General features: G+C 34.3%; 5 protein-coding genes and 1 long non-coding RNA gene across 6 annotated transcripts; 4 read left to right on the top strand and 2 right to left on the bottom strand.

Annotated features, from left to right (window-relative positions):
* The first annotated feature begins 22,952 nt into the window (after window positions 1-22,952).
* LOC122603204 (receptor-like kinase TMK4) lies at window positions 22,953-26,343 on the top strand. The gene is made up of 2 exons (XM_043775847.1): window positions 22,953-25,301; window positions 25,607-26,343. Exons 1-2 carry the CDS (start codon window positions 23,027-23,029, stop codon window positions 26,113-26,115), a joined length of 2,784 nt encoding a protein of 927 aa, XP_043631782.1. The 5' UTR covers window positions 22,953-23,026; the 3' UTR covers window positions 26,116-26,343.
* Window positions 26,344-37,912: 11,569 nt separating this feature from the next.
* LOC122606078 lies at window positions 37,913-38,565 on the top strand. The gene is made up of 2 exons (XR_006324801.1): window positions 37,913-38,143; window positions 38,308-38,565. It is a non-coding gene; the product is annotated as an uncharacterized LOC122606078 (long non-coding RNA).
* Window positions 38,566-56,759: 18,194 nt separating this feature from the next.
* LOC122606168 (probable glucan endo-1,3-beta-glucosidase A6) lies at window positions 56,760-57,931 on the top strand. The gene is made up of 2 exons (XM_043779130.1): window positions 56,760-56,829; window positions 56,916-57,931. Exons 1-2 carry the CDS (start codon window positions 56,760-56,762, stop codon window positions 57,929-57,931), a joined length of 1,086 nt encoding a protein of 361 aa, XP_043635065.1.
* A 2,659-nt stretch (window positions 57,932-60,590) lies between these two features.
* On the bottom strand, window positions 60,591-64,390 carry LOC122605500 (histidine protein methyltransferase 1 homolog). The gene is made up of 8 exons (XM_043778455.1): window positions 64,072-64,390; window positions 63,930-63,992; window positions 61,906-61,972; window positions 61,690-61,790; window positions 61,517-61,561; window positions 61,126-61,425; window positions 60,944-61,046; window positions 60,591-60,799 (listed from the first exon to the last, which is right to left on the bottom strand). Exons 1-8 carry the CDS (start codon window positions 64,204-64,206, stop codon window positions 60,717-60,719), a joined length of 897 nt encoding a protein of 298 aa, XP_043634390.1. The 5' UTR covers window positions 64,207-64,390; the 3' UTR covers window positions 60,591-60,716.
* A 1,695-nt stretch (window positions 64,391-66,085) lies between these two features.
* Window positions 66,086-69,363, top strand: LOC122604917 (heat stress transcription factor A-5-like). Its single transcript, XM_043777776.1, has 2 exons — window positions 66,086-66,444; window positions 67,858-69,363. The coding sequence occupies exons 1-2, from the start codon at window positions 66,130-66,132 to the stop codon at window positions 69,007-69,009; spliced, it is 1,467 nt and encodes a 488-aa protein (XP_043633711.1). The 5' UTR covers window positions 66,086-66,129; the 3' UTR covers window positions 69,010-69,363.
* A 136-nt stretch (window positions 69,364-69,499) lies between these two features.
* Window positions 69,500-71,701, bottom strand: LOC122603154 (adenosylhomocysteinase 1). The gene is made up of 2 exons (XM_043775781.1): window positions 70,883-71,701; window positions 69,500-70,479 (listed from the first exon to the last, which is right to left on the bottom strand). Exons 1-2 carry the CDS (start codon window positions 71,591-71,593, stop codon window positions 69,733-69,735), a joined length of 1,458 nt encoding a protein of 485 aa, XP_043631716.1. The 5' UTR covers window positions 71,594-71,701; the 3' UTR covers window positions 69,500-69,732.
* Between the last annotated feature and the right edge of the window lie 388 nt (window positions 71,702-72,089).

Below are 72,089 nucleotides of genomic sequence, written 5' to 3'. Positions count from 1 at the left end.
GAAAAAGGAAACTCAGAGAATTAATATGTGTGTGAAGAAAAACATCCCCACAATCTTATTTATTGACTAAAAAAAGAAAAAAATTGACTGTGTTTGACTGACGGGCTGCGGCGCAGCTCTCCTAGCTGCTGCGCAGTTTTCAAACAGAACGGTTAAACTGCGGCGCAGCTTGATGGCTGCGGCGCAGTTTTCAAACAGAAAGGTTTAGCTGCGGCGCAGCTTGAGGACTGCGGCGCAGTTTTCTTTTCTCTCTTTTTTTTTTTTTTTTTTTTTTTTTTTTTTTTTTTTTTTTTTTTTTTAGATTTTCTGGTTTTCTCAAAACGACACAAGTTGTATGACAACAACATACCTGTCGAACAACTTAACAAAACTTTGGAAAGAAGAACAGCAGATGACAAAGAACCCCCCACACTTACCTTCGTTTATTCTTGAAACGACTTACCGAAAGGAGTGTCAGCGGACTCTACCTGTAAGTTCTTATTAAACACAATACCAACGATAAATAAACAAAATAACCACAAATAAGAGAACGAGAAGCACGGGTTGCCTCCCGCGAAGCGCTTAATTTATTTACGAGTCGCTAGCTAGACTCGACGTCCTTCTTCATTGCTTCATGTCGAAAAAGGGAAGCTCGTCAACGACGACTCCCACAATTTCTTCCTCCTCATGGTAAAACTTTAACCTGTGACCATTGACAATAAAAGAAGTGCCATCCGATTTAAACAATTCCACATAACCAGATGGATAGACATGTTTGATCACAAAGGGGCCGGTCCACCTAGATGTCAACTTGGGTTGCTTGAACTTGTACTTAGAAAGGAACAACAAAACCTTATCTCCTACTTTAAAATCCTTCGTTCTAAGCCTACGGTCATGCCACACTTTAGTTCGTTCCTTGTACAACAAGGAGTTATCATAAGCATACAACCTGAGTTCATCTAGTTCATTTAATTGCATAGATCTCAACTCACCAGCCTCGACTAGGTCCATGTTACAATTCTTGAGCGCCCAAAAGGCTTTATGCTCAATTTCGATAGGCAGATGACAAGTCTTGCCATAAAGCAACCGAAATGGGGTAGTCCCAATTGGTGTCTTGTAGGCGGTCCTAAATGCCCATAGAGCATCATCAAGCTTGGTGGACCAAGACTTCGGATTATCTCCTACGGTCTTCTCAAGAATTCTCTTTAGTGCCCGATTCGTGTTTTCCACTTGGCCACTCGTTTGCGGGTGGTATGAGGTTGAAAAACGGTGATTTACACCGTACCTCTTAAGCACCTTAGCGAGTTGGTGATTCGCGAAATGACTTCCGCGGTCACTGATTAAGGCCTTAGGCACACCAAACCTACAGAAAAGCTTTTTCAAGAAATGAATGACCACACGTGCATCATTCGTTGGCAAGGCTTTCGCCTCGGCCCACTTTGAAACATAATCAACGGCAACAAGGATATATAAATTCCTATTCGATGGGAGAAAAGGTCCCATAAAGTCTATGCCCCAAACATCAAAAACTTCACATACCTGAATAAAGTTTTGCGGCATTTCATCTCGTTTGGAAATATTACCTTGCCGTTGACACACATCACAAACCTCTACCAAGGTTTGTGCTTCCTTGAACACGGTAGGCCAAAAGAAACCAGCATCATAAACTTTCTTACCAGTGACGGATGCTCCATAGTGTCCCCCAGTTGGCCCATGGTGACAAGCATCGAGAATCTGGCGTGTCTCATTATCGGCTACACATCTCCTGATCATCCCATCTGCACAAACTTTAAACAAAAAAGGATTTTCCCAAAAGTAATGTTTGGCCTCGGTATGAAGTTTCCTCCGTTCTTGCTTTGACATTTCTTCCGGAATTACACCTGAACTGAGATAGTTAGCAATATCGGCGAACCAAGGACCTGTTTCAATCTTCATCAAAAACTCATCAGGAAAATCATCATTAATATCATGCTCTTGTAACTCCTCACGGTGAGGGTTTTCGAGCCTACTAAGATGGTCAGCTGCCACATTCTCTGCTCCCTTTTTGTCTTTAATTTCAATGTCGAATTCTTGCAAAAGCAAGACCCAACGAATCAAGCGAGGCTTAGCATCTTGTTTCGTGAACAAGTACCTAAGGGCAGAGTGGTCAGTGTAGACAATTGTCTTGTTAAGGACCAAGTAGGGACGGAATTTATCAAAAGCATACACCACAGCTAACAACTCTTTCTCAGTGACAGTGTAATTCTGTTGAGCTGGGTTCAAAGTCTTGCTAGCATACGAAATAGGGCGGAAGTGCTTATCCCCCCTTTGGCCTAAAACGGCCCCTAAGGCATAATCGCTAGCGTCACACATCAACTCGAATGGTAAGGACCAATCGGGTGGAGTCATAATGGGGGAATTGGTCAAACTTTCTTTAAGCAAGTTGAATGCATCAAGACAGTCTTTATCAAAAACAAACGGGACATCCTTCTCTAACAACTTAGTCATGGGTCTAGTGATTTTGGAGAAATCTTTAATAAACCTCCGGTAAAAACCGGCATGACCAAGGAAGCTTCTAACCGACTTAACATTTGTAGGTGGAGGTAATTTGCTTATTACATCAATTTTAGCTTTGTCTACCTCTAACCCTTCTCTAGAAACTTTATGTCCCAAAACAATACCCTCCTTGACCATGAAATGACATTTCTCCCAATTCAAAACCAAATGTGCCCGCTCACACCTTTCCAACATTTTGTCAAGACTCTTCAAACAATTTTCAAATGAACTACCAAACACAGAAAAATCATCCATAAAGACTTCCATGGAAGTTTCTAGCATATCCTGAAAGATTGCATTCATGCAACGTTGGAAAGTACCGGGTGCATTACAAAGACCGAAAGGCATCCTCCTATAGGCATAAGTGCCATAGGGACAAGTAAAGGTGGTCTTTTCTTGGTCTTTCGGGTCTATGGGTATTTGGAAATACCCAGAAAACCCGTCTAAAAAACAGAAATACTCGTTTCCGGCGAGCCGTTCGAGCATTTGGTCAATGAATGGTAAAGGGAAATGATCTTTGCGGGTCGCTTCATTCAATTTCCGATAATCGATGCATACCCTCCACCCCGTAACAGTTCTTGTGGGAATTAATTCATCTTTATCATTTACAACAACAGTCATCCCACCCTTTTTCGGTACACAGTGTACCGGACTTACCCATGAACTATCAGAAATGGGGAATATGATTCCCGCATCTAACAATTTCAAAACCTCTTTTTTAACAACATCCTTCATATTTGGATTCAATCTCCGTTGTCTTTGCACAACAGGTTTAACATCATCGACAAAGTTAATTGTGTGCTTACAAAATTCTGGACTTATACCCGGGATGTCGGAAATCTTCCATGCAAAGGCCTTTTTATGGGCCTTCAACACAGTAATAAGTCTAGATTTTTCATCCTCCATCAAAGAAGATGAGATAACAACCGGAAGAAGAGACGTACCTTCCAAATATGCATACTCCAAGTGATCCGGAAGTTGCTTAAGTTCCAAATCGGTGGGAGGACTTTCAACCGATGTAGGAACTCGGATACTTTCACCATTGTTGATTTCTTCGAAAGGTTCATCCTCCCGTGGAGTTTCATCAACATCAAGAGCCATGATTTCCTGCATCATTTCTTCTACCCACTCATGCTCTTCTTCACTACAAGCTAACACTGCTTGTCCATCTTCCATATCTAAGTAGTCCATAAGCTCCTTCTCCAAAGCATCTTTCTCTTCAACCACATCGACCCTGAAACACGATTCATCACAAGAGTAAGGGTGCCTAAGAGCTTTATCAACATTAAACATAACCCGGTCATTACCGACACCTAAGGAAATTTCCTTAGCTTTGACTCGGATGATGGCATCCGCGGTCATGAGGAATGGTCGGCCCAAAATTAGAGGCACATTGATGTCCGCCTCCATTTCCAAAATAACAAAATCCACCGGGAATATCAAATGACCCACCTTAATCTGCAAATTTTCCGCTATCCCCATGGGATATTGGAAAGATCTATCCGCGAGCCTAATGCTCATACGGGTTGGGGTCAATGCACCCAGAGACAACTTTTTATAAACTGAATAAGGCATTAGATTTATGCTGGCCCCAAGATCGGCCAATGCCTTGTATAACTCAAGACCAAAAGAACAAGAAATAAGAAAACTCCCTGGATCATCAAGCTTAGGAGGTATCTCGTTCTTTATTATTGCTGAAACTTCGGCACTCATGACTGCCGTCTTATCTTCTTGAAGTTTCTTCCTATCCGAAATGAGATCTTTGAGAAACTTTGCATAGTTGGGCATACCTGCAAGGAGATCAACTAATGGAACAGTAATGTTAACATTCTGAATCAGATCAACGAACTTCTTGAAGTTCGCCTTTATCTTCCCTTGCTTCAACCGTTGAGGATAAGGCACCTTCGGTTTGTAAGGCTTCACGGGAGGTGCCTCATCAGTAGGTTTCTCGGCTTTCTTAGATGGAATGGCCGGGATTGGCTCCATCTCGATCTCTTCATCAACTGCAACTTCTGGTTCAATCTGCACGAGAGGAGTAACAACATTAGGTGAAACATTTGCAGAGTTATAAGAGTTACCTGCTCTCGTCGTGATTGCGTTGACTTGCTCATTTCTTGCATTCGGATGGTTGTACTTAGCTCCAGATCCTTGGCTGTTTTGTTGAGGTTTCGGGTTCTGCTGAGTGTTGCTCGGTAGGGTACCGGGCTGCCTGCTTGAGTTTCCTAGCCTTTCCAACCTAGCTTCAATATCCTGAAACGTTGCTTGAGTACTCTTCGAACTTTGCTCAAGCTTACTCGCCAACCCATCCAACCTAGTAGTCATAGCATCCCATTGAGAGGACATCTTCTCACTGGTAGCTTTCTGAGCGCCTACCAAATCTTTCATGATGTCTCTCAATTCCGAATTCGCATTTTGTTGACTGTTGAACCTACTAAACCTGCTTCCAACAAAACCAGAATTATTAGCATTAAAATTGGACGAAGGATAAGAAGTACCTGATGACCGATTTTGGTAACCGGTACCCTGATTGAAGTTCCCTTGCTGATTTTGGACATAGTTAACTTCCTGAGCTGGCTTATCCGGACAATCTTCTGAATAATGCATGTCCCCACAGTAGTCACACCCATCAGCAATCACCTTGACATCCCTTTCAATGCTTTTGAATCTCACGTCTTGGTTGTCAAACCTCTCGTTCATCTGCTTCGTGAGGGCTTTGACTTCAGCAACCAAGCTTGATTCTTCACTACTCTCCAACTTTGCTACAGTCTTTCCACTAGTTCTCTTACTTACAACCTCATCACGATCGGAGAACTCTTTGGCCATATCATCTAAAATTTTGTATCCTTCAGCTGGGGTGACATTGTTCAAACTACCTCCAAATGCCCCGGCTAATTCCCTTCTAGTTCTCTTTAATAACCCATCATAGAAAATTTCAACCACTGCTTCCGTGTTCAAATTGTTTCCTGGGCAATTCCTGATCATCTCCTTATATCGTTTCCAGGCATCCACTACATCTTCCCCTGGATCTTGAGTGAATGATCGGATCTTATTCTCCAACTGTCTCTGAGTCCTTATAGAGTAGAACTCATCAATGAACCCAACACGAAGCTCGTCCCATGTGGTATACAGATCATCTGGCTGCTCTTTTAACCATGCTTTAGCTCCTCCACATAAAGTGAGTGGAAAAAGCTCAAGCTTCACATTGTCATCTTGGTTCGCGCCATAGTGATAGAACCTACAAATCTTCTCGAACCTTTCCAAATGCCCATACGGATCATTATGCGTCACCCCATCGAACTTCTCCTCCTCCACACTTTTCAAATGACTTCCTTTAATAGAAAAGTTTACTCCGGTGGTTGGAAGGCGAATAGGGGTGCCCCTATTTGTGGGGACATTTCTCCTACGGTCACCGTAAAGACGGTTATTGGGGTTTTCCGGCTCTCTATCACCCATTCTCCTGGCTCTGACTGGTTGAGTTGGCTGAGGATTTTCTTTAAGAATCTCGGTTAAATCCTGATGCTCAGTTTTATCCTGATTATCTTCTTCCCTTGAACTATCACCAGTTTTGAACAAACTACTACCTTCGGAGAATTTAGGACTTAAGTGCACCCCGGACGTTGAGCCTTCCTTTGAGTAATATTTATCCAAGTCTACGTCCGGGTGGTCACGGTTTTCGGTGTTTGAAGGCTCCGTGTTGTTTAATCTGATTAAGCGTCGTCTGGCTTTCCCTGGATTAGATTGAGGACTAAGCAAAGGTCTACCAGAGGTTCTTGTGTTCATCAACTACAAAGCATCTGCACAAACACCACAAGGAAACGTTAACCGCACCAGAAACTAACAAAATGAAACTGAAACAAAAAGAAAATAAAATCTAACTATGAAAAACAATTAACTTCCTCACAATTGAATTGCAAGGGAGGATCGAATCACAAAACTAACAATTACTTAAATTAAGTCCCCGGCAGCGGCGCCAAAAACTTGATGTGCGAAATCTAGCTTTAAATTTATAACACGATTTACCGATTAATTCTGATTACTACACACTCACAGGCAGTGTACCTGATCGTATGCAGTATAGTGAATAACTGGTAAGCCGAGATCGTTCGCAAGGACTTAAACAAGCATTTGTAAAGACGTTCAATGATTCAAGTAAAATGGGGGGTTTTCGTGGCCGAATTGCCACGATGCAAATAGTCAGTTGGAAATTAGTAATCCCACAGGATTAATCGAAAAAGAGTTTATAGTTTATAACAAAAATTTAAAAGTCACCCATCTTGATTTCGCTCAACAGAATGTTAGGATTGCACATTTGATGAAGTTCAAATTCAATTTAGTGATTTAATGACCGAGACTCAAATTAATCGTTAACTCCGTACCCGTTAAGTTAACTACTTATTCGACTCTCTTATATAAACTAGGTTCGTTATTAAGACCGGTACCCCACGACGCCTTTTATAATTTCCCTAGTTAAACAATTGTTTTGATCATTTCAGATAACAATTTTGCCTAATCGATTGTACCCAACCGTCAATCCGTCAATTCTTATCAAATATTCACTGCCCCCTACCGTACCCGTCATAGAACCAATTGCTTCTAGCAAAACAATCAAAATAACTTGTACCCAAATCCTAGTCGTCACTAAGAAACAAGCACAAATTATCCGCAATCAATAATTGAATAACAAAGAATTAATAGATTAAGTTCACGACAAAATGTTAAATCAAATCACTTGAATTAATAAATATTGTGCAATCCCCACATAATGTCTCACTCCATCAAGATGAATGAAAAGGTGATTAGCCACTCATATTGAAATACAAATAACAAAACAAAATGAAGGAATTCATCGTTACCTAGTACAAAGGATTGAACGGAAATAACGAGGATAATCCAATTGTAATATCAATCTTCAAAAATGAGAAATCTGATCAAAAGTCTCCTAAAAATGTACTTGAAACGGCTGGAAAACATAACATAGGGTTTTGGGGTGAAAAACAAGCTATTTATATGTTTCCCAAAAATAGTTGTGCAGGTGTCGACATAAGCTGCTGCGCAGCTTATAAGCTGCTGCGCAGCTCCCCTCTGACCGCGGTTGACCGTTTGACTTTCATTGACTTCGCTGGAAATTCACTAGGCAAGCTGCTGCGCAGCTTACTAAGCTGCTGCGCAGCTTGAGTCCACTGTTCTACAACTGCTGCGCAGCTTTTAAGCTGCTGCGCAGCTTGAGCTTTCTGTTTTGTAGCTGCTGCGCAGCTTTTAAGCTGCTGCGCAGCTCTCCTAGCTCCAGATTTGACTTTCGTTGACTTTTACCAAACTTCATCCAAACGACCCGGAAATCATCCGTAACCACTTATTTCACCCCAAGAATGTCGTTTTCTTCCAAAATACGCTCAAGTATCTGCTACTAACCTGAAACACTAACAGATACCATAAACGCAACAAATGTATATAAAACGACTCATTAAACATGCTAACTTAACTATATAAACCGTAGGAAATGGGTATAAAATACGACATATCACATACCCAGTTCACTAATGAGATGTTTAAAAGTTTTCTCATCAAGAGGTTTTATAAAAAACATCAGCTAACTGTTTATCAGTGGGGGATGAAATGTATTTCAATGTCTTCTTTCATAACATGATCACGAATGAAGTGATACTTGATGTCAATATGCTTTGTCTTTGAGTACATCACTGGGTTGTGAGATATAGCAATTGCACTGGTGTTGTCACAAAAAATTGGGGTTCTTGTGTATTTCATACCATAATCAAGTAACTGGTTTTTGATCCAGAGAATCTGGACACAGCAACTGGCCGCAGAAATGTATTCTGCCTCACTAGTGGACATTGAGACCGAAGTCTGCTTCTTACTGGTCCAACTCACCAGCTTTCCCCCCAAGAAGTGACAACCACCAGTTGTGGATTTTCTATCAATCTTACAACCTGCATGATCTGAATCTGAATAACCCATTAGATCTAACCCTGAGCCTTTAGGATACCAAAGACCAAGGCTAGGGCACCCTTTCAGGTACCTGAAAATGCGTTTAACAGCATGCAAATGTGATTCTTTTGGATTAGCCTGAAATCTGGCACATAGACATGTTACAAACATTATATCTGGTCGACTGGCAGTTAAATACATCAGTGAACCAACCATTCCACGATATTCCTTTTGGTCCACTGGTTTACCATTTGGGTCAGAGTCCAAATTTAATGGAGCTGAAATAGGTGTGGTTTTTGATGGGATAGAATCATATTTGTATTTTCTTAACAAATCTCTGACATATTTTTCTTGGTTAATAAAAATACCATCCATGGTTTGTTTAATTTGTAAACCTAAGAAAAATGTTAATTCACCCATTAAACTCATCTCATATTCTTGAGACATCATTTTTGAAAACCTTTTACACATTCCATCATCAGTTGACCCAAATATAATGTCATCAACATAAATTTGTACCAGTAAGATATTACCTTTTTCTTTCAAGATAAACAGGGTATTATCTATTGCAGCTCTTTGAAAACCATTATTGAGAAGATGTTTAGTTAGAGTGTCATACCAGGCTCTTGGGGCTTGACGAAGACCATACAAAGCTTTGTTTAGTCTATATACCCAGTGAGGATGCTTTTCGTTCACGAAACCTGGAGTCTTCTTAACATACACTTCTTCTTCCAACTTGACATTCAGGAACGCACTTTTGACATCCATCTGGAAGACTTTGAATTGCAAATGAGCAGCATAAGCCAAGAAAATTCTAATGGCTTCAAGTCTTGCAACTGGAGCAAAAGTTTCATCGAAATCAACACCTTCTGCTTGACAATAACCCTTGGCAACCAATCTTGCTTTGTTCCTGACAACATTGCCATCTTCATCCATCTTGTTTTGGTAGACCCACCTCGTTCCAATGGGTTCTTTCTTTAACCCTGGAGGACAAGGAACAAGTTCCCAAACATTGTTCCTTTCGAACTGGTTGAGTTCTTCTTGCATAGCCTTAACCCAGCTTGGATCTGCCAAAGCCTCGTCAATCTTCTTCGGTTCAATCAGTGATAAGAAGGTGACGTTCAAGCATTGTTCACTTGTGGCTCTTCTAGTCTGAACCCCACTATCTGGATTTCCAATAATTTTCTCAATGGGATGAGCAACTTTCCATTTAGTGTATTGAGTAGGTTGATTTAGCACAACATCAGTGCAAGACACCTGACGATCTTCAACAGTTGTGGCAACTGGAGAAGGATCAGCCTAAACTACTTCAACTTCTTCATCAGTGTCAACTGGCGTGTTGACATGATTATCTTCAAATAAAGGCATATTTTGAGAAATTGGAGAAGTCTGAACTGGTTCTGACATTGTTGTGGCACGAACATCTGATCCAATCACCAGTTTCTGTGGTACATTGAAACTGATGGAGGGATAGAATGAAGTGTCACTGGAGCTTTTCTTTAGTAAAACTGGTTCCAAGTCCTGATGACTGGAAACATCTCTTGGTGTATTGACTGATTGATGAACTTGATCAGATACACCAAAATCAACTGGGACAACTGGAGATAAATCAAGGCTTGGTCTTTTATTGATTGCTTCATTAGATTCATCGAATGTGACATGAATTGTCTCATGTACCTTTTGGAGTCTATAATTATAAACTCTATAGGATTTTCTAATATCTGAATACCCCACGAAAACACCCTCATCAGCCTTTGCATCAAACTTTCCTAACTACTAGAATCATTTAAGATAAAAACTGGACAACCAAATACATGAAAATATCCAATATTTGGTTTGCGATTCCTGAGGACTTCATAGGCAGTCTTCCTATGTCTCTTGACATATACTGACCGGTTTTGGGTATGGCAAGCAGTTGCCACAGCTTCAGCCAAAAAATATGTGGGAAGACCTGATTCAGATAACATACTTCTGGCAGCTTCAATTAATGTGCGATTCTTTCTTTCAACCACACCGTTTTGCTCTGGAGAACGAGCTGATGAGAAGTTTTGAGAAATGCCAGTGTCAGTGCAAAATGATTCCAATTCTTTGTTGATGAATTCAGTTCCATTATCACTTCGCAACTGACAAACTTTCTTGGTATACTTGAGCTCAATTTGCTTGATGAGACAGATGATTTCACCAGGTGCATCAATTTTTGATCTGATAAATACCACCCAACAATACCTGGTGTTTTCATCAACAACAACTAAAGTGTATCTTTTACCAGCTTTAGTTTGAACATTCACTGGACCAAAAAGATCCATATGAAGCATGTGAAGAGGTTCAGTGATACTGAAGTTTTGTCTGGTCTTGAAACTGGCTCTTTTCTTCTTGCCCATCTCACACCCTGGACATGGCTTCTCCTTTTTAAAGGAAATTAAAGGTATCCCATCCACCAGTTGTTTTCTTGACAACTTATTGATATTTTTGAAATTGAGGTGGGATAACCTTTTATGCCACAGCCAGTTGGTGTCCTCATCTGCCTTAGCAAAGAAACAATGCTCTTTTGGAGCTGGTTCCATGTCCATTATGTACACATTCTCTTTCCTTGGTGCAATCATTACCACTTTCCAATCCTTGTTAAATATGGTGCCTTGAGCAATATCGAACAGAACCTTATATCCATCATCACAAAGCTGACTGACACTTATCAGGTTATATTTCAAACCATTAACAAATGCAACTTTTGTGAACTGGACCTGCCCATTGTCAACTACACCATATCCTTCAGTTTTCCCACTTCCATCATTACCAAATGTCACTGCCGGTCCATCTTGGACAGTGAACTCTTCCAGCAGGGGCTTACATCCGGTCATAGTCCAGCCAGCAGCGCTGTACAGATACCAGATATTCTTCTTTCGATCGCCCTGCACACCCAAGTAGATAATTAGTTATTTTTGTGAACCCATCTTTTCTTGATGGGTCCACCAGACTTCTCAGTCTCAGCAGATTTACTTGGGTTGGAACTGGAGGCTGGAACTGGAGGATTATTTCCAGCTTCAGGAGTAAAAACAATTGTTTTGATGGGAACAACAAAATCCTCCTTTTTTATTCCAGATTTTGCTCCTTTTTGAGCAGATTGATTTTGTTTCTGCTTTTGCTTCAATGGAGGAGTTTTAACAACTTGTTTTTCAACTGAAGAAGATGAAGCTCCTTCCAGATTTTTTATTCTGGCAGTACACCTTTGTACTTGCCTTGACAAATTTTGGATTTGACTCTCCAGTTTAATCAAAAAGTTGTTTTCTTCAGGCTGCTGGACCTTGGACTTGGGTTCAGCAAAATTTTGAGTCTTTGGAGTTTTAGGCTCTTTGGACTTTTGAGGAAAAGGATTATCACCAGTTTCCCTTTTAACTGGAGCTTTAGCCTTCTTGGCTCCAGTTTTGACCTCAACAGGGGTGGTCTCAATGAATTCAGATTTGGCAGGGTTAGAGGAGTCATAAGGAGTCTTAAATCTAACTGATTCTGGCATCTGGTGAATTGTGGGTATAACAGCTGCCATCTGAAGATCACCAGATTTCTAGGCAGTTTTTTGAGCATCAATGGTTTTTGAAAAAGCGTCATAATTTTTACCAGATGCTTGTACCCAAGAATTGATAACCATGTGTTCTTTTTCAAGATCAAATTTTAGTTTTTGGTTATCTCTTTCCAATGCCTCATTTTTCAAATCTGACTCTTTGAGAGCCAACTGGACACTTTGCAAATCATTAATTTGACCTTTCAAGTTGTTAAACTCAATTAAAACAGTTTCCAAGTATCTTTCACAGTCAGTTCTCATAGTTTCAACAAATAACAGGTCATCATTTGATGATTCAACAATACCCAGTTTTAGTTCTGTATCTAATTCAACATCATAATCTCTTACCTTCTTTAAAATGATGTCCACCCATCTTCCAGAAACAACATCATTTTTCACCACTAGTTGTTGATTTTCTAATGCCATGAAACACACATCTCTAATCTCTTCTTCATCATCAGATGAATCATCAGAGAGTTCCCATTTCCCTTCAGTTTGAGCCATCTCTAATCTTTTCTTTCTCTTTTTCTTGTTCAAGAGACATGAGAGCGATTTGGGCCTTAAGTTTCTTGTATTTGGCCTTATAATCATCAGATTTAACAAAATTTGGGACAACAGGACCAGTTTCGTTGTTCATCTGACTAGATCTGCATTCCTTCATGAAATGACCTTTCTTACCACATTTGTAGCAGATAAGATTGGCCTTTTCCGGAGAATTTGAACTGGAGGCATTATTGGACCCATTAAATCGATTAGATTTATGCTTGAACCTATTAAAGGTTTTAGCAATCATGGCTACCAGATCATCATCGTCAGTTTCCTCACAACCATTACTTAGATTTGTGGTTAGGCTAGAGTTCAGTAAGTTGTTTAACATCTCATTCATAGAATGTAACTGGACATTCTCAGCAGACATTAAAGCAGCACAAGGTTGCCCAGTAAGGTTGGCAACCTTGGAACTCTGAGCATGGTTTAAAGCATCTTGCTCAGTCAATATTCTTGCAGCATCATTATCTTCAGTGAATCTGAAGGCTCCATAAAGGGAAGCAAGAGTATGGCTGTGCAAGGTCTTACCTTATCTTAAGACAAGAACCATGTGTGCCCATTTGGATGGCAAGACATCGCAGAATTTGTCAAGAAGAATATCCTTATCCTTCTCCACTCCCAAGCCTCTAAGTTGATTAATTAGGCCAGTAAATCTGGTGTAAGTACCAGTTAAACTTTCATTGGGAAGAGCAAAGAAGGATTCATACTTCTTGTTAAGAACAACCTTTCTGGTGACAATGGTGTCATTTCCTCCTTCAAACTGGAGAACTAATTCATCCCACATAGATTTAGCACTGGGAAACAGCACAAGTGTTGGAATTAGTTCCTCGGGAACAACAGCAAGGATCATGTTTTTCAGTCTGGTATCAAGATCAACCAGTCTGCAATCCTCGTCTGACCAATGTTCCTCAGACTTTTCCCTGGTACCTCTTCTCCCAGTAGGGTCAAGAAGAAGGCTAACACCACTGGACATGGGTATATATGGTCCATCCTTAAGGATTTTCAACATATACTTCTCTATCCCACCAAAATGCAAGAGCATTCTAGCTTTCCATGTACCAAAGGTCTCACCATTCCCATCGAATTTGGGAACTGGAGTGTTGGAGTAATGTACATGGACGTGGCTTGCTCCAGGAGTAGGAGGAGGAGGAGGAGGGTTAGTATTTAAACGAGTTGTAACATTAGGATTAGATTCATTTTGACCAGAACCATTCTCACCTGCAGCAGCAATCGAAGCAGACCTAGGTTATAGAATTGAAACAATTCAACCTGTCTGCTCTGATACCACTTGTAAGTCCCAACTATTACTAGATGGGTGCTGAAGACACCTCTATGTCAATGGTGAGTGTAATTTGCAACACAATCACTTAATCTGGACGTGACCAGTTTAGAGTGGTTGTGTACCAGGTAATCTGGAGGTTTACTTATTAAAGTGACAAAGTAAATAAGTAAATGCAATAGATATAAGTGACAAGTATTTATATCGATGAGACAATATGTATTTTTCAAATGTATTTTATTTATTGATTGTTAAATAAAATACAAGGTTGTTACGGAACCAAGATAATACAAAGATGTAAATATCCTAACAACCTATGAAATACAATTGATCTATACTTGGAAATTCTCCTAACAATCGAAACACTTAAAGTTGTGAAATGTTCCTTTTTGCGATTGAGAGAATATTGCACAAGTTCACCAATATTGCAGAATGTATGTGTTTGCAAAGTTGTTGAAATGCTTGGGCAAGGACCTCTATTTATAGTCGAAGTATGAGCATCGGGATCTCAACTTCGAAGTACAAATATGGTTGACAGCACACAAAAGTATTAGTAAATAATCCTTTGTGTGTGCTAAATAAAGTAAGACAAAAGGTTACTTTATTCAACCACTCTACATCTTGCACTTTTATCCACAGACAAGATTATTGTCCGGTTAAAAGGATGTAGTGTAAAAGGTCCTCCTCGTGATCAGTGTAAAGCTTTGTAAAGGCATTTACACTGAAGGATCTCCAGTTGATTGATCTGGTGAAATGTCAATTGGGCTTCGCTGCCATTGCCATTTCCTTTCTTCCACTTGTTGTCTTCGACTTCAACTGGAAGGTCTTCAGATTTAAGTCTTCAGATCTCAACTGGAGGAAGTCATCAGTTGCTTAAACTGTACAATGCAACTGGACTTCTAATATTTCGGGCAATTCTTCATGCTCTCCAGATGCAGCTGGAGAGCTCCAGTTTATAGCCTAAACTGGACCTAACAGAACGTAATATGCAAATTAAATAAAAACGTTACTATAAAAATCACTAGCCTAAAGGTATTTGAACGTGCATGATAGATACCAAAAGTGTTTCTTCAAAGATTAGATATATACGATTTTATGATACGTGTGATATTCTTACTTATGATGACGATGATGAAATCGAACGGAATGAAGAAAAAAGAAAGTACGAGTATATGCATAAGAGAAAACATCATGTTTGTACAAAAGTAGCATAATTTGTTTTTTGAAATTTGAATTTAATTCAAAAACTAACTTGAATATTACAAGTTGATTTACATAAAATACAACTAGCTAATATAGCATATCATATACATCTTTCCTTTTTCTTTTTCTAATTTACCCTTGTAATTTTTATCTTTCAACATTTGACCTCCTAAATATTTTACTACCATTTTATTGATAACAAGGTTTATCATTTCATATTTTTACTACACAAATTTTACAAAATTACGTTTTTACTCTTGAAAATTTTTGTCCATTTCTTTGGTTTCTTCCTCATTTTCGAACTTTATAACTTTACGATTCTCACCCTTATTTCTCCTTAACATTTGGTTTATTATCTTTTACTCCCCCTTTTAATAGACGTATACGAGTATTTTTTTTCCGTTTAATTTGTTTGCTTTTTTTTTTCTAATTTACCCTTATAATTTATATCTTTCAACATTTGACCTCCTTCAATATTTTACTGCCATTTTATTAATAACAAACTTTAACATTTCATGTTTTTACCATACAAATTTAACATATTTACGATTTTACTCTTGAAAATTTTTGTCCGTTTGTTTGGTTTCTTCCTCACCTTCGAACTTTATAACTTTACGATTCTCGCCCTTATTTCTCCTTAACATTTGGTTTATTATTCTTTACTCCGCCTTCTAATATACGTATACGAGTATTATTTTTCTTTCCATTTTATTTTTTTGCTTTTCTTTCTCATCTAAAATTTTATATTTCATCATTGTTGTAAGAGTATCATTAAATGAATGAATATAGTTGTTATTATTTTTATTGATATATCTTATATTTATTATTGTTGTATGTTCAGTTACCTTTTTAAAATCTGAGTTTGAAGATATTTTTATATGGTCTAAGATGTATTTATATTGTATCACATTGAGACCTTATATATATTATATTCCTACATCCATATGTGCCATGTTTGTTGAACTGTTTTATCTTCCCTAAAAGTCTAGCCTTCCTAGCTACCCAGTTATGTAATGATCCTATCTTCTAAATTCTAGCTAGCCATCTTATATTTGCTATACAAAGTTTTAACAATTCACTTTATAGTATTTAATTCATATTCAATAACAATTATAAGTTCTACTGTTTGTTTATATTTTTATCATGTTTATATATAAAATTTTGTCATATAAAAAGCGTGTTTTACAACAACGCATGAATAAATTCACTAGTTTAAAACTAATTATCTCCCAATAATCCTAAACCAGCCACCTAAAATACTTTCTAAAAAAACCACAACTACCATAAATGAAAAGCTTAAATGATTTTGGGCCTTACATTACTTTCACATTTTGCTTCCCTAAATTAACTACTTTGTTTAGCTTTATATGTTAATATTAAATTATCTAACATGTCTAAGAGATATTGCTTTAATACTTTATAATCTTTATTAAATGACATTTTAGTTATTGTAAGATATTGTTATCATATATAGTTAAAAAATCATGTATTCGACATGAAAATTGAATTGGAGGCATAATTTAGTTAATCCACATAAAATGGAACCCGTATACAAAACATACCAAAATATTCGAAATGATTCATAAGTTCGATAACTATATATGTAATTGATAGAAAATAATGTGTTAACGTTTCATCACCTTCAATATTTTATTTGGAAGACGTCTAACAATCTGGAATTAATAAAAGAATTTAAGACATAAAATGTCAATGTATTTTTTAAAGAACTATATGGGTTGTTGTTAAGGTGATTTTTATCATAAAATTTAAGATGGATTTGATATACAAAATACAATTTTGTATGCATGTTATGGGTGGAGTAGTCATTTTCTTTTCTCATTTGTAAATGTACATAGATAACATTTTATTGACTTAGGTTACCATCAATGATTGAAAATTTATTTATATAAAGATAGTACGTTTATTACCACCAATCCACCATCAACATTTTCTGTGATATTTGAATTTACAGAGTTATTGAAAGGCAGGGTTATTAAAAGGTTGAACAATATCCAAAAGTTGGTAAACGTATGTAAAACGCATTAAAATGTTCACGATCAAGTTTTAACAATATGTAAAAGTTTGATGATTATTAAAAATATATGATGCATAACAAGAAACAAATTCGATACATTTTTAAATAAATAAAAATTGTAATTTTCATTATGAACTACCAATTCCGCCATCTCTTTTCTTGGGTTATATAATATCGGAAAATGATAAATCCTCTTAAAGATTAACCTAAAAATCCTCCTAAAACTATAAGAATGTGACATGTGGTATCCATTAATTCTCTTTCTTAATCTTGTTATCTGATTTTTCTACTTGTCACCATCTTATGGTTAGGAGGGTTATTAGGCTATTTAGTTAGGATGATTAATCATTTCCCATATCAAAAATAAGATAAAATGCATCCTGGACAAGTAGCTAATTAGTGATGTATTATGAGTGTTGTATGTAAATAATTGTTGAAAAGGATATATTATTACATTAAAAAAGAATCCATTAGTCCCATTTTTTACCACAGTAACTATATCTAAAATCAAACTCAATCCAACATTTTCTAATATAAAGTAAAACTAAGAAAATAAAAAAACCAAATCAGATCATTAAACTCCTTAAAAAAAACTTAAAACCATCGTTTTCATGTCTTTATATTTTTATTTCGAAAGCATATCTACTGAATGTTTATATACCATCGCTACAAAAGCTTTATTAATATAACAAATGCTATTGCAAAAATGTACAAACCATAAGAAACAAATATTGCATTTAACTCTAATAACAAATGTCATATTATTATTATTTTTATTTTTTTAACAGCGAGTTAGTAGTTAGTACTTAGCATTCGAGACACCACAGAAATATCCAAATGGACAGTATGAAGCTCGAACCACGTGTGTGTGAGATGAAATGTCATATCATATTATTAATTGATTCATATTGTAGTTTGAATTTAATAAAAAAAAATTAACGACACAAAAACTCTCAATATCTTTGGAATTAATGTGTTTAGGCCAAGTTTAAATCCTTTTAATGCTATTAAGGGTTTCTCCAATGTCTTAGATAAGTATAAAATTACAAATACCTCTCCTCAAATGTTTTTGGCAAGATTTAAACTCTTGCCCTTAAGATAAAAACCCATTTAAAGAAAATACTCTGACCATGGATCAACACCCCAATGATACAAATTTTAAATTATAAATTTTAATTTTATACATATACAAAGTTGATTAATATATATTTTGAAAATCTTATTATTACTCTAATAAAGATGTTTATTCAGTGTTTAATTTTACATTGTGATCATACAAAGATATAACAAACCTATTCTACGAACCTTTTCAATAGAAAACTCATTTTTTGTATAATATATAATACCAATTATATTTCAACATGTCTTATGTATAATGATTAATTATAATATTATAAAAATTTAATAAGTTTATCTCGCGTATTACGTGGGAAAATAATCTAGTTTAATATATAAACCACACTACAATGATCATAATTAGTAAAATTATGCATAAACATCAGGGGAAAGCGCCCATGTGATGCACGTATTCATAATAGCATTCTCCTTTCATGTTTGTAGAGATCTTGGTGTAAACATTAAAAGGAAGTATTCGTGCACATTTGTCGGGTTTGACTCGAACTCGAACTAACCAGGAAGCGAATCGGGTTTGGTCAATATAAACGAATTTAGGTTTAACCAATACCCGAACTGGTTGTAACCCGTTTTTTCAACTAAAATACTCTATCTACCCAACTGATTTAGGATCCGGTAGTAACTACATCGATTTTCTGAAAAAAGTTAATTTTTTTGTCAAATTCGACATTTGGCCATATAATTGCTAACAGTTCAACACTTACCCCTTTTATACCTCCAATATGGTATTATGTAGTGAATTGATTTTTAAAAAAAGACACCTGTAATTACATTTCACTAGAGTTAAAAAAACTAAATTCATTTTTTTTCATCGTAATTCGATTTTTGGCTACATAATTGCTAATGATTAAATAGTTGGCCCTAAATTTTACTTTATTCTTCGTCATAATTTGTTTTTTAGCCTGATTCAACTCTTGGACCTAACATACCTCCCAAATGGTATTATGTAATAAATTGAAAAATTAAAAAAACACTAGTTGCTTATTCCACACTTAAAAATTTATTAAAATTCAATTTTATTTTGTCGTAATCTAATTTTTGGTTGCATTGTCCCTAATATACCTCCTATAGTATAATAATACCTTATAAGAAAAAAAAAATTTCATTTGACATTTAACTTTTGAAATACCCCAATAAGTTTGTCTTTCACTTTATAAAGAAATATCATACCATAATACTCCTTCCGTCTTATTTTAGTTATCATGTTGACTAACTTTGACCGTAAATAACTTTATTTGTACAATATAGTAGTTTATGAAATTTATATGAACGAAAAATACATTAAAAACCCAATTCATTCATATATTTTATATCAAGTGTTAGATGACACAAAAAAGTTATTTACGGTCAAAGTTAGTCAACATGACAATTAAAATGGGACGGGGGAGTATCTATTTTCACCAGTGTTTATTTTCATTAATATACTATATCTTTTTTACTTCAACTACCTTTGCATTAATAAACACGCATCATTAACGTCACCATCACCCGTCGTCGCCGCTCTGTCGTCGCATTGCGCGAGTATCCCTCTCGTATGATATTATGTAATGAATTGACAAAAAAACAACTCCAAATAATTGCATATACAACACTTAAAAATACTTCAAATCACAAAATTTTACTCTTTTTTTTTTTGAAGGCTCTATTTAAAGTTATTAGCAGCAATAAAATGCAAAAAGAAAAAAGCCCAGATGTTTAGACCAACACGCATGATCATCCAGTCTATATATGTTGAACGGCAATTTGTTGCAAATGTTGGGTGCTACTACCGGATACTTGAGTTACTGCTCGTAACTACCAAATTGCTTCTTTGAGTCATTTAATTGTGATAAACTTACAGCAAATTGCTTCTTTGAGTCATTTAATTGTTATCGACAGATGTGAAAGAAACAATATTATAATAACCTAACATCATATGATCTTCTTATCATTACTATACGTTCTGCTTTGAGTATTAGGCCAGCCCAAATTGGGGTGTTTATAATTACTAAATTCACAAGGGTGTTTTAGCAAAATACAAACGAGGCAAAAGCCTTTAGTTATATATCTTTCGCATTTGTATATGTTGGTTAATCTCTTATTTCTTTGCATTTTTTAGCTAAAGATGAGTTAAAACAAATTAAGGATGGCTTAAAATTACAATCAAGTAATATAGTGATGTTTAAATGTTTAATTGACAAAATTTAGTGGAGAAACAAATAAATTAAAAGTGCCTTCTGTTGTTGACGTTCGAGTGGGTCGAGATGCACTCTAACATATTAATATGGGCTAATACTTATTCTTTTGTTAGGCCGATTTACAAGCCCAATCCATGGGCTTTTTCTTCTCCCTTTCATGTTGGACACTTGGACGTGCTCATGGCAAGCACAAAGCGATAGATACTAGCAGATGCGAATGTATCTTGACTTCTTGAGAAGAGAAAACTGCAAGTATTAAACAATATATTAAAGCCGAAAATAAAGCAATATACAACTTCTAGTAATGTCTAATGAGTCGCTTGATCATAGAAAAGAAGGTCTAAAAACAGTGTCATTCTAATTTTTCTAGATGAAGTAGAAATACAAAATATACTAGCCAATTCATATTCCTAAAACTTTTACTTATTAATAGAATCCTACTACTACCGTACTACCGTATGAACCTACTGACTTTATATTCCTAAACTAATATAATTTACTGCTAGCCTAACCAAGCACCCGAAAATAAACAAATTTAGAACTCACCAATGACACTTTTCAAGTGGTAGATGAACCATCCACCGACCATAACGCCATTTTGATAAAATTAAATATACCACTAGCTAGTCTTTAATTATTACTGTACTAGCTAAGAAACATAATACGAGTAACTATCTAGATATAAAGAAGGTAATATTTAGACGACCACATCTCTAATCAATGTTTAAGAGATTGTTTGCAAATAAACCTTGCAGAATAACCTTAGGTGGTTTATTTTAACCGATCATAACCTAGCTAACAAGATTATAATTTCAAAATTTTCAAGTTTACATGCATTATACATTATATGTTTTGTTGTAAAACTCGACTTGCTTTAAATTGAAGAAACACGGATGAAATTTTAACAAATATATCTTATGTAGATTGAATGGTTAAGGGCAAGAATGTAATCGGGTCCTTTTATGGACATATTTTGGCACTTTGATTTCCCCAACACCCCATTTTCTAGCACAAAACACCAAGCACCATCGGTTATAAATAAAATCGGCCTTATGGTGCCAATCATTATTTACGTTTGGAGCATGTTATGTGACTGTTCTTATTCCTTAGACATGGTGCTAAGTGACTCTTTACCTGAAACCAAACTTTTTAGTTTTGGAGTTTTCGATTTTAAGGCTAATATTGTGTTTCTCTTGGCTTTTACTGCCGGAAATCTTGACGGGATAAACCTAACTTTTACTCCGAGTCGTATCTTGACGGGATAAACCTTCGGTTCTGGCAGCCATGGCGTCTTCACTTTAAAATTCCCGACCCCCAATTTTTGAAGCCAAAAGTTTGCAATAGTGTTTTCCGTTTATGTTTTGGCTATTTTTATTATTTCCGATAGTGTTTTATGTTTCCGGCCAAGACAAGTTTTAACACCACTCTCCGGTTTTTCGCAAGTTTGGGCACTTTTTACGTGTAAAAGTGGCACTTTTGTATTGGTTCATTTTGCTTTCCAAAACTTCTCAATTGACAAGTTTTGATAGTACATCCTTACCCCTTATGAGACTTATATATTCGTATTTATCATAACTATTTTCGCGTAATGTCAGAAAATAATTACGTATTTATATTTTGGATGAAGATTAGCTCAAGTTCTCTAACATGAGTCATGTTAGGATAATTATTGACATTTGAATTAAATTAAAGGTTAAGATTTAAAAATTAACTTTATTGACCCTTAATTTTAATTCATTGGTCAAAATATTTTCAACTTGACTTCTCAAAATGAAAACAACTTCAAAAAAAATATATATATTTTTATTTTTGATGGGTGATGAATTATGTGAATTACCAATATAAATAGTAAACCCAATAATATGTTTCAAATTTTCGATATACATAATATAACTAATCCTTATACCCGAACGATATATGGTACCTATATAATTATATATATATCGTATTATAAAGAAATTTAAATATATTACATACATGATTTATGAGTATGAAATAAATTATGGTTAAAGCAAACCGATGATCGAAGTTAAATTATAATAAACACTAATGATAAATATAATATATGTTTAGTTAGAGTTTTGAATTTACCTTTTATATCGAAATTGAAACTTGTAAGCATAGTGAATGACGACAAATAACCTTATGATTTCGGATTAAAGTTTTCATTTTTAAAATTAGTTAAAATGGTAACATAGGGCATAAATCTTAGACGAAGATATCTACTAACTTTCAGCAATATAACCGTGTTAAGAATGATATATATTCGTAAAAGATATGTTAAAATGCAATTATCGAGTTTTATCTCTTTATTTATTTAGTTACTTAGATTAGATTAGATTTACTAAAAAATTAAAATAAGCCAAACCATATTGGAAAGAATATAAACCTTGAAATATGATACTCTGTATAAAAGTTAAAATAAACTCGGACTATTCAAAGCCAAGTTTTTGACTCTTTTATACACCCAATCAATCATCAAATATTCAAATCAAATAAATATAAAAACTGAAACAAAATCATAACCATAAATAAAAATAACTTTAAAAAATCAAAAAACACATCTGTCTTTTGACTCTTTTCCCATATATGCTCTCTGTTTTCTCCAAACAACAACTCAAAAACACTTTTTCACAACAATGGCACATAAACATGCCAACCACCACCATCTGCTCCTCCTCATCACCACCATCCTCCTCCTTACAACCACCATCTCCGGCGATGACTCCGCTGTCATGTCAACCTTTCTCACCGCCTTATCACCACTACCAACCAACTGGAAACCTTCTACAGATTTCTGTTCATGGGATGGCATCAAATGTGACAACACAAAACAAGTCACAGATATCAATCTTGATAAACTTTCATTATCAGGATCTTTACCATCCAATTTGAACCAACTTTCCCAACTAAAAAACCTCCACCTCCAAAACAACAAACTTTCTGGTGACTTGCCATCTTTGTCAAACTTAACTTTTCTTGAATCAGTTTTACTTGACTTTAATAATTTTTCTTCCATCCCACAAGGCTTTTTTCTTGGCCTTACAAGTTTACAAGAATTTAGTATCTCAGATAACTCAAATCTATCACCTTGGACCATTCCTAATGATCTTACAGAAAGTACCAATTTACAAAAGTTTTCTGCAAGTAATGCGAGTATTATTGGGTCTATTCCTGATATATTTGGTAAATTCCCAAGTTTACAAAATCTTAGATTGTCTTATAACAATCTAACAGGAAGTTTGCCTCCAAGTTTTGGTGGTTCTGCGATACAAAATCTTTGGCTGAATAACCAAATTCAAGGACTTTCTGGTGAGATTGATGTGCTTAAAGATATGACACAATTGTATCAAGTTTGGTTACAAGCAAATGAATTCACAGGTGAAATTCCTGATCTTAGTAAATGTGTTAATTTGTTTGATTTGCAATTAAGAGATAATCAGTTTACTGGTATTGTTCCTAGCTCTTTAATGAACTTGCCTAAATTAGCAAATGTTACATTAAAGAATAATAAGTTGCAAGGTGAATTGCCTGTTTTTCGTAGTGGGGTTATGGCTGATGTTGGGGGTGATTCCAATAGCTATTGTTTGACTACGCCTGGCCCGTGTGACGCCCAGGTTAGTGCGTTACTTGAGGTGGCTAAAGCCATTGGATTTCCTATGCAATTAGCGGAATCTTGGAGATTGAATGATGCTTGTAATAAATGGATTTTTGTTGCTTGTGATTCTTCTGGGAAGAATGTGAACTCTGTAAACTTTGCTAAAAAGGGGTATTCGGGTACTATTTCCCCTGCTTTCGCGAATTTGACTTCGTTGCGAAGTTTAACGTTGAATGATAATAATCTTGTTGGTCCTATTCCTAAAGTGTTGACAAATATGCCTAGTTTAAGAACTTTTGATGTGTCTAATAATAATCTTTCTGGCCCTATTCCGGAATTCCCAAAAGAAGTGAAGTTTTTGAGTGGTGGTAATAAGTTTTTAGGTCAAGATATCCCTGGTGGAACAGACGGCCTACCTGGTTCGGTGCCAAGTAATGACGGGCCAGGTGGAAATGCACCTGGTTCGTCAAAAGGGTCCTCTTCTAAGACTGGTACAGTTGTAGGGATTGTTGTTGGTGTTTTGTTTTTCGTTGTGATTGTTTTCTTTGTGTTTTACAAATGTTATATGAAAAAGAGACACCAGAAGTTTGGACATGTTGAGAACCCTGAAATTGGTAAGGAGTTAATGAAGGCAAGCGTAAATGGAAGTAATTCAAATGGTTATGGTGGCGGTTTTAGTGAGTTGCAGAGTCAAAGCAGTGGTGATCATAGTGAAATGAATGTTTTTGAAGGGGGGAATGTTGTAATTTCTATTCAAGTTCTTCGAGAAGTTACTGATAACTTTAGTGAACAGAATATTTTGGGAAGAGGTGGATTTGGGGTTGTTTATAAAGGGGAGTTACATGATGGAACCAAGATCGCTGTTAAAAGGATGGAATCGGGTGTCATGGGAACCAAAGGGTTGAATGAATTTCAAGCCGAGATTGCAGTACTCACAAAAGTCAGACACCGTCACTTGGTGGCTCTACTTGGATATTGCGTTAATGGAAATGAGCGGCTTTTGGTCTATGAGTACATGCCACAAGGAACTTTAAGTCAACATCTGTTTGAATGCAGTCAGCATAAGACCTCTCCTCTAAGTTGGAAACAAAGGGTTTCAATAGCTTTGGATGTGGCACGTGGGATCGAGTATTTGCATAGTTTGGCTCAATCAAGCTTCATTCATCGAGATCTAAAGCCGTCTAACATCCTTCTTGGTGATGACATGAGAGCGAAAGTTGCTGATTTTGGTTTGGTTAAAAATGCTCCTGATGGTAAATACTCGGTTGAAACTAAACTCGCTGGAACGTTTGGTTATCTTGCTCCTGAGTATGCTGGTAAGTCTCATCTTTTTATAAGATTAGTAAATCTTTGATGTTTTAGTAATTAGTAAATCTTTGGTTTAAAGATTGGTGATCTTTTGCTTTAAACCACATATACGTAAGGCAAAAGTATACTGAATCATTTTTTTGGGATTTTTCTTCATCTCACAAACAAGTTTTTACATATTTTGTTTCAAGGTATTTTCTATTTGGCTTTAAGGGGATATGAAAAGTCTAAATTTGATTGAGATTTTGGTGTTAAAGAAACTGTAAAAAGACTTTAAAAGGCCAAATCTGATTTCTTTTCTTGATCAAAACAGCTACCGGGAGAGTGACTACAAAGGTGGATGTGTTTGCATTCGGTGTAGTCTTGATGGAATTGATAACAGGCAGAAAAGCGCTAGACGAGACCTTGCCTGACGAAAGGTGTCATTTGGTGACATGGTTTAGAAGAGTCCTTATCTCAAAGGAAAACATGTTAAAGGCAATTGACCAATCACTCGAAACAGAAGACGAAGAAACTCTTGATAGCATCTCCAAGGTAGCAGAGCTTGCAGGTCATTGCACAGCTCGTGAGCCATTCCAAAGACCTGACATGGGTCATGCAGTTAACGTGTTGGGTCCTCTTGTAGAACAATGGAAACCTTCTCGACCCGAAGAAGAAGATGGCTATGGAATTGACCTCCATATGAGCCTTCCTCAAGCCCTTCAAAGATGGCAAGCCGATGAGGGTACCTCAAGGACGTTTGATATATCATTAACGCAGTCAAGCATTCCCTCTAAGCCTTCTGGTTTTGCAGACTCATTTGACTCTATGGACTGTCGATAGATTTAAGCGAAAAACTTACGTATCAAAAACACAGATTAAATTTGAAATTGTTGAAATTTGTTCATTTTTTATGCCTATTTACAAAGTTAAGTTGAACTATTTGTTGGGAACATGAGAGAAGTTGTTAATCTTTTTGCCCAAATGCTGCATTAGATAGTTGTATCATATTCATTACAAGTTATTACTGCCTAAAGTGTATAATAGGACATCTCTTTTTGTTTTTTGGTATGTTGAGATGTAACATATAACTCGTATTTATTTTCTGAGAATAAGTTGTTATGGTTCTACATTATTCATTGAAAGATATAACATGTTACTCCTCCTATGTGTTTTCTTAAAAAACCGGTTCTACCGGCAATAAAAAAAAAACAATGGTATAACGTACTCCGTAGTACATTTGTCTAAGATTTGGTATTTTAATATAGTAAAAAGTCTACTGAAATAAGACCCCAAATGAGTTGGAATTTTCTTATTCCAGGCTGGTGGAAGTGAGGATTCTGCTATAGGCCAGCTATATAGTGTTTCCAAATATAATTGATATTGAGATAATGATATTGATATATTTATCTTGTACTATTGGTCATGGAAATAAATATTCTAAAAATATCGTACTTTGGTGCCTAAAATGTTTTCCACCAATTGAATGTTTGTTGGACCTTTTCTTTTACATGCAACTGGAGATCAACTTAGAAAAGGTTTGATTCTTTATAGCTTTGCCTTTTCGTATGCATTGCCAAGTTGTACTTTAAGAAATCATTCATGGCCCAGTCCCCATCCAAATAAATTAGTTATGCATAGTTTGGCTGTACATATAGGTCATTTTGTCACATGTAGCTTTCGATATGTTTCTGCGCGATTTAAGCAAAATACAAAATCATGTTTGACAAAACAATTCAGATACTCTTTATAACCAAAAAAAGAATGATAAATATTGGTCAAATTTATAGATAAGATATTAATAACCACGTCTAAATATTAGATAAGTAGTTAACATTTTTATCTTTAAAGACAGGGTCAAATTTTCTCTTTATACCGTTGTAATAATTAATAAAGGTAAGGTTTATTTATATTAAATCTCTCGTATACCGTCGAGGTATTGAAACTCAAAACTCGTGAAATACAGCATTAAAAACTTATTTACATGTGCAAAAAAATATATATTTTGAATTATAATTTTTAAATCTTTAAAGTGATTGTATCTAATGTACAAATTATTCGTTAACTTGATAGTTTTTTAAAAAATAGTTTCTAATACTAGCTTTACCATTTTAGCATAATGATAAGTAAGTTTCTCATCAATTATAAAAGCCTCTTTAATTGTTAATAATTTGGATATGGTATAATAATATATGCTTTTAACATTAGTCTCTGCCTTTGATATCAATTTTTACACATGATAAAATAAAAATTCAGCCTCCTGCACATCAAATAAGGCCCCATATTTGGTCCAGAATTGGCAATGGTTTAAACACATCTGTTTGGTTTGATAAACTAGATTTTAGACCCTTGTCTAACACTGGACACGATACTTACGACATTATTAAAAATAGATATTAATACATGTAACTCATAAAAGCTTATAAGTTCAAAGTTAAAGATATATGTAGATTTTATGTGTTTAATTTAAATGTCAAGAATGTTAAGCTAATAGAAAGAAAACTAATGTAAAAAATAATATTTGAAGCATATACCCTCATTCGGCAGTTGAAAAACTTTTTTATAGACGAAATTTATTGTAATGTCTTTTCTCTTCTCATCTTTGTCACATATTAACACCTTAGAGCCCATTCTCAACTTAACTCGAGATACTGCGATGTACAATTATTCTTGTGTGAAAGCTGGACTTTGTAGATAGAAACTAATTTTAATAACATTGTAAAATAATTATTTTAGTTATTTGTTTTTTATTAATTAAATAAAATTATGTAAAAAACTAAATGGTGACATTATCGAGAGTAAATTTGATGAAATCGAGCGATATAATTGGCTAATAAGTCATAAGTTCAATTGTCTCTATTAATATTAAAATATTACAATTAGTCAATTACTATTAAGATCTTGATATATATATACATATATATATATGTATATATATATATAATAGAACATATTATTGGATATATATTAGTTATTATTTTATTGGATAATATTAGATATTATTCTATCTGATATATATTAGATATTATTATTTATTTATTATTTCGAAATTATTGGGTAAAAAGTGTAAATTTGTGATGGAAAACAAAAAAGTGTAAATTAAAGTCAAAATTGAAAACAAAAGTCAACATTAAGAAATCGGGAGCTATGATTGGTCGATAAGTTATTAGATCAACTGTGCTTTAGTTGATAGTTTTTTAAAAAATAGTTTCGAATACTAGCTTTACCATTTTAGCATAATGATAAGTAAGTTTCACATCAATTATAAAAGCATCTTTAATTGTTAATATTTGGATATGGGAAAATGACATGCTTTTAACATTAGTCTCTGCCTTGATATCAATTTTTACACATGATAAAATAAAAATTCAGCCTCCTGCACATCAAATAAGGCCCCATATTTAAACACATCTGTTTGGTTTGATAAATGGACAGATTATGTCCACTTCGAAACTATATTTCAACTAGAGAAGTGATGTGAGCTAGTTACACGTCCCAAGCTACTATCTCCGATTTAATTGATGATGGCGTGTGGAAATGGCCAATTGCGTGGCTGGACTTGTTTCCTGTTTTGATAAATGTACCTTGTATCCATTTATCACCTGATGTTCAAGATTCTTTGTATTGGCGTGATTTTAATGGAAAAGAGATCACGTTCTCATCCTTGGCAGTTTGGGATACAGTTTGAGACAAACAAGTTGAAGTACCATGGTGCTCCAGAGCGATATGGTTCTCGCATATGATTCCAAGACATGCATTCTTGATTTGGCTTATTGTTAACCGTAAATTGAAGACTCACGATATCATAATGCGATGGCATGGAGGAGGAAACATGAATTATATACCTTGTTTGCTGCCCTCTTTGCAAACAAGGACCGGAATCACGTAATTTGTTCTTTCAATGTTCTTTTTCCTCACAGCTTTGGCATCATGTTCGTGACTTAGCCCAAATGCAGCTTGTGAACTCAAAATGGGAAGAGATATAACGAGCTAAATCAAATTCAGCAAAATTTCTTATGGGAAGATCATGTTAGAATATGATCACATAAAATGAACGTATGTCCGAAAAATATTTAAGCCTACAGGGTCATACCTCGACGTGAATGTAACTATAAATTAATTAATATATTAAATGTAATTTATTAATTAATTTGATCACGAAGAACTAACGGAGGTCCGTTAAAAGAGTTAAAAGTTAACGGTACTTAACTAACGGAATTAACGGAGAAGAGTCGGAATTAGGAAACAATTAGGAAACCCTCTAGAATAGTCTAGATAGGGGGCCGACCATCCAAGGGTTTCAGAAACCCTAAACTTGGTCATCAAGTTTCCTAAGTCTATAAATATAGGCCTAATCTAATTGTTTAATAACACACAAATCATTAGGTATTCTAAAACCCTAAAAATCTCTTCTTCTCTCTCTTTCTTTGGTTCGATCGGCTTCAACAAAGAAAAGGGTTCCGGGGTTTTTCATTGGGTCGAATTCAAGAGCTAGGAACAAAGGGTTGTTCGGTTCTTGATCAAGTACTAGCATACATACATTCCAACGTTGTGTGTGCAATCGTAGAGAGGTTTAATTCAAACCTTCTTATTAAGGTTTCTTGCTTTATTCTCTCAAATCTAAGGTACACGTATTTTATCTTGGTTAATTAATTAAACTACACAGATCTTGTCTTCCGTTGCGTGCTTTGTGATTGATTTGATAATAGTTATATAACCCAACAATGCTATCACGAGCCTACAATGTATGTTTTTTAATTACCAATTAAATCAAAACTTGAAGGGGGGTTAGGGTTCTTGATTTCAAAATTTTCGGCTATATATATATATTTAAATTGATTTTGTAATTTAGTTACATTATTTAAATATGAAAAAAGTTTTATTTAATATATATATATATAGTTCGAATTTTTCCAGAAAATAAAAAAAAAATGTTTTTTAGGGTTCCTAATCCATGTTTTGATTAATTGCATGTTTATGTGATAAATTGCATGTGATTATATGTGTACCTTTAATTTTTAATGGTTAAAAAAAAGTAAAAATCATGAATTTTTCATGCAAATCATTCATGATTTTTACTTAGATATATTGATATGAAATCTTGATTATTAGGGTTAATTATGCTAGATAATTGGATAATTAATTGTGTGACAATGTGAATTTTTTCGTATAAATTTTCTGTTTTGTGACAGTTTACTAAAAAAATCACATCTTTAAATCCGTAATGAGTTAGAGGTCTTGCTTTGAACTGTAGATGCTCAACACATAGGGCTAAAACTTTGTAGTTCTGGTCGAAATCTGAATCGGACCAGAAACAGGTCTAAACAGGTCGTGAAGCTACTGGAATTTTCAGTGAGCAACTATGTGATTATGTGATAATTGTTTGTTTTGTATGTGTTTAAGGCTTACGCACTAAAGGCGACTTGATGTATGTGGTCCTCTTCTTTGAAGGGGGAGCCGATTTAGACATTAATAAACCATAGTGACATGTTTAGGTGGCCTACCATAACTCGTTGCATGCTTGATAGTTATAGTTTATAATTTTGCATATTTATTGTGATATAAACTGTGATGTAAATTTGTTTTTAAGAAAATATAAACTTGACTAAGCAATATCGAAATAGAGATTTTTTAATAAAATTGGAGTCTTACAACCTTGAGATACACCGGCTTACCCATTTGAACAAACTCTAAGAGAGGTATAAGTCGGAGTGCGCTAGCCTTCTAAAAGGGCGGGTTTTTAAATGCGTTCATCGCAAACCTTTGCCCTTGCGCTTCTTTGTGCGTTCAAATGGAGCTACCGAGCTCTCTTTTGTTGTTAAGACTATACAAATGATTTTATTAAATATTATGTTTAGAAGATATGAATGAATCTTCGAAACATAACTTTTTGATCACATATCAAACTGAATGACCCAATAAACTTAAGTCATTTGTCAAGGACACATGGGGTAGTTGTTTTTTACTCACTGGTACACAGTGGTGAAATGGCGATTGCATGGCGAAACCCATTCACTGGTACACAGTTGTGGTCAATTTTGCACGTTCTTAGTTGGATGACTTAAAGCGAGTTAAGCGGTGAGACCTTGACCCGTGGCAAAAGATGGGACAAAACATGACTACAAAAGATCACTTGATGAATCGAGTGTCTTACGTAGGTCCCATACTTTCTAGGAATTGCACTTGTAATGTAATTATTGCTCGTCACTTACCTTTTGAGTGTGATCATTTCTAGCAGATCAACTGATGAAATGGTTGTATGTCATTTGGATCCTAGCCTTAATGAAATTAATTATTTATTCTATAAACATTGGGTAATTAATTTCTTAAGGACTTATTATCGAAAATACTGATTTTTGAACTTAATATGTTTTGTAGATGGCAATGAATCCCTCCACAAACACCAATGCTTTTCGGCAAATGTTTGAAAGAGAAAAGCTTAATGGATCGAATTTCAATGACTGGTTTCGTCAACTACGAATTATTCTGCGAGTTGAGGAACGTATGGTTGTCATTGAAAAAAAATGGCCTAATGAACCGGCTGCCACTGCTACAGCAGCTGAAAAAGCTGACTATAGAGTTCAGTACACTAGATTCAATGAAGTTTGTTGTTTGATGCTTGCGAGCATGTCTCCCGAGCTACAAAAACAATTCGAACTTTACACTCCATATCATATGATCAGAAAGATGAAATCTTTATATGAGAAACAAGCCGGAGTGGAACTTTTCGACAATGTCGTGGAATTCCATGATATGAAACTTGAATCTGGAAAGTCGGTTAGCAGTCATGTGCTCAAGATGAAGAGCATTTTTGACAAAATGGAATCAATGGACTATGCTTATCATAAAGATGTTAAAGTTGGCATGATTCTCAAATCTCTTCCTAAGGAATTTGAGAGTTTTGTGCAAAACTATAACATGCACTCTATGAAAAAGAGTGTTAATGAACTCCATGCTATGCTCCATGAATTTGAGAAAAAGATTCCCAAGAAGGCAAATGACTCTAATGTTCTTATGATCAAAGGGGGTCGGATCCAAAAATCTAAAAGATCGCAACAAGCTAGAGGCAAAGCTGGTGGCCAAGGAAAGGGCAAGCAAGTTGCAAATCCTTCCAAGCCAAAGAAGACTCCTCCGGCTAAGAAAGGAGCATACGGCTAAAGACCAGGCTTGTCATCACTATGCTATAGTGAGACACTGGAAGAGGAATTGTCCTGAACAAGAATAAGAAGCAAGTTGGTTTAACCAGTTCTTCAAGTATCTTCTTAACTGAATTATAATTGTTGATGAGATTCAAATGATAATTCAATAGCAAAAGAGTCAAGTTAACTTGGACTCTATCTTTGACATGGTCATCTTGTTTAATTTTTGTCAAGAAACGCATTTAAAGACTTCAATGTGAAGATATCTTACAAATCAAATGATGAATCATTTGATAAATGCGTGTCTCGATATGCTGAGTTCTTTGAAAAGAAGTTAGTTCAAGAGAACAGTGGGAAGGTTGTAGAACTTGATGAGACTCAAGAGGAAGATGTGTCACCTTCTGAAGATACTAGCAATCATCAACTTGGGGGGGGGGGAGGAATGTTCAAAGTGATGAACCTCAAGTCGATGATAATGGAGCGATTCCACTTCGTAGGTCCAAAAGGACTAGACGTCCTACCGAAAGACTATGTCTGATGGTAGAAGAAGACGTTGTTGGAGATCTCGATGAGCCTCCGAATTTCAAAGCTGCATTATCAGATCCAGAATCTGACAAATGGCTTGAAGCTACGTAGGTGGAAATGAAATCCATGAAAGACAATCAAGTTTGGAGCTTGGTTGATCTTTCACAAAATGCTCAAACTGTTGGGTGTAAGTGGATCTTCAAGAAGAAGACTGACATGGATGGAAATGTACACACCTATAAAGCTCGTCTCGTGGCGAAAGGTTATACTCAGCGTTTCGGTGTTGATTAAGATGAGACCTTTTCTCCAGTCGCGGACATTAGAGCTATTAGGATTCTCTTAGCCATGATTTTAAGATATGGCAAATGGATGTTAAGATTGCCTTCTTAAATGGTTACTTGGATGAAGAAGTCTATATGGATCAACTGGAAGGTTTTATTGATCCAAAACATCCCAACAAAGTATGCAAGCTTCAAAGGTCCATTTATGGACTAAAGCAAGCATCAAGAAGTTGGAATAAACGGTTTGATGAAGAAATCAAAAAGTTTGGTTTTGTTCAAAATCCCGATGAGCCATGTGTATATCGCAAAGCTAGTGGGAGTAATGTTACTTTCCTTGTCTTATATGTCGATGACATATTAATCATAGGAAAACACATTCCAATGTTGCAAGATGTTAAATCCCATCTTGGAAAGTGTTTGCCATGAAAGATTTAGGAGAAGCGACATTTATTATTAGAATCAATATCTACCGAGATAGATCAAGGCGATTAATTGGACTAAGTCAAAGTGCTTATATTAATAAGATCTTGAAGCGATTCAAAATGGAGAACTCTAAGCGTGGGTCTATACCTATGCAAGAAGGACTTAGTTTATCTATCAAACAAGGTGCTACTACGCCTAGTGAGGTGGAGCGTATGAGTAGAATTCCTTATGCTTCAGCTGTGGGATCTATTATGTATGCGGTTAGATGCACTAGACCCGATGTGGCGTTCGCGCAAAACATCGTAAGCCGATATCAACATAATCCTGGTGAAAGCCATTGGATTGTTGTTAAAAATATTCTGAAGTACCTATTTTTGGTGTGTGGAGGAAATCCAGACTTAGTGCTCAAAGTGACCAGATACTGTGATGCTGGATTTCAAACTGATAAAGATGACACGAAGTCTCAATCAGGATTCGTCTTCGTTCTAAACGAAGGAGCTGTGGACTGGAAAAACAAGAAGCAAACCACAGTCTCCATGTCTGCAACAGAGTCTGAGTACATTGTCGCCTCAGAAGCCGCAATGGAAGCAGTTTGGATAAGGAAGTTCATTAGCGGGCTAAACGTGATCCCCTCAAATGACTTACCCACTGATTTGTATTGTGATAATACTGGTGCATTAATCATTGCCAACGAACCCGGAGTTCAGAAAGGTGCCAAACATTATGCTAGACGATATCACTATGTTCGTGAGCAGATCGAACTAGGGGAGATCAATTTACTCAAAGTTCACACAGATTTTAACTTAGCTGATCCTTTCACAAAAGCTTTATCTAGGCCTAAGCTTGAAAGGCATGCCGAGGACATAGGACTTAAATTAGCTAGTTATTTCATGTAAATCTGTTGTTTCGGTATTTGGATAAGGGATGTTAAACAATTTATATTTTTCATAATGAAATAAAGTACTTGATATATTTGATTTCATTCAATATTAAATTGTGTCCTATATTTGCATGTTTAATCCTTGAAAATTTCATTTAATATTTTTTTATATTATTAAATATTCTAAATTGTCCATTGTCGATTAATTATATGAGAATATAATTAAATTAAGACAAATGTGAGTGATTGGTTATATTCTTGGAATATGTAATGGATGGTTCCCACCAAACTCATATGGTATACATAATTATTGCATATCGGACTACCCCACTAACGAGTTATCACTTTATGGATCGACGCCATTAAGTGAAATTCGTAAATGGTTACTTTTATTGATCCTTTGACTTGAGATACAAGTAGGTCAGCATGTATGAATCGCACTTACTAGATGTAGTTCTAACTCACCTAAATAAGGGGGTACATAAAGGGCTATTTTCAGAAAGCGTCGTGAAGTATGATGACTGACACGTGTAGTCAATATAGGATTTGTTCCTCCAATTTAAAAGTTGAAGTATGATACCATTAGCGCCCTCATTTGACTAATTAAGATGTTTGCATGGTCGTGCCCAAATAAATCCAGATGGTTCTCGATTATATTTGGTAATCATTAATTAGTTATTGAATGAGAAACATAATCGTTAAATTATGAAATGACCTTGAACCATATTCATATTTAACAAGGTATCTGAACAAAGGGATAATAAATGCCTTAACCGTTTAAATATACTTTAAGAAATTATACTTAAATTTTTCCGGGAGCATTGGCGTGTTGCTAGACGCTAACCAATGTAATTACCTTCATTCGTTACGAGCTCAAGTGGGAGCTGTTAGAATATGATCACGTAAAATGAACGTATGTCCGAAAAGTATTTAAGCCTACGGGGTTACACCTCAACGTGAATGTAACTATAAATTAATTAATATATTAAATGTAATTTATTAATTAATTTGATCACGAAGAACTAACGGAGGTCCGTTAAAAGAGTTAAAAGTTAACGGTACTTAACTAACGGACTTAACGGAGAAAAGTTGGAATTAGGAAACAATTAGGAAACCCTCTAGAATAGTCTAGAGGGGGGGGGGGGGCGATCGTCCAAGGGTTTCAAAAACCCTAAACTTGGTCATCAAGTTTACTAAGTCTATAAATATAGGCCTAATCTAATTGTTTTCTATACACAATTTATTAGGTTTTCTAAAACCCTAAAAATCTCTTCTTCTCTTTCTTTCTTTGGTTCGATCGGTTTCAACAAAGAAAAGGGTTCCGGGGTTTTTGATTGGGTCGAATTCAAGAGCTAGGAACAAAGGGTTGTTCGGTTCGTGATCAAGTACTAGCATACATACATTCCAACGTTGTGTGTGCAATCGTAGAGAGGTTTAATTCAAACCTTCTTATTAAGGTTTCTTGCTTTATTCTCTCCAATATAAGGTATACGTATTCTATCTTGGTTAATTAATTAAACTACATAGATCTTGTCTTCCGTTGCGTGCTTTGTGATTAATTTGATAATAATTATATAACCCAACAGATCATTTGTAGCAGACACTGCCTACTTCATTTGGCAAGAAAGGAATCAGAGATTCTTCTCCAACCTGGGTCGCTCTATGGATCACATTGAAGATCTCCTTGCCTCTATGGTTCGGGTTGTGACAACTCGTAATTTATTAACATCGGGTTAGTCTTAATCTCGTTTAAGCTTAGTCATTATCGTAATCTCGTCTAATTTAGACGGTCTTTGACGTGGAAATTATTAGACATTTGGACTTTTGATTTAGTTCAATTAGAAGTATCCTGAAGACGTAGACTATTAGCTATCTAGATGTATGCCGAGTCTTAAAAATAACTTTAAATAAATATATAAAAGTTATGTCTTGTACAAAATAATTAGACTGTCTAGACTTAATATTATAAAGTTTACCTTGACGAAACTTTATTGACTTGTCTTAATTTAAATAACACGAGGGAAAATACTTTTACTTTAAATTATAACCTTTCAGTCATACGGTATTTAATCGTAAGCATTTTACCAAATTAAGGGTTAAAAATACCAAGTTATGGCCACATGAGCCGATATATTTTGTGAGGCAGGGAGTAAAACACCCAACCCTTCCCTCCTTTTCTTTTCTCCTGGTCGACGCACACCACCACAAAAACACACACACAACTCACAAAACACTCTAAACCTCTCAATATCTCTATCGAATCATCATCAAAAATCAGCTTTGGCAAGGATTAATTAAAGGAAATAATCAACTTCAATAATAATTTGAGAATCATCACTTCATCTTCTTCAAGATTATTCCAAGAAAACTTCAAGTTTTGGTAAGTTACCCTTTTTCTACTAAACTTTGATTTGAATTTATTCAATCTTAGTATTGTATCAGTTCTTGGTAATTAGAAATTATAGTCTTTGAATATGAGATGGGTTTTGGTTTTTTTTTTGTTGGATAAATGAAATTGATTAGAATTAGGTTTTGGAAATCAAAAGTATTGGATTTGTGAAATGGTTAGCGAAATGGTATTGTTTCCAGATTATTGAACCTGTCGGTACTTATGGAAATGAAAGGAATTGAAAATGGTTTGGTTTGGCGAAAATGGTCGAAAACTGCATTTTTACCCGTTTTCTTGTTTTTCGTAATCTGCGGACGATGTTGATGAACTGACGGATGATCCGTGTTCATCACATCATTCGGCGGATCATCCGACAGATCGTCCGCCAATCCTCTGTCCTCCCTTAGCATTTTCGTTCGGTTATCGGTCGACTTCTAATGATCCAACACTTATTTACTAGTCTTATATCATCATAAAAAGAGTATCAAACTTGTTAAAACACACATTTAAACACTTTGATTTTCCATCCAAATTTAGGGACAAAAGATGAACTTGAGTTATGATATAGACTAACTAGTAAGGTGTATATTATGGACACTTGGCAATGACAATGTCAATGACGTTAGTAACTTGAGTCAAATATATATTGAACACTTAATCACACTTTGTCGTGGCATTCTAAGATCGATAGCTAAGTAGTTGTACGTAGGATACTTGTCATCGTGAGATTTGATCCTCACCATTGGTACTCATATCCTAGGTTTTGGATAGACGTGGAGACTAAACTGCTCATTTTCTCGGACTACTCATACTTTTAGCTCTTTGACCGCTAAGGTGAGTTTATGGCGCCCTTTTTCCTTTTTACTTTGGGCCTGAAAAGCATGTACTGTTGTATACACGACTACTTTATAAATGATTTGTCTTTGTCTATGTCATGTGATTTGGCTACTTAAATTATTTGCCTTATGTTTTGCCATGTCGACGGCTGTCTGAAAATGTGTATACATGTCTTATGAAATTTTGTTCTATGTGACTTAGACTTGCCATGTTGTCGGCTGACTAAATGTTTATGTGTTTGACAGACTAAAATGTTCCCCTTATGTAGTTATTACCATTATGAGATCCTAATGGTTGTCTTGTCAGATTTTGTTCCTGACTGTCATGGTTCTGGTCCGCACCCCACTTTAGACGGGAAATCCTGTGCGAGGCATATTAGTCATATTGTCGGACTTAGGTCTGGACTGTCATTATATATTGTCGGATTTTGCTCCCGGCTGTCTTGTCTTAAATAACTACATGTCATTGTGTATTCTCAATGACGACTAAACTTTGGTCAAACACACTCTAAACTCACCAACTATTTCGATAGTTGATCCTCTCAAATTTCATGCTTTTCAGGTAACCAACAGTAAGTCTTGGATCATCTTGGCATTATAGGGCCATTCATTTGACTTTGGACGTATAATTAGCGTCAGACATTGGAGGACTATTATGTTCTTAGTTCTAATTGTACTAGACGGTCCAAATATTTATCTTGTATTAAGTGGGCCCAATTCCATATATGGATGACTTGTATCCGTATTCTGGGGTCCACATTTGAACGATTGTACTTGTATTAGACTTGTAATTGGTATTAAATGGATGTAATTTCTATTAGCCTTTGGTTAGTACGCAATTAGTTTGTTAACCCTGTATTTCCGCTACAACGGGGTGTGACACGGGTAAAGCTAGTCACATTGGGATTCAAGAACACTACTCAAGTTGAATGCTTTATTAAAGCTTGGAACCTGCCATGTTAGATGGTGGTTTTTGATCAAATCAGGCGCCAACGACATTAGTTTTCTTTGCTTTGTTCACACCATATTGCTTATTTTGTAGCTAATATGTAGTGATATTGTTAGCTAGTTAGCTTGTTTTGCTAGTTGCAAGTCCACATATGCATGGTCTGTCATGCGTATGAATTAGTATAGTAATTCGGCCATATTACTTATAATGTAATGTTTTTGGTGATGATATAAAATTTACAGTATTATCCTATTAACCAAAAAAATTCAGTCCCCTAATGTGGATGGGACATCACATAATCATATATCTATTATTATTAGACAAATCTTTTGGATATTTATTAATTTGACATTTGATCAACCTCAAACCCCACTAATTTATATGTCCATTACAACTACTATGCATAAAACTTTTTAGAGAGTAAAAACTTACAATACATTTTTGTCATTCATTGAAAGTAAATATAGATTGTTACTGTTTAACAAAATTTGTCATAGATGAAAAAAAAAATGTTGTGAGTTTATCGATACCCGAGCTTCAATAAACTTTTTGAATAGATAAAAACCTAAATAGGTTTATAAACAATTGCAAATCTGTACAAACATCCACGTGTAAGGCTCTATCACTTTAATTTATTTTTTGAGGTTCTAACACTTCTTTCGGCCCTCTAATTACATAGTGAAGAAAGGCATTTTGCTCAAACGCGCGATTTATGTCTCTTTTTTCATCTATAAAATATGAATATAGATGTCATTGTTAATTAAATTTTTATGACAAACCTTATTTCGTTTACTACTATATAGAAATGGCGCACATCATAATCAGATTTACCTTTATAGTTATAGGGTTTTTATATGTAGTAATAATCTATCTTTTTTTACAATTTTTTAGATAACAACTTAGCTTTTTAAAGCTTTAATACGACGGGGAAATTTTGGACCTCGTGTTTCCTTTAAACATTATAACTTCCTCTTTTAAGTTTTAAGTATCAGCTTGGCATAGCTTCGTTTAAGGACAGAAACAAGTTGTCTCAGACAATGTTTACCTATCTGTAGGTACCATCGTATAAAGTCAAGCTGAACCTATGGCCAAGTGCAAAGTCCCAAAATATGAACCCATGATCTATTTTCCTTTTAAAATTAGATTTGCCATAATAATTCTGAATGAATTTTTCGTGGAGGAATGATGACAGTAGATCCAAAACCTACCGCATCTAACAATTTTGTTTCATATGCCTTTAATTATTGTATTTTTGAATCTCGTTTCATCTTAGCCATTATGTAGTTGGATGATTTAATTTATTTGGGTTCGAATCTCACTTTTCACTTTATATAATGAATTTATATAAAAATTTTTTAACGGACTTTATATAGTGGATTAATAGGGGTTCTGATAGTTTTGGATTTCATCTCTCATGTAATGTAGGAATTTAGTACTATAGTAGATTAATATGACATAAAAAGAAAAATAGAGAAGGGACATTGAAGTTTTGTTGATCAATATATAATATATGAAACATCGGATACTTAAGCGACAAATGTGGAATAAAATGGGTAAAAGAAAAAATAAAAGAAACAAGCCGGCAAAGATATGGAGCCAACTACGCGTTTTAACTGTTAACATAGTATTTGTTTAGTAGAGTATTTGACCGCTTCATGTTTTGTAGCTGTTTTTTTTTATATAAGAATAATATAATTGCGGAAATTATTCCATTTCATTTCTCATGCCGCATATGTGTTCGTCGACACCTATAAAAAAATACTTTAATTATTATATACTGTGCCTAACTACATTTTTTATTGTTATAATAAGTCCTAACATGCATATTTATACATTAGATTAGAATATCATTAAGGTTTAAGCTAACGAACAGTAGTTTTTTGACTTTTTCTCTACAACAAATATTAAAAATATATATTTGTTAAATGAAATAAAATAAAAAAAACTGATTTAATTCAGTTGGACTTGGGCTCCACCTTTGTTGTAAAGGGGGTGGGTTTGAGTCCCCCACCACCACTTTTTAATTTTTTTTTTAATCTTTTTAGATATTACATTTTTAACCCTTTAATATTTACATATATAACCCTAACCTTTTACATTTGATGATTTGGTGTATTAGTTTAGTTCACTTTGTTTAGTTTTTATTTTTTTTGCTTTCGAACATTTTTTACTTTACAAATTCTTTATATTTTGTTTAGAACTTTATGATTTATTTGTTTTCCAATTATTTTATTTTTTTTCATAACTTTTTCTTTTTGCAATTAAACACATATTTCCACCATTAACTGATTTTCTTACATCTAAAAACTTCTTGGTAAGTACCACAACATGCTTCAAATACTGACGCTACCCTTCCTTGTAAATACCACAACATGCTTCAAATAACGGCACCGTCCTTCCTGATAAGTACCACAACACCAAAACATTCTAGTTATAAGAATGAGATATGTGTATAATAAATCAATGAGTTCGGGTCTACGTTCAAGAGAAAGTTGGCAAATTTTGTCACTTTAAAGATCTTCGATTCATATCCAACCGGTGATTAAATAACATATATCTATAGGTTTCTATTATAAATAAGCATCAATCAGTTTTAAATACATACCAAGTCTAATATTAGACTTAGAAATCATATATGTAAATGTACGGTGATAGACGATGACTTCTATTAGTAATAAAAGATGAAGAAAGGTACCCGCATAATGCAGCGATGTGATAAAAATGGAGTGTTGTGATGGCAACTTCGATGACTGGTTTTGATGACGACAAATAGTGTAGTTAATTGACATAAAAACAATTAATTTTAAAGATATAGTGTAGGTAAAAAAAATAAAAGGTGTTATATTAAAATATTACACATTTTCAACGTATCCAAAATAACAGTTCTCAAAAAATATATTTCGTGTAAATATATTTATTTACTTTTCTTTTAACAACAAAAGTTATCTATATCCCATTATAATATATATTACCACCCCCTTTAACTTTAAGCACAAGTAACATAAAAATACGGAGTAAAATACATCTGACTTATCATTAATAATCCACCTATTTAAGGGATGTCTTGAAAATAATCTTAATGAAAAAATTTATAAACTATATTTATGTCAAGTCCTAAACTAACTACATTACCGCTTTTAACATTAATTACTTTTACATTAATAACTTATACTACACGTAGCCGTCGCCGCCACCGTCACCGTCGCCGCCACCGCCGCAGCCACCTACGTTCGTCGACGCCATTGACAGTCGCCACATATATTCGTCGCCGTCACCACAAATACCATACTATTGTCTCCAACGTCACCGGTTTGCGTGTGTCTTCCTTTAGTATATATTAATAAGCTACCCTTGTTAATAAGCCATAGAGACCATGTTAATCTACCCATGTTACTTCGATTACTCATTAAAAAATTTCATATCGATACATTACTTTTAAATGCTTCAACGCTCGTATTCTAGAGATGCCTTTGAAAACAATGTCGTTCCCGTTCTTTCGAGATAATTACTAGCCCGAATAGTGTGATGTAATTTTGCTTGCCTACGTCTTTAGACACCGTGCCAAATTCATACGGAGTAGTAATTTAATAAATCTTTGTACGTGTTTGATGATGCCTGGCAAAATGGGCGGGTGGGTTTGGGTAACGGGTTAAAGCGGGTGTGGGTTGAAACGGGTACGGGTCCAAGTGGATCATTTTAAAACTGTGGGTCAATTTAAAACTGCGGGTCAATCGGGTGCGGGTCAAAACGGGTTAGGTGCGGGTCGGGTGCGCGTTGACCCAGTTTTTTCTTTTTTTATTTTTGCTTTGACTACTTGCATAATTCTCATATTTTTTTATAACACATTTTTTTTTCTTTTGAACAGATATTATATATACCACAGTTGATGACTTGATGCAAAATGTCTTTAAACGGACAAACACTAAATGAGATGGGGTGATAGGAAACTATTAACGTAATATAATATAATATAATATCTATCTATATATTTATTAAAACAATAGTTAACCGAACGATTCTAAAAGCTTTACAACTCAAAACCTATCTTATAACATTGACACGTAGGATATAACCTATGTGACATTTTTATAATTTTTTTGCCAATAATTTAATTATGAAAAAATAAATAAAATAAAACTAAAAATTCAAGATATTATTTAACACTAAAAACTCAAGATTCTATTTAACGTGGGATTTTTTTTTCTTAAGCAAATATTTTGTTTCCAGGTTCTAATTATATTTATATTGATTTAATATTAATTATATAATTAGGAATGCGACTTTACCTACCAAAATAACACATATTTCTTTCCCCTACTCAATTCATTGTAATTTTAATTTGGTTTTCAATTATTTAAAAGCTTTTCATCTTGTACGAAATACATTATTTGATGATGTAATCTTCATTAAAGTATTTTATTTGAATGAGTATGATAGATAATCTATTCTAATGGATTATATATCAGTTTGTAAAAATAATACATTGCTATGATCATACATTACATTACAATTATATATCAGTTTGTAAAAATAATACATTGCTATGGTCATACATTACATTACAATTTAATTTAAATTTATGTTTATTAATATTGCGTGAAGTATAATATGTGTTATATTAGATAAAAATAATTATATTTACTTATTAAGTGACTAATAGTTATATAATAACAATTATACTTTGGATTTATATATTTCAATATATATAAAAATATTTCCATTACCAATAAATATAGATTTATGTATATATGTTTATAATACAAGTTAGAATTGTTAAAAGTTATTATTTATACTCATAATACATAAACAACATGAACTATTTTAAACAACCGCAGACCTAGTATATATATATATAGATATATATCTATATATTTATTAAAACAGTAGAAATCTGAACAATTATAGAGCCTCTTTAATTGAAATAATTATTCACACACTAGCACATAGGATTTTAACCTACATGACATCTCTATATTTTTTCTATAATATATATACACCCAAAAAAATACTATTAATATCTAAATTTTTTTATAATGTTTACGTGTATAGAACAAATCCGGTTAAAAAGAAACACAAAGCCCATATAAACATTAAATAATTAATAACTATAAATTAAACATCAAAAAGATAATGTCTAAAATAATCTTACAAAATCACACATGTGAATAAACATACGGCTATAAACATATAAATATATTACCAATTTTTAGTTATATATCAATCTCATTGAACAGATGGTAGTTTTATCTAGACAAAAAATATCATGTCCCATCTTTTTTATGTTTTTTGCTTATGCTATTGTAAGTTTTAATGTTTAACAACTTTATTCATCCACTATTATGCATATATGTGAAATATATGATCTACATACGAACATTATTTTAACATAAAACTTCATGATCATGGCAATCTTAATCCATATCTACAAAATTTGTTGTGAGGTTTTATGAGTTTTCCAGTATCTTTTTTCTCAATATTGTTACTTAACGGTTTTTTTTTTTTTTTTTTCAATATTGTTATTTAAGTTTTTTTATTATTATTATTATTATGTTATTTTTAGTATTTGCTTAAGATCACCATCTTCTTGAATTAAATTGTCATTCAAATAGCAATTATGTACACTATATAAACTTTAATGTTTTCATCCAGGAAGTAGTTTTGTTGATTGCAAAACTGTTTCAAATACATTATGTCAAAATCACACAAAACTTACAAAAAGAAAACTGTAAACTTCAATGGCAATTATTTTTATACAAAAATGTATAATGATCTTCAAAAAATAGTTTTTGTTATTAGGTATATCTCTTTTTAAGGCATGTTAACTCTCAAAACCCTTTTTTGATTAAAAACAAACACCACTTTATTTAGTTAATAAAATGTACAAATGTATTACAATATTACAATATCAATTGATATTTCAAAATTATATTCTTTTAAGGAATATATGTTATAGTTACATGATGGCCTTATTGAATGGATTTTAATATTGTGAAGAACTTGCTTTAAGCTGATAATTTATCATCTAATAAAGTTTAAATGAATTTTTACAAGTGTATAATATATAAAATTAGAAAAAATAATTATTAATAATTGTTGGCATATACATTCTAATCTTTTAGGCAACTAAATCAAACCATATATTATAACAGCCACAAATCGTGATCTACATACGAACATTATTTTAACATAAAACTTCATGATCATGACAATCTTAATCCATATCTACAAAATTTGTTGTGAGGTTTTATGAGTTTTCCGGTATCTTTTTCCTCAATATTGTTTATTTAACGGGTTTTTTTTTTTTGGTCAATATTGTTATTTAAGTTTTTTTTATTATTATTATTATGTTATTTTTAGTGTTGCCTTAAGATCACCATAGTTAATTTGTCATTCAAATAGCAATTATGTACACCATATAAACTTTAATGTCTTCATCCAGGAAGTAGTTTTGTTGATTGCGAAATTGTTTCAAATAAATTATGTCAAAATCACACAAAACTTACAAAAAGAAAATTGTAAACTTCAATGGCAATTATTTTTAGACAAAAATATATAATGATCTTCAAAAAATAGTTTTTGTTATTAGGCATATCTCTTTTTAACAACGATTCTTAGGCATGTAAACTATCAAAACCCTTATTTAATTAAAAACAAGCACCACTTTATTTAGTTAATAAAATGTACAAACGTAATACAATATCAATTGATATTATTTCAAAATTATATTCTTTTAAGGAATATATGTTATAGTTACATGATGGCCTTATCGAATGGATTTTAATATTGTGAAAAACTTGCTTTAAGCTGATAAATAATCATCTAATAAAGTTTAAATGAATTTTTACAAGTGTATAGTATATAAAGTTAGAAAAAAAGAATTATTAATAATTGTTGACATATACATTCTAATCTTTTAGGCAACTTAATTCAACTATATATTAAAACAGCCGCACATGGTATGGGTAAAATACCTAGTATTATATATATGTGTAATAAAGTTATTATAAATAAAAAATATAGCAAAGTAATGTTAAAAAAAATGCTAAAAAATAACAACAAGCACATTATCTGATGTGGCAAGGAAAAATAATTGTTAAACAATTATTATTATTATTATTATTATTATTATTATTATTATTATTATTATTATTATTATTATAAAAAACGAAAAGTAAATGTTAAAATATACACATGCCCCAGCCACATGTAGGGGTGATGCACAATCAAAAAATCCTTATTTATAATAAACGTACAATTATTAATCCACAACATACAACTCTAAGAGCATTTTTAATGGTATAGGTTTTTACTTGAAAGCTTTTTAAAAAGCTTTAACTCTATTGGCAAAAGTTTGATAATGACTTGAAAATAGCTTTGAAATTCTTTAGATTATAATTATATATGTAGGAGAGAGAGTGTAATAACTTGAAAATTTTCAAGCTTTTGTAAAAAAAACTTTTATACCCAATGGTAAAAAGTCTTTATAATAATTTTTTGTAATTGTAACAAGTCTTATAAAAAGCTTTTCAAATTTACCATTGGAGGTGTTCTAAGAAGTACATCTATATTATACATTGTAATACCACATCTAAGAATATAAACCAGTCTCTCAACCCTATGTCTCCCTTTGTTTCTTCTTGTTTCTTCCAATAAACCCTTATACAGTTATACTAGTGATTCAGTGTTTTTTTTTCCATTCAGAAGTTCAGGTGTAACAAATGGTTGAGTGATACCCGTTCTAAATATTGTTTAAGATTCCATGTTACCAATTAGACCCGCAATCTAGTTTTGAAGTTTCTCATATCAACCCAAACGGGTTGAATGAGTTACCCCAATATACTTGTTTTCAACACTTTGAGTAAAGATTGTCGGGTCTAATCTAAAGTAAAAACTTATTAACTTAATTTTCACGATCAAAATTCTAACTTTACAACTCAGCCTCTCAATTTTAAATATAACAATCATTTCATTTTATTCTATCAAAAATACTATGTAATATATAGCAATAGGTTTTATAGGACAATGATTAAATTGCAAATGATAACCTAAAAAGTTATCTACCACGATAAATGAATAATGATTGAAAGTAAATAAATAAAAAACACATTTGATCCTGCAACTATAAAACATACCAAAATCGTCCTCATATTATACTCGCTAAAAGTATAAGCATACAAATCACACATATCAAACCTATAATGTTTGATACTAAATTGGAACAATATTATAAGGCTAAGTGGATAACCACTCCACCACGTTATGAAAGAATTCTCAAGATTCAAGAGACACACGATATTTATATTCTTTAATTAATTATGATAATAATAAAAAAAATGTTTATAGGCAAGTTTTACAATATTTTATCGTTAGACAAATAACTCAATCCGTAATGGATTAACTTACACAATTTACAAAAAATATAGTATTTGGAATAAAATAATGTGAAGCCAATAATATTAAGTACCACATAAAAAAAATTTAAAAAAATAAATAAACCCAATTAACCATTACACGTCATTCTTGATGTGTATTTTCTAGTCTTAAATTTATGAACACGAAATACCTAGCTACTGACTACTACACACTTGCGGGCAGTGAACCCGTTCGTATGCAATATAGTTGACTTGGTAAACCGAGGTCGAACAAAAGGACTTAATAAGCAATTGTCACAGTAAAGTGATTCAGATTAAAAGGGGGTTTTGTGACCGAATTGTCACGTTGCAAAGTTAGTGAAGAAAGTCAGTAATCCCGTAGGATTAATCGCAAAGAGTATTTGATTTATTGAATCTTAACACAGATTAAGAAATGAACACCTACTTGGATCAGCTCACATGCCAATCATCGGGTCTAAATATTACTTGCATTTGTTGAACGACTCAAAAAGTAGACAAGATGAACTCCCGTTATACTTGAAACTTCAACTGCTCAAAACATAATTATTGCTCCCGCACTTAATTTCTCCTCTAAACAGTTAAGCATTAAATTCCTGAGTTGATTTTATGATTTAATCTTTTGAAAGCTTTCTCCCGAACTGCTTATTCGCCTAATCAGATCCCTCGATCATAGACGTTTACACATTCAAAATGAATTTAATTGTTTTTAATCTTTATCGTTGATTTCTCCCGAACTCCAACGATTTCAGGTTAATTATAGACCGATTAACCATTTCATAAATCAATTGACAATGACGTAGATTTCTCTCGAACTTCTAATTATAATTATCAATTAATTAATATAAAAGTTGAAAACAATATTTAAATCCAAATAAATGTGGATCTTCGATTAAACATATAAACCTTGTTCAACATTTGCAAGCAACATCAATTCGACCGTATGACATGCTTACTACCCAAACGGGTGCTAAAGATTTAGCTATTCATATTAGAAACGCAAGAACAAACAAATAGAGAGGAAATCATATTATACCAAATGAATGATGATAATCCGGTAGCAATGATGATTACAATCCAAAGCTGAAAATAGGCGAAACCCTAATCACTTGTTTGCTCCCAAAATATTCCTAAGTATGAGAAACTATCAAAATTGTGTTATGAATTCGTCCAAAAGTGCAGAACCCTAACTAATCCTATGTACAAAACACGCGTGTAACGGCCGTTACTTTTATACTTAAGGCCTAACGGGAGTTACTGGGCTAACGGCCGTTACTCTTCAGTTGATTTTTAACGGCCGTTAGTTCTCTAACTGCCAGTTACAGGAGAAACCACAAACCACCTATGTAACGGCCGTTACTGGGCTAACGGCAGTTACAACTTCCAGATTTCGTTTTCTTCGTCTTTCGCTCGATTTCACCCGAATCTTTCTCCCGTTTCTTCCTTAACTCATCAAAATCGACCAATTCATTCGTCTAATCAATTTCCAACCTGAAAACACTCAACATACCTTCAAAGCATCGAAAGTTGGATATAAAACTATCAAAATGACGAATAATTGGTTCTAAAGTCACGTGGGAAATGGTATAAAATATGACACATCAATTCTTGAGTTATTTTTTTAAAAGAAAAGAAAAGAAAATGGAAGAAAGTTCATCTTCTTGCATTCTTGAGTTTTTCTTTTACAAGAAAAGAAAATGTACAAGAAAAGAAAGTGTAAGAAAGAAAAATTGATGGTTTTTACATTAGAGAACTTTCTGGCCATTATTGGCTTGATTTGAATGGAAAAATTTTTTTCCCTATCTTTTCTTCCCCTATTAAATCTAATCTTTTCTTTTCTTTAAATAAAAACTCCAAAATACAGCCTTAAGGATGGGTGTGGGCTAATCAATTCTCTTGTACCTATCCCAAAAATAATCAAAACATAATGTTATTTCAACACCATATCAAACAATGACGGAATGATACCTGTGTTTTCATGATATGTTCGGTTTTTCAACCCGAATGTTTTCCCCGCCAAGATACGCCTCAAATCATATGAGTCTCATTTTTACGAACATTTTGCATCATCATCGGCCATTTAACGTAACACCGACAACCTAATTATTCAACGATATCATCACCGACATAATACTATTTTTCCGGTCACATATTGCTTTAATGAAACAAAACATGACGACACTACCACGGATCAAAAAATTTCGGCAACGCTACCGGTAAAAATAGCAGCATGCCAACATTTAAACGAAAAACCCAAAAAGGGGTAACCAAAAAACCAAAACAATGGTAACTAGAAACTCCAAAAAGGGGTCGAACGAAAAACCAAAGGAACAGTAACCATAAACCCCAAAAATAGTCACCGGAATAACATTCAACAACAATAGCCAGGAACCCCAAAATGGGGTCACTAGAAAGTAACAGCAAGTATAAACGAAACCCCCAAAAGGGTCCTAAAAGTGACTATCCATGACCGGCAATAAAAAGAAACATTAAAAAATGGTTTTAGATCTCGTCGGAATAAGAGTGTAGTACATTTGGAGCATCGACAAGTCGATTCCGGCAATACAAGCCAAGAAAAAGATAATATTAGCCTCAATTTCAAAAACCCCCAATTAAAAAGTAAGGTTTCCGGTGAAATGACAAAATTGGCACTACAACACGCTCCAAACATTCAAAAAGGATCGGCCAAATATAGCCGATATATATAGCCGATGCAAGTTGTCAATACTTGTCGATGGATAGGGTGCAATGGAACCGACAAGACAATTATTGCCCCTTAGAGTTCCTTTGGATTAGTGATGCTCAACTCAAACTTGGAAGAGGCACGTTCCATCTAATCATCTACGGTTAAGTTTTAAGTGACTTTCTTTCTTGTAATCAATTTTGGATAATGGTTCTATTAAGAGGGGGCGACAGACTCGGCTTTTCTTAAGATTTTGGTTTCAAATCCGGATATTAATATTTAATTATTAAGTTGAGAAAAAATAATTACTAACAAATGACATTTGAAGTTAAAAAGTAGTAATAAAATAAGTTTTGAATTCAATGTTGTTAAAAAAGTTGATTTTTTGTATTTTTGGACGTAGAAAAGAAAGTTTTTTCTTCCTTAGTATCTTGATTGTTCCAAACTATCAAGCTAGCTAGCTTCTCAAAAACTTACGGGAAAAAAAAAAGTGTATAACTACATCCACAATATTGATAGTTTGATACTATTCAATGAACCCAAAATGTAAATTTGAATATTGAAATTTATCATTTCCAGCTGTGAAAAATTCTTTTTATCTATATATATCGGCCTATGAGGAGTACGAGTATGTTAGGTAAATATGTGTGCTTGGCACGACAAAAGTCCCCCTAAATATATCTATAGAATATAAAAAAATTATGGTTTACAAAACGTTAATATATAAAATTATCCCGTCAGTGTATAAATTCAATAACTTTAGTATAAAATTAACTTGATTTTTAAAATAAAATATTTAGTCCATGGTTGTTATTTTATTTAGTTTTCCTGCCTCCACTGGCCATATATATATATATATATATATATCCATTATCTATCTATATACTATATTATAAAGCAGATTTTCTCTATATTTTCAACATTAAACTTGAAATTTTCAATATTGATTTTAAGTTTTTCCCCAAGATGTCCCTCATATCTATTCTATATTTATCTAAAATAACTATAATACCCTTTCTCTCTCCTCAAATCTCAACCAATCATCTTTTTTCTCTCTCCTTCATAAATCATTTATTCCTCCAATTCATTCAAAATCTTTTATTTCACATCGATAAATTATAAAAATTGTATGAGTGTTCTTAAAATTCCATGCCCTTTCATTAGAGATGTCATTCGATATACTTTCAACAAATTTTTAAATCCGAGGGCGGAGCCCGTATGGCTAAGGCATTTAACTATCATACTCTATGACATAAACTCCTATAACCTATCATCCTCTATGACCTAGGTATCACCCCACCATCTCACTGCCGCAACGCGCGGGTAGTTGCTCTCGTATTATAAAGCAGATCTCCCCTGTTTACATTTTAAGTTTCAACATTTACTTTCCCAAAATGCCCATATTTCAATTATATATTTACCTAGCATCATTTCTCTCTCCTCAAATCTCAACCAATCATTTTTTTTCTCTCTCCTCCATAAATCATTTATTCTTTCAATTCATTCAAAATCTTTTATCTCAAAAACCGTATATCAATAAATTATAAAAATTATATGGGTGTTCTTAAAATTTCATGTTCTTTCATTAGAAATGTCATTCGATATACCCCTTGTTTCTGGAGACAGAAGTCAAGGGTTCGATCGACATGCCCAGCAAGGCTGGAGGTTCTTTTCTACCTATGGTTGAACATGAAAACAGCATCTCTATTGTTGGTACCCAAAACCCGTGGAAGACGGCATTGGAAGTAATTTTTTTTTCTAATGGTCAATGTTAACATTAATTGGTTTCTTTCCCTTTTCACACCAAACCATGATGTGAAATCGTTGAAGGCTCAAGGTGAATGCAAAAGATTATTGGGTTAACATTGCGGATGTTAAGATGAAAGCAATTTTGGTTTTACTTATCTTATTGTAGAGGAAATATTTTTTTTAATTTTGTTAAAAATTTTAAAGTGTAAACAGTTGGAAGTAAAATGATGTAAGCGATTGGAAGTAAAATATATATATCTATATAATTATTAAAACAGTAGTTAACCGAGTTTTCTAAAGCATTCTTCAAATTCAAATCTATGCTAAGAAATTGCAACATAGGATTTGTCCAATGTGTCATCTCCTTACTTTTTTTAACAATATTTTATCTTATATTTATAAAAAAAATTAAAAGAAACAAAAAAAAAAATATCTTCCATCAAAATTATCAAATCTTATTTATTAAATCTAATTAAATAAAAGCAATATATAAAATATTGAAAAAGTAAAAAGTAAATCTTATATATAAATCTGGCCTCTTATGGCCGTATGTAATATATGATAACTAAAAAAAATATCATTTCCAATTTTGATAATGAATTACAAAGGATCAAACCTGGATGCGTTGAATTTGTGTTCAACCTCATTTGTTGTGTCATAAATATATAATTATGAAAATATTGGCGGATTTACTTCAAGTGGAACTAATCCACCTAATTTATGACAATTTTGTCCGTGCAATCTATATACATAAGGACCTCGACCATTATAAGGAGGGTGGTTTTCGTGTCCACAAAATAACATCTTTTGAGTTTATCAAGTTGCCACCGATCAAAGTTTTTACTTACATATTCTCACATAAAAACTTATACCCTTTTATGATAATTGTGAGAAACAGAGAAAGAAAAAAAAATAAGCATCAAGCTAATTAGTTATGTTTTGGAAAACTCGAGTCCTGCAACGTTTCCCATCGCCCAGGATTTCTAAAACCAGCGTTCTTAAGGCCATAGAGTCGACGGAAAAGGGGGGAAAGAAATGCATGGGAAAGAAGGTTGGATTAACCCCGAAAAAAGTGATCCAGTATTTTTTTTATAACTTGCAACTTTTCGATCTCTCCATATAAAAATTAAGTAAACCTAATAATGTTTACAACTCATGTTCAAAGAAAATAAAAATAAATCAACAAAGACTTTATAACTAAAATCACTAATAAACTAGATATACAAAAATAAGCTATCGAAATATATGTGATTATCTTCCGTGATAAAAATTTCTTTTGATCTTACCAAATGGTTATGTATAAAATGGTAACAAGAAAAAGGGGATAAAAAGAGAACAATAACATATTTATCTTAGCTTTTGTTTTTCAACCTTTTTGAACAATAATTATAACAATCCGCACATCGTGCGGGTACAATACCTAGTATATATATATAGGTTTTAGGTAAAATAAAACAACTATTAAAGTAAAACAAATAAAACAATAGGTTTTTATTCAGTGATAATCACCGTGTATCATGAAAATCATCGTACATCAATTGGTTTGTGAATCTTCGTGCATCAATATAACCATGATCTAAGGATCAAGATCTTGTCTTATTTGTTTTACTTTAATACTTGTTTTACAATACCCAACCCTTATATATATATATATATATATATATAGAAAAGACCACGTGACAGCTATTTCGGTATAAAACATTTACGCACGCTCTACGGTTCTAATTGGATGTGCTTTTCGTTCCGATCATAGTTAACATGTTAAAATGAATTTTGTCATGATAAGTGGTCACACAAACACACCAATCAAGCAGGATTTTTCGCTCTAGTATGTTAACGTGAAGGTCTTTGTCTAGTCGAAGATAAATTTTGGTCTTCTACGTTTTTTTAATGTTACTATTTTTATTTATACTCTTGAACTATTCTATCTTAAATCATTCTATATTAAACGTGAACTTCTCTCCAAAAGACAATATAATCTACCAGAGCCATTAAAAATTAGAATTACAATTTTTGTCATCTATTATTTACAAAGATAAGGATAATAAAATATAAATAAATTATCAGTTATCGGATTGAATTGATTGTTATCAAATAAAAGTTTCTTAATCTTGTGTATATACTTTTAGTAAAGGTGATACAAATGTTACAAAAAAAAAGAGTAAAGGTGATACAAGTAAACAGAATTCCTTTTAAAATCATATATAAATACATTTCTCTTGATGTGAATATATTATGATATAAATCTATAAGTTATTATCAAATATGAAATATGTCATTGGATTCTTCAATATCTCAACAAAATAGTTTAGTCTTGTGAAACTGATCAAAACCTAATTATGTCTGCCCAAAATAACAAAACCAAATATTGAATGTAGGTAACATGCATTGCCTTATTGTTGTGGAGATGTTCTTTTATTCCATCAATGATTATGTTAGCACTTATAGTAGTAGTAGTAGTATATTTTGTTTAACTAAATTCTATCTAATCATTGCTTATCTTTCTTGTCTTTCAACTAAAAATAAAATCATCAGCTAATGGAAAGGATGAGATTTAAACACCAACCTTAGATATATTTAGCAAAACTAGTTAATAGCTGATGACTAATAAGTAATAACTGGTAGCTGTCGACTAAACAGTACATCTAAATCCAAATAACTTGACTCAATTTTAACGAGTTAGGTTTGGTCGGGTCTATTTTTGCCATCCTAAGTCAATTTCCTGTTCTCATAGATTTTGGGTGTTTTGTGTTATAGATAGACCCTTCATACGTATATAAAATATTACAAGTTCAACGGATATAAAATGTCAAAATGATAGAAAAAATGTTAGTTCGTTACATCGTAGATTATTCTTTGAATACTCTCATTTCAAGTTATTAACAAAGTACTTGTAATAATTAAAACATTTTATTAAAAGAGGGACAAACCTATATATGAAACAATGTAAAGTAAAAGCAAGTTATTAACTTGTGAAATAAGTCGAATACAAACTATGAATAACTCAACTAAATGAATCAATAAGAGTCTATGATAATTTGCCTGTTTTGAAGTAATTTGGAGTATTACAATTGGCTAGCTACGAGAATTAAAAAAAATTGATGATTGCAATTAAAAAAACAGTAGGTTTGATATGGGACTATGGGTACATGAGTACAGGAACCCCTTTTGATGAAACTTTTATTTAGGCCAGAAAGATGTCTAATGATGAAGTCTCCTTAAAAAGTGAGGCCCTATGCAGCTGTGAGGGCTGCTTTCCTTTGGGCCTATAGCCCACCAATGACCAATATCAATCCCCTGGCTCATGGCCCACGATTAGACAACTTACTGCATAGGGTTCAATGGGATTATATTCGAACATGTTTTTACTAGTGACTACTATAGTATATAGTATAATCATATCATTTTTATGATTACGAGAAATCAGTCTATGTTGGTATGTACAACGACTTATTTGTTGTTCTGTGGTTGTAACTGTGATAGTTGTTCCGCCACTAAGCACAATGTTTCCATATAATGTAAATCATTCCTAAGGCTATAAGGAGCAAGGCTTTCCCATAAAGCCTTTCATTGGGGCATCTCATGCCATGTGGCATCTTAGTCATCATAAGGCTTTCCCCTTTATTACTTGGAACAATGCCTTCAAAAATAGAAGCCCCTCCTATATTAAAAATTCTAACAAAATGGACCCCTACCTGACCCTACCATCCTTCCAATCAATTAAGCTTCGATCTCTCTTTCTAGATCCAAAATTCTTAAACACATATAAAAGTACAATCTGTATTGAAAAGTGTACAATTATTGAGGGGTGTTTTTCTGAAAATAATAACCATGGATCTGGAATAAAGAATTGCTTTTTGACAAAAACAAAAGCTTTTGGGTCCTACCTGGTGTTATAGTACACACTGCTCCAGAACTCTCACGCCTCCTTCACCCTTCCCATTTCTAACGCCTTGGCTGTTTCTCTCTCCAGAACGCCCCCTTGGGGCAATGTAGGGGGCGTTTCGGGGCGTTTTCGTGTGTGAAAAGTGAAATATGACACCTTGCTCCGTTCAGTCTAATATCCACTGTCACCAGGTCACGTTTCTATATTAGGATTATAGAAACTGGGATCGTGTATGTTTTCAAGGACGGGTCAGGGACGGATAGGAGACGAAGGCGTTAGGAGTGCTCTTATGTTATATTTGTAATAATTATAAAGTTTTTTGTGATTATATTCAATACACCATTAATCTATATGGACTAGGCATGAGCATATGGATCGGAAACCCGAAGCCCGACCAAGACCCGACCGAGACCGAACCGGACCGGCCCGACCGAGCCACAATCGGTCCGGTCTTCGGTCTATGGTTTCCTGCAACTTCGGTCTTCAGTCCGGTTCGGTCCAAAACCCGGAAAATGCTGGTCCAGGACCAAAACCCGACTTTGACTGTGGGCTTAAATATTTAATGGGTTTATTATGGGCTTTGGTCTTCATTTGAGTCCAAAACTCCAACCTGCAGCCTCCTGTCCAACATACAAAAAGAGTCCAACATCCAAAAAGAGTCCAATACTCCAAAAATGAGCCCAGCAAAGCCACACAAGTCCAACATCTCAAGCCCATTTCTCATTTTTGGTCCAACCCTACATAGACCGGGACCGACCCGAGGAAACCCGGGACCGAACCGGACCGACCGAGCTTGTTTCAGTCCGGTCTTCGGTTTGAGTTTTTATGCCATTTCGGTCTTCGGTCCACATCGGTCCGGTCCGGTCCGGTCTTTTGACCGTGCTCATGCCTAATATGGACTAACACAGCTTTTGAATCAACGTGAAGTGACGATCGTAGGATCTTAACAAAGATAGTTCCGATCAATCAATAAACTGTGCTAATAACTAAAAATAATGCAGATAAAATGCAGATATGTTATTTTTTATATATGATATAAAAAGATTATGTATAGATCGTTCCTCATTTGGTTACCAAGAGTGATTTATAAACTAGTAATAACTAAAATTATAAAAAGCTTTACACATCGATCATAATCTTTGCCTTGATTACCGTCTTCACTTTATTCTCATGGATGTCTTTAAACTATGAAATTTTAAGTGTCACTCTCTTTGGATCCTTTGGACAACAAATTTTGTAGTTTGGTGAACTTCCCACACATAATTCACTATCATGTAAAATACATATATGTGTATAAATAAATATCTATAAATATTAATCTTACCTTCACTATCTCCGAAAAATTACATTCTCCAGCATGGAAAAACACATACTTACCAAAGTGACTATACTGTCCTTATCATTCTTCTATCTCTTTGCATGCTCAAGTAAGTTTCTCAAAACAAACATTCTCATTGTCATTTAGCAATTACTTCCTGCTAAACTCTTTTTCTTTTCACTTTCTTCATTGCAGGGGCTCTATCAAGCAAAATTGGGGTGAACTTCGGGCGATTAGGGAACAACCTTCCATCTGCAACTCGGTCCATTGAACTCCTCCAAATCATGAAAGCGGGTCGTGTCAAACTCTATGATGCTGACCATGAAATACTCCAACTGCTGTCTGAAACAAAACTAGAGGTCACTGTCATGGTCACTAATGAGGAAATCTCGGCAATTGCTAGAAATCAAGAAACTGCAGACCAATGGGTATATGAACGTATCCTTAATCATTATCCTGCTACCATGATTCGATATGTGCTTGTTGGGAATGAGATCTTCAGTTATACAGCCACCGATCAAGATTTGCAAATAATGAATGATCTTGTACCTGCCATGGTCCGACTTCGGTCCTCACTTAAAGCTTTAGGAATTAACAACATAAAAATTGGTACTCCTCTAGCTATGGATATCCTAGAATCCACATTTCCACCTTCAAGTGGAACATTTAAGCCCGAAATCATTCAGCAGATTGTACCTTTACTGAACTTCTTAAGCGGGACAAACTCGTTTTTCTTTCTTGATGTTTACCCATATTTTGCATGGGCTGACAATCCAATTGGTATCAACCTTGATTATGCTCTACTTAGAGGAAACCAAACTTATACAGACGTGGATAGTGGACTGACCTACACGAACCTACTAGACCAGATGATCGACTCAGTGTTCTTTGCTATGGCTAAACTGGGTTACAATGATGTGATGATTGCTATAGCAGAAACAGGATGGCCACATGAAGGTGACTTGAATCAGCTCGGTGCAACTAGAGAGAATGCAGCAGTTTATAACCGTAACGTCATAAGAAAGATGACCGCGCAGCCACCTATTGGAACTCCAGCTAAACCAGGGGTTATCATTCCAACTTTTCTTTTTTCGTTGTATGATGAGAATGAAAAGACAGGTCCAGGATCTGAGAGACATTGGGGGCTACTAAATCCTGATGGAAGCCCAGTTTATGAAGTGGACCTGAGTGGGAAGGCATATAAGACCTGATTAGTTATTCTAATGTCTTTATCACACTTTTGGTTCTAATATGTGATGTAATATACAGTTTAGAGCCATTAATTAACTTCCCCGAGTTCCAAAAGATTGCCTAACGATGCTCACAAACATATTTTCTAAATCACATTTACCTGAGGTGGCAAAATGGGTGGTTCAGGTAACAGGTCAATATACGCTAGGGTCAGTGACCCGGAAACACTTTCTGATCTCAAAACTAATACTCTACTCCCTTACCTTTCCAATGTTTCACTTGATACACTTATAGTCTTCATCAAATATCCATAATCCTCAACAAGAACTAAATACCTTCAATCTGTTTTGGACAATTACAATACTAAAAACAAAGTACTGTGATTTTCAAAACTAGAAATCGGCATGTACACCATGAATGGAGGGACTACATTTATATCAAGTTTTAATTTCTTAAAACATTCCAAAATATAAAAAGCACAAAACATTCGAGTATTCAAATATCCAGTAAAAAGGAAAAAGTACGAATATAGAACCAGGATCATTTAACACATACTAGAGTCCATCAGTCTAACAGGCAATAGCAAAAAATAATCATGAAATATGTTAATGAATAAACCACTAGTGGTACATTGTCACAGCCTCATGTCATACTTACATATATTAATATGGATAAATGAAAAATAAATCTATAGTCTAATCCCAAAAGGCAGAGTGCAGTGTATGAACTGTTAAGTTAGGTGAAGTGCTATCTTTATATATATACAGTGTGGCATCCACTTGCAACCTTAAATATAATGGTGCTTTTAAAGTGGGAAAACCAGAAAGCAAACGAAGCATCAAAGATTAAGCCAATGGAATCAAACTTCAGTATCAAGATTCTTTTTCTCCACTTGGGTCTCTTCATTCTGGCCATTTTCTCCCTCCTCCACCAAGGAACCGCCAGTTATGTGGCGGAAAACAATACAAGATCGCCCCACAATGGCTCGTTGGAAAATTTAGTGGAAGAGCTACTGGAATCAGAGATTACAAGAAGGTATCTTGAAGACAAAAAGTATATATCGACAGGAGCTTTGAAGAGAGACCAACCTGTGTGTGATGGTGGTGGTAAAGGTGAAGCATATACGAAATCTGGTAGTTGTACCCAACCTTCATCTAATCCTTACAATAGAGGATGCTCAAAGTACTATAAGTGCGAGCGTTGAGTAAAAGTTAAGGTTTGTTTGATAACGCAAAATGAATTAGTATTAGATGAATCAAGCGTGTAAATTACTCAACGACTTATGTCTCGAGTTGAATCTGAATGACACCTATTTGTTGTTTATGTCACATGGAAACCTTGTCTGTTTAATTAATCAGCAATGTTTTTCACTAACGTGCATGTTTTTTGTTTCTTCTAGAGGTAGAAAAATAACAGGTTGTAACAAGACTGGGTCGAAACGGGTAACTTACACTCCATAGTTTAGGTAAAAACAGATAGGTCTGACAAGAATGGTAGAAGAACCAAACGAGATCTTGTTCATATTCATTCGTTTAACTTATCGAACGGTTCACTAGCGGATAAACGAATATAAAATGTGTTCATGTTTGTTCATTAAAAAACTTGGCTTGTTTGCGTTCTATTTGTATGTGTTTACAAACAAATGCAAACAAACATATGATTAGAAGCATTGGGTATCAAATTCGAATATACAAAACATCAATCTACTGAAAATAATTATCGGACATGCTAACTGTGATTTTAATATCCAGAAACTATTCTACAAATTGCAAGCCTGAACAAGAAATAGGTGGTGTGACCCATAAACACTTTTTAACCTTTTTTATATCATAAATAACTAAGCACTTACATGTAATTACAAAAGATGGTATTTTACGACAATCACAGTTGAATATTCTTTAGTAAACCCATTTAGGTAGTTGAATACATATGGATACATTTTGGTGACTTTTTACCCGTTCAGCCACTAAACAAACATCTTAACTTAACCATTTTACCCGCTAAAGATAATGCATTACTTAAATCTACCCATAAAGGTAAACAAATTAGAACTGTCATCTTTAGTATCCACACAATAGAGAAGCAGTCAGTACAACAAACACAGTATTCACACAATACTTTCCAAAGGTTTCTTGATATTTTAAAGGTTTGTTGCGATTTTGTGACAGTATATGAAAGTTGGCGAAGATGAGAGACGGGTGGTGATGGCGTTCGAGAGTAGGAAAAGGTGGTGGGTCACATTCTTATAGGGTGGGGACAAGCGGGTGATGTCTATGTATTGTCATATGTTGGCTTCAGTTACTATTTTAGGAAAGAAACTTTGTTTTGGTCCATTGTATGTAAGTTTGTCTCAAAACCGAACGAATTGTGTAAGAAATCGGTCGGATACTAACTTGGCACCATCAAACATGTGATACGTGGCCCAATGAGAGACCACCACATCAGCTTTTTACACGATTCGTTCAGTTTAGCAGGTTACTTACATACAATGAATCGAAACAAAGTTTCTTTCCTACAATAGTAGCGGAAAACAAGTTACATACACACACAGATTCTTTTCCCTATTAGTAAACATAAACATTGGAACCAGACTAGCCAACAAATATTGAAGGGGTATTTAGGAATCTTGTGGTTAAAAAAACACGAAAACGCAATCTTCACAATCAGAGACTGACAAAGTTGAAGCAAAACAAAATAATTCATCTATTTAGAATGAAGCAAATCCTTAGAAGAAAAGAAACAGTGAAGTTTAGTTCATGTGGAGATTGGTGGTTGTATTATAAGACATACATAAATTTATGAATGTTACTTGAATTGGAGTTTCCATACTTCACGGACATTTGAGGATCCGCCCCCAACCTCAGCAATAAGGCTAGCCACCATAACACCTGCGGAAATTTAGCACACATCTTTAAGTTGAGATACAGTCTCGTTTTTTATTTCTTATACACTTGTTAACAACATGCCCGTTTTGACATCTCTACTCAAAAGCAAACCCTACTTTTATTTAAACAAAGGGAAAGGTAGCTCACCGTCTTTCTCAACCAGTGATATGAAACGTCTTGACCCCCCTCCAACTCCAAAATAATACTTCTTTGCTGCCATGTAAACAACACCATGAGGATGACTAGTACACTGCAAACACACGTGTAAGCAGCTCATCATTACTGTCAATGAATTTATAACCTAATAAAAATATGATACCATGTCGCACCTTCTTTATAAGTTCATATAGAGCAGGAAGAGTTGAAATTGAGTAAACCGTCTCGGCCATGAGAACGATATCATAACCAAAACTTTCATTTGTCCCTGACCTACAATTCATGTCCTGATCATCAGTTTGTAAATAAGGCAATACTTGATGTACTTCACTCCAATCGCCCGCAAAGTAATGGACGTCTGCCTGAGTATCCTCGGACTTAGACTTTGCAAAAAGATTGGCAACAACATTGGGAATCGTGAGAGACTGTAGAACCTCCGAATTGAAATCTTGAAAATGTACAGCAGCAGCGCCCTGAATTATATATAAAAGAAAATAATAGTAAGTTAATCTCCCACTTCAGAGCATCTTCTTGAAAAGGCTAAAAACAAACCCGGAAGCTTACCTGTAGGCAAGAATATATTCCGGGAAGCCCATGGCCACAACCAAGCTGAATGATGATCACATGTGGTTAGAAAGCATCGAAATGACTCAAGAAGACACATACCCATGCAAATTATATAAACGGACAAGCAAAGATTTTTCAATAGAGAAACTTCCTAAGAATTAAGATACCACCTCCAATACTTTCTTTCCAGGTAATGACAGATTGCCACATTCGACCTCCAACCGAAGAGTCCTAACCAAATCCAATGAGCCTTCCCATAACTTCAATCCGCCTGATCTCACAAGATAATAGACCAATTATCACATTAATGAAAAATGCTGCCAGCCTACCTTGCTTGATCAACCATCAAGGGACACAGGATAAGTGAAGAAGCAACATTCACAAACCTTCATATTTTCCTGGTACTAAATCAGAATTCGACAACGCAAAAACTTCTTGAGTACTCACCCTCCCCTATGAAAAGGCCGGTCAAACAAATCAGTTCAACATGTCAAAAACGTTGCATTAAAAAAAAGTTGTTGAATTGTGTTAGCATTCCGAAGTAATATATGAAGTTTTCTGATGCCGATAACTGTTATGAAAGGGAGCAATTTCAATGAAGACGGATACATAGAATAGCAATGTAGTTTAAGGCTTTAAGCACTGACCAGCTATGGTAATTGACTAATTATAAATAGGGTTTTGTATCCCGGAATGCAAGTAACTTTGCAATTTTTTCTGTTGTGTGTATGCATCAAAAAGTTTGAACATTTTATGTAAGTATCTCGCTAAATTGAACACTTAATATAAAATTTTTATGTTGACCAATCAAAAACTTTTACGTGGGTAGCTCATATAATTGGCACGTATATATTTTTACATTATGCGGTCAATTTAGCGAGATACTTACATAAAATGTTCAAAAAATTTTATGCATACACACAATAGAAAAAGTTGTAAAGTTACTTACACTCCGGAATACTTAACCCTTATACATTTAATACATCAAAACTGCCAAAGTAAGTCTGGCAAATACTTGTAATAATCCACTCCCTCGCTCGCAAAATAATTATCCAACTTATGTCTAGAATTAATAGCCCACTTCTAACAAGAATCCATATATAATTAATTAAGGTTTTCTGTTTTGGCACGCAGCTTACGAGAGCTTCAGCTTATGAGGACTCATAAGCATTGGCGGATCCAGTGTAGTGGGAGGGGGGTCCTTTGCCCACCGTCAACCTCCCAAAAGCCCACCAAATGTTACTTTTTTTAGCCCATATATTAAATATGTTTTGATTTGGATAATTCTATAATATTGATCATTAAACATAAATATGTTTTGATTTGGATAATTCTATATAATCTTGATATAACATTATTCTTTTAACGAAATAAACTGACGTGCACATCTAATAAAAATTAAGTACATTAAAGCAAGCACTCACCGAATTAAAATCGTATGTAGATTTTGTTTTGACATATGTAGATATGATGTTTATCGTCTTATGGAGTATATCGCCAATTAGTGTAACTATGATCTGCGTGTCTTCAATGCTCGTTTTAATTAGAACTCATTATCTAAACTTTTATACTACCACCTTCAATGGAAAGTGACCCCTCTAAACAAGTATTCTGGATCCGCCACTGCTCATAAGCTTTGTTTGGCTATCAAAAGTTATGGTTTTCATAAGCTAAACCATAAGATCCTAAATTATAAGTTGCTTGAAGTAGCTTTTGGCTTGTTACTTGAGGTTTCGAAAAAGTAAATTACCTAAAAGTGGGTTTTTTGCTATAACTTTAACATAAGCTACAAGCTCAGCTACTTTGTGAAACACATATCTATACTATATATATTATAAAGCAGATTTTCCTTAGATTTTCAACATTGAACTTGAAATTTTCAATATTGATTTTAAGTACTTCCCCAAAATGCTCCTCTTATCTATTCTATATTTATCTAAAATAACTATAATACCCTTTCTCTCTCCTCAAATCTCAACCAATCATCTTTTTTCTCTCTCCTCCATAAATCATTTATTCCTCCAATTCATTCAAAATCTTTTATCTCAAAAACCGTACATCGATAAATTATAAAAATTGTATGGGTGTTCTTAAAATTTCATGCTCTTTCATTAGAGATGTCATTTGATATACTTTCGACAAATTTTTAAATCCGAGGGCGGAGCCCGTACGGCTAAGGCATTTGACTATCATACTCGATGACATATCAACTCCTATAACCTATCATACTCTATGACCTAGGTATCACCCCACCATCTCACCGCCGCAACGCTCGAGTACTTGCTCCCGTATTAACAAAAGCTTCATCTAAAGTGGGTTTTTCGCTTGACAAACTTAGGAAACAAATATTATGAAAAACCAAACACATTAGACCTCAAATATAAAAAGAGAGGATAAAAATGATATTAACCTTGAGGAGAGTAAGTCCATCAAAACTGACAGTCTCAAAAGTGGGTTTTACAGAAGGTGAAACCTGTTACAATTTCAAATATTACAATAGATGAACATAATATATAAAAATGGGGAGATGAAAATAAAAGAAAATGAAGTACCTGAGACATAAAAACTTCAATACAAGGAGGAGGTGGGATTGGAAGAGAAGGTTTCTCAGGGGAATTATCAAGAAAAGAAAACCCTGATGATGGAAATAACTGGAAGGAATCAAGTTTTGATTCATCTGAAGCCATTAATTACAATTTACTGCAAAATTTAAATGGTTTTCTTTTTCTTTTTCTTATTTTTTTATGAATGCGACTATGCGAGTTTATGAGGTTTTTTGAAGGGTTTAGTTGAGGACTTGAGGCGGGGATTGTCGTAGCGATATGGTATTTTCTTGGTTGTTTTTCGGTTGTGAATCATTAGGTCACCTCTTACATGTGTAGATAAAAAGTAAAAAATAATAATGCAAATGTGTATTAAGAATATTAATATAGAGAAACTATTAAAGTATCTTTATCTTTATCTTTATGATGATGATAAATGTACCTTAATTTAGAAGTTTCTGAACCTATTATAGAAATATGTAATATGGATTTGTGATATCATATTATCAGATATTGTGATGAAGCAGAGATTATTGATCATTTCTTCGTTCATCATATTCATTCTTAACTCGTCAGTACAATTTAAGTTAATTTCTCATTCTTGTCTCGATTAGAATCCTAAATGCCCATCGGAAAGTCGAGTATGCATTTTTGAACTAGTTTAACTACATTTTATTCGTTTGATTCGCACAACCAAAAAGTTAAAAGAAAGGAATTTTGTTAGTAAGATAGTAGGAAAATCCTATCAACTAGTTTGACCGTAGGTGTGATGTTTTACTTCACAGGTGAAGTTTCTGGTCAAATCTATGATTCATTAGTTGTGGTTTGTAATTCGTGACTATTGGTTCGTGTAATCGGATTGACGTGATTATTCGTTCACGTGATCCTAACTCAAGGTTCGGATCACGTGTTTAAGGTTCGGCACAATAAATAAAAAATTACAACAATATTGGTTTAGCAAGCGTTTTAAACTTCATGATTTTAAACAGAGAAAATTACATCATTACCCAAAAAAATCATATTAAATATATTAAATTGGCCAAGTTTTTGTTAGATTTTTCTACCAAATACCCAACAAAATTGAATAAAAGAGGGTAAATCACAGCCAAAAAACCAAAAACAAAAATCGCAAACAGAAACCCAAAATCGCAACTTTGACTTTTCGTTGAGATTTTGACTTTTCTTGCGATTTTGACTCTTCGTTGCGAGTTTGACTTTTATTTGATTTTGACTTTTTTTCATATGATTTATGGTTTCCCGTTGCGATTTTTTAGGTGTTTTATTGCAATTTTCGGTTTTCTCATTGGGATTTTGGGTTTCGATTGCCATTTTGCAAATCCAATTATGAGTTTGCGTTTTCAATCGCAATTTTGTTGGATATTTGTTGAAAATTAAATAACAGTTCATTAACATACTTATAAATAATATAAATATTTGGGTATTTAAGCTATATTTCTCTTTTAAAAATGTTCCTATTTAATTTTTAAAAGAGAACTACTATTGATACCACAAAAATTAATATATCTACTACAATTATATTAATCCGAATTGTACAGTGTACAATAAAAAAATGTATTTAATGGTAAATTAATAATAAAAAAAAAAACATTGATACAATTATCAATTTTGCATATTCTAATTATTGAGTCCAATTTTTTTTTAAGAATGATACTCTAGTAATAAAATAAAGGAAAATGTTATGATGTTAACAGTAAGATGATGTACCCACATCAATTACACATATGTTAAATCGCTCCATAAATTTTATAATATTTGTGGGAAAAACATCATTTAACTAGACGATTTTTTTTTTTAACATTCAGTCGGTATGCGACATCAGGGAAACCTCACCGTATAATGGTGAAACTTTGCACGTACCCTAGACAACGAGATGTTGACTATGAGCCGTTACAAATATTTAGAGAAAAAAAACCTCAAGACTTATCATACCTAAGGATCAAACTCAAAACTTTAAATAAAACTTGAAATGCCTCCGATCTGGAGTAATTGGCTAGATGTTAACTAGACTAGATGATGTGGTTATCCCCATAAAATAATACGTCGCTTATGAAGTCGTTAAAAGTCTCCCAACTACCTCCATACCTTCTTCCATTCCGGGGTCTTCCAAACCGACGCGCACACACACATAACACGAATCCAATGGCCGAAAAACCCACAACCGGCGGCGGAGCTGGACCGGCACCGTTTCTTCTCAAGACTTACGAAATGGTTGATGATGCACTTAGCGACGCGATAGTCTCCTGGAGCTCAACTAGTAACAGTTTCGTTGTTTGGAACCCACCTGAGTTTGCTCGCCTTTTGTTGCCAACTTATTTTAAACATAATAATTTTTCAAGCTTCATTAGACAACTCAATACCTATGTAAGTCAATAATATATATACACCTTTTGTATTCTATATATTTGTGGTTACTGTTTGCTTTGATTGTTTGTTGTGTTTTCGTTTAACTATTGGGATTTATAGGAATACGCGAACACGATTAAGGATCTTAAGTGTATCGGAAAACGCTTCTGTATTACCCCAAATGAATTTACTAGATAATGCATTAGAACTTAATAAGGTAGGGTGATTAGGGTTATGCCTTGCCTTAATAGGGACCCTTTAGAGTGTAGATTAGATACTTGTGCTTTGTGTGTTCATGTTACCACCCCATTTGATTCATCCGTTCATATAATGTTGGCGGTATTATATAAAATGGAATGATGCTATCAATTTGCTATCAGGGCTATGTTTAGTAAGGAGCTTTTAGCTCTTAGGGAAAGCTTCCATTAAATAAAATGTCTTGTTTGCTTACAGGGGCTTAAAGGCTTGAAGCTTTTAGTTTGATAAAAGCACTATGTTTGGCAAAAGTAATTGTAACTGGTAGTTGTAGTTTGTAGCTGGAGCGGTAAGTTGTAGCTTTTAAGCAAAGCTGATAGCTAGAGCTTTTACTTTTAAGAGGTGTTTGGTATGGTACCTGTAGTTGTAGCTGCAACTTAAGACTGTAAAATAACAAAAGTGGATACTTAAAGCTTCAAACAAAAGTGGTGATAAGGGTATTTGTGTAATTTCAAAAATTAATAGCTTCATCCAAACTAAAAGCACCTACTCCAACGGGTATGTTTGGCAAAAGTAGATGTAGCTTGTAGTTGTAGCTTTTAGTTAGAGTTGTAAGTTGTTGCTTTTAATAGCTAGAGATATTTGTGTAATGTTTAAAAATTAAAAGTTTCACTAAAAGCTCCAGAAACGCTATTTCAAGTAGCGTTTCATTTTGGATCTTTTTCTTTCAAATAAAAGTTAAAACTAGTTGCATCTAAACAAAGCTTTTAACACAATAGGAGTTTTTCATTTGAATTAAAAGTTGAAGCTCCCCAAAAGTTCTTGAAAAATTCTTTACCAAACATGCCATAATCTAACAGCTACATAAACAAGCTTCTAACTTCCAGCTTTTGGACAATTAAATTACATTTATACCCTCTTAATTCAAATAACTACCAACTAATTCCATTATTAGCGTTTGTCCGTTATTGTCATTTTCCACTTTCATTTTTTTAATAGTTCTGCCAAACACACAAGTATCTAAGATGCTTCAGCTATCATTAAGATCATTTTGGTTATTTCTGTTTTCTATAAACATGATTTGATACATTTCTGCTTTGATTTTTAGTTCTTTCAGTAGGATATGTTGTCTCTGTGATATTTTTTGTAGAATAAATAAGAATGATTTGTGTATCAGAAATCAGTTGTGGAGTCATAATCTGGTATGATTGATAAACTTGGATGATTTGCTTTTAGGGTTTTAGGAAGATTGATCCTGAGCGATGGGAATTTGCAAATGAAGATTTTGTAAAAGACCAAAAGCATCGTCTCAAAAATATACAACGAAAAAAGCCAATTCATAGTCACAGTAATCCTCAAGGATCTACAATTGATCCTGAAAGAGTAGCTTTTGAGGAAGAAATTAACAAACTAACTCAAGAGAAAATAGAACTTGAGAAAAGTCTCTCGAGATTTAAACAGCAGCAACCTCTTACAGAGGCTCAACTAGAAGATCTTACCCAACAAGTTGACGGTATCGAGCAAAGGCAAAATCACCTGCTGATGTACTTGAAAAAGGCAGTTCAAACCCCCGGATTTGCTGACCTCCTTTCTCAAAAGCTCGAGTCTATTGATTTATCTGCTTATAATAAGAAACGGAGATTGCCGGTGGACGATAAGTCTCAAGTGATATTAGATGATGGTGTTTTAGTAGACAACCGCAGCCTTTCTAGACCGCAATTTGGGAATGTCTTTAACCATGAATCTGCATATAAGATTAGGCTTGAGTTGTCGTCAGCTGTTTCAGATAGTAACATGGTTTCACACAGCACTCAGAGTTCCAATGGGGATGTGGGAAGTCCACAGGTTAGATTTTCAGAGGGGTGCATAAGGGATGATGTCCAGATGACTTCTGGTGGGCTTCCATTGGCTGCAGAACAACTAGAGGTTTCGGATACTGGTGCGTCGTTTACCTTTAACATGGACTCTTCTTTTGCTCACAAGTCAGGGCCCTGTGAAATTCCTAGCTGTTTAAGTATTGATGAAGAAGCTGAGGGTCATATTTCAAGTCTACTGAATCTTAGTTTGGCATCGGGTTTGTCACAGGTTAATGCAAGTCAAGGTACTGGTAGAATTGCTCAGTCCATTGAGGAAATTGGAAAACCTTCTTATTTCTCAATTGATAAACACAATGAAGCTGGTCTAAATGTCCCCAAAAGCAACAGAACTCTTTTGAGTACCGAAGTACCACCAGCCAATAATCAAGTACCGACCCCACCTGTGAACGATGTATTCTGGGAGCAGTTTTTAACAGAGAAACCTGGCTCTTCAGATCTTCAAGTGGCAAGCTCCAGAGCAACCGGCTCTTACGAGCAAGAAGACCAAGGAACAGCCCATGGGCCGCACTGAAATTACCAGAACTTGCAGAATCCCTATCTTTGATGTCAAAAAGATAACCCTATAATAGTTTCCAGGTTTGTAGCAAATTCTTTAAAATCACAAAGATACACAAGTCACCACTCACCAGTTGAGTTAGTATTCATCTTGTTTTTGTATATGATGGTAATGTGTAATGGTATTATACTATTATGAATGATTTATATATCTATGGATTAGAATAGATAATTTGGAATAGATAATTTGTAAGTGATTTTAACAATATAACATGTGCACTAGTTGTACACTTGTACACTTGTACTCGATATGAGTATATGTTACCGTTAATTTGAATAATCTGTATGCTTGCATTTTTGTATGTTTAAATTATTCGTTCTAAAGTATTATATGTGCCATTTCCCCAAGAATTGTCTTTCTTTGATTATCGTTGAGAGTATCTCTACTGATACTGATTATTAGATAAATCTTTCGAAACAAATTGCTATCGATAAATGTAGAAGTATTGGTGTAAAAACACTCATTTTTCATATTAAATTTCATAATGAAGTTAAACTTCTAGTCCAACAAAACTACACTTACACACAAACTTCTTCACCAAGCCTCCATTCTCTCCCACCAACAATCCCAACAAAAGTCAAAAGGAAAATATTATAATCTTCATACACAAGCAAACTTGGTACGTTTATAAAGAAAAGAACCTCGTCGGTACTCCAGATCAGTTGAAATTCTCTTTGATCAATACCTGTAGTGAGCGGGCTTGTAAGGACCATCAATAGGAATGCTAATGTAATCAGACTGGTCCTTGGTGAGCTTAGTGAGCTTGGCTCCAAGCTTTCCAAGATGAAGAGCAGCCACTTTCTCATCAAGGTGCTTAGGCAAAACATACACCTCCTTCTTGTACTTGCCAGTTCCCTTTTCGTTCCAAAGCTCGAGTTGGGCAATCACTTGGTTAGTGAAAGAGCACGACATCACGAAACTAGGGTGACCAGTGGCACAACCCAAGTTCATGAGCCTACCCTCTGCCAACACAATGACACCACTCTTGGTTTCGGGGAAAACCCACCTATCGGTTTGGGGCTTGATGGTGATTCTCTTGACACCAGGGTAAGTCTCAAGACCAAGCATGTCGATTTCATTGTCAAAGTGACCAATGTTGCAGACGATTGCGTTGTTCTTCATCTTCTTCATGTGATCAACCATGATGATGTCCTTGTTACCAGTGGTGGTGACAAAGATATCGGCTTCTGAAAGTACGTCTTCAAGAGTTAGGACTTGGAGACCTTCCATGGTAGCCTGAAGAGCACAGATGGGGTCAATTTCTGTGACAATGACACGGGCACCAGCTTGCTTCATGGCAGCAGCACAACCCTTTCCGACATCTCCATAACCACATACAACTGCAACCTTTCCGGCAATCATGACATCAGTGGCTCTCATCAAACCATCAGGGAGCGAGTGGCGGCATCCATACAAGTTGTCGAACTGCATGATCACACACAAAAAAACATATATATAATACGTGAGAACAGTAAATCTAAGATCAAGTATGCAGATCCACAATATCGCATTGACAAAGATTCTAACCTAACCAAGTGATTCGGGTTATGTCTTATCTCTACTGAATCAAATGGTTCAACTAAAAGACTTAACAAAAAGGGTCACAGATCGAGCAGGTTTAAAGTCATCCCAAAATGTGTTAATTAGGCCACATATGTATTGACTGTTTACCCAACCCTGCCATCAAAAGATAATTTCTAGTTTCTATGATAGTAGAAAGTATAATTTATTGTTACCAACATAAGTAATCACAGCTATCGAACACAATTAAAAATCATTCATCCGTGTTTAACATAAGATCTAGTAATAAGTCAGCATACAAATATACCTTACTCTTGGTGACAGAGTCATTGACATTAATGGCAGGGAACAACAAGGTACCATTAGCCTGCATCTGATACAACCTCTTGACACCGGTTGTCGTCTCTTCAGACACTCCCACCAATCTTTCCTTCATCTTGTGGTACTTCTTTGGATCAACCTGCAATCCTTCCTTAATTATCGACAACACGATTTGAAACTCGGCATTATCCGTTGAAGTCGGGTCAGGCAACTTCCCGGTCTTCTCAAACTCCTCTTCAGCTTTCACTCCCTCATGAATCAACAATGTGGCATCACCTCCATCGTCAACAATCAGATCGGGTCCACCACCGGGGCCCCAGTCCAAGGATCGCTCAGTGCACCACCAGTATTCCTGAAGGGTCTCTCCTTTCCATGCGAAAACCGCAGCGGAATCACGTGCGATGGCAGCTGCAGCGTGATCTTGGGTGGAGAAAATGTTGCAGGAGCACCATCTGACTTCAGCACCCAATGCGGTCAAGGTTTCGATAAGGACACCGGTTTGGATAGTCATGTGAAGAGAACCGGTGATTCTTGCGCCTTTGAATGGCTGAGAAGGGCCGAATTCGGTCCTGCAAGACATCAAACCGGGCATTTCAACTTCGGCTAGCTCGAGTTCCAACCGGCCGAAATCAGCCAAGGACATGTCCTTGACCTTGTATTCACGGCCGGTTGAGGTTTTCTCAACAGTCAGAGACATGATTTGAATTATGGGTTAAAATTGTTTTTGAGATCCAATCTGAAACAGAAGACAAACACCTCTGTTTCTAGGGGTTTTTTTAAAAGGAAAAGAGAGAGAAAGAGATGATGGTTTTTGACAAGAAAAAGAGAGAGGCGATGAAGAGGTATATATAGGTTATAAAGGCAAGAGATGAACGGCTGTGATTGGATCAGGGGTTGGTGGATCTGGAAATTAAATAATACGGAAATCCTCCTTCCTGTTACACTAATCTGCAATTTTGAAGTCATATACCACTACTTCTATCAATTGTAATCTGTATAATCACTCTTTTTTATTTTCTTTGTTATATTTAATTTATTTATTTTTAGCAGCTAAGATTTTATTTATATCTGTTGTATTTTTATACTATATTATAAAAAAATAGCTCTATATTGAAAATTACATGGGGAAATGTCTATACTATCCTTAGTTTTTAATCTTATTACATTATTTTTATACTTATTACATTATATTA

This window comes from Erigeron canadensis, chromosome 6, assembly GCF_010389155.1.
Source record: "Erigeron canadensis isolate Cc75 chromosome 6, C_canadensis_v1, whole genome shotgun sequence".
NCBI classification, from domain to species: domain Eukaryota; kingdom Viridiplantae; phylum Streptophyta; class Magnoliopsida; order Asterales; family Asteraceae; genus Erigeron; species Erigeron canadensis.
Note: the sequence above shows the minus strand (reverse complement) of the source record. Positions and strands in the feature narration are given on the sequence as shown.

Bases quoted from the DNA above. Each gene is read 5' to 3' on its own strand.
- LOC122603154 (XM_043775781.1), bottom strand. From the start codon at position 71,593: ATGTCTCTGACTGTTGAGAAAACCTCAACCGGCCGTGAATACAAGGTC. The intron at 70,480-70,882 runs GTATATTTGTAT...GTGATCATGCAG, and splicing joins ACTCTGTCACCAAGAGTAAG to TTCGACAACTTGTATGGATG.
- LOC122605500 (XM_043778455.1), bottom strand. From the start codon at position 64,206: ATGGCTTCAGATGAATCAAAACTTGATTCCTTCCAGTTATTTCCATCA. The intron at 61,973-63,929 runs GTTAATATCATT...GCCTTTTCATAG, and splicing joins ATGGACTTACTCTCCTCAAG to GGGAGGGTGAGTACTCAAGA. The intron at 61,047-61,125 runs GTGCGACATGGT...GTGTGTTTGCAG, and splicing joins TATATGAACTTATAAAGAAG to TGTACTAGTCATCCTCATGG.
- LOC122603204 (XM_043775847.1), top strand. From the start codon at position 23,027: ATGGCACATAAACATGCCAACCACCACCATCTGCTCCTCCTCATCACC. The intron at 25,302-25,606 runs GTAAGTCTCATC...TGATCAAAACAG, and splicing joins TCTTGCTCCTGAGTATGCTG to CTACCGGGAGAGTGACTACA.
- LOC122606168 (XM_043779130.1), top strand. From the start codon at position 56,760: ATGGAAAAACACATACTTACCAAAGTGACTATACTGTCCTTATCATTC. The intron at 56,830-56,915 runs GTAAGTTTCTCA...TCTTCATTGCAG, and splicing joins CTATCTCTTTGCATGCTCAA to GGGCTCTATCAAGCAAAATT.
- LOC122604917 (XM_043777776.1), top strand. From the start codon at position 66,130: ATGAAGTCGTTAAAAGTCTCCCAACTACCTCCATACCTTCTTCCATTC. The intron at 66,445-67,857 runs GTAAGTCAATAA...ATTTGCTTTTAG, and splicing joins TTAGACAACTCAATACCTAT to GGTTTTAGGAAGATTGATCC.